Source organism: Grampus griseus, assembly GCF_964374135.1.
Source record: "Grampus griseus genome assembly, chromosome: 8".
Lineage (NCBI taxonomy): Eukaryota > Metazoa > Chordata > Mammalia > Artiodactyla > Delphinidae > Grampus > Grampus griseus.
The window spans coordinates 9,572,183-9,631,941 of record NC_139002.1 but is presented as its reverse complement, the minus strand read 5'-3'; the positions used below and the strand labels follow the sequence as shown (position 1 = coordinate 9,631,941).

Genomic DNA, 59,759 nt, shown 5'->3' with positions numbered 1-59,759 from the left:
CGACGCGACTCTAGTCTCTGGCCCTGCTAGTGGCCGTCGGGGTGGGGGTGGGAGGGTGGAAGGCGGCGGATTAATCCCTTAATTACGCGGTGATCCGCGTGGCACCTGCTTTCTGCCCGCCCAGCTCCCGGGGGACCCGGGCACGGCGGGTTGGAGAGAGAAGGACGAGGGAAGGAGGAGGGCACGCGGAGGCACGCGCGGTACCCAGGCGCGCCGGCAGGAGAGCGGCACCGTGGCTGGGACAGCGCGCAGAAGCTGTAGAGGGGCTTACGGCTCCCGGCCCGCGGGTCTCAGACCCAGGGGCTGGGCCCCGAGCCCCCAGCCCCGGTCCCAGTCGGGTCGCGCCATGCTGCGCTACCTGCTTAAAACGCTGCTGCAGATGAACTTGTTCGCGGACTCCTTGGGCGGAGACATCTCCAACTCCAGCGACCTGCTCTTTGGCTTCAACTCCTCGGTGGCGACGCTCAACCAAAGCCAGCTGACCCCCGGCGATCCTTATCTCAACGGTGAGACCCTGCGCCACGGGGACTTCGGATCCAGGGATGGGGTAAGGTGGGAGGGCGGCATGGACGGGGAGTCCAAAGCGCTCCTGCCCCAAGGTTCGGGACCCAGCTACTCCCTCCCGCGCCTCCCGGGTGGTGGGGACCAATGGCTAGTTTGGGGCTTAAAGCACCTGAGTGGGGATATCGGCGGGAGATCGAGGGCTTGGGAGGAGTTGGCAGCTGAGTCCACCACTCCTCTCCTCCCCAACCGATGTCCACGGCCACCCCAGGTGAGAAGAACCTGAGTAAGAGAGGCCGGGACCCACAGCACGGAGGGTAGAGGAGGGGGCGCGGTCGCTGGAGGGCCTGGGCCAAGCCGGGCCACTCGGTGACCCACCCAGGTAACAGGTTTCCGTTCGGGACCCTAAGTTTTCCAAGAACTCACTTAGGACGAGGGTGATGACGCCAAAATGTTAAATGTGTTTGCTACAGAAGGCGACAGAGGCGGCGACCATTTCAGGGAAACTTAGAAGTTTGCCCCTCAGAGGTAGAACTCACCGCCGGCTCACCCCGGCAGAGCTGCGGCGGGCGGGCAGCGCTGGCTGGGAGGTCATTACCGCTAATTACGGTGATTAATAAATGATTGAGACAGCGCGCTTTCCCCTAGCGCTGCGGGGAGGCGGCGAGAGTAGATCTGCCGGAGCCTGGGGAGAGGGCCAATTGCGCCCCCTGCCGGCAGCATTGGGAACTCCCGCAGCCCTGAACGACTTTGCTGTTGATCCCCCTCTGGGCACAGCCTTCATCCCTCCGCCTCTACCCGCTCGAATCTACCAGCACCGTGCTGGGGACTCCAAGGTGGCAAGAAAGGAGACCCAGGCAATGGATGTGTGTTTGTGAGTGGGGTACTCCAGGTGCTGGGGGAGGAGCGCCAGAGCCTCATTAGCATGGTCATTAGCTATTCATTAGCTGCTGTCGAAGCATCTCCTGACACCGGGAATGACAGGGAAGAAATTCCAGGGAAAGGACGCCTGCAGCTGTGTCTACAGGAATTAGGGGGAAAGAGCCGATGAGAAGGGTGTGGTTTGTATGGAGGGAGCAAGGAGGAAGGAGATGGGGAATGAGATGGGATTCTCCAACCTCCTGACCCTCTTAGATTCCCAGGAGGTTAAGCACAGAGCCCTTCTCACGGACACCCCAGACGCGCCTCTGCTCCCCCAGCACTCTTACAGTGTTTACACCACACATCGTCTCATTCAAACTCGAAAATTCAAGGAGGTGCGTTGATGGTCACATTTTGTGACTGAGAAAACAAACTCAGAGCGGATGAATAGTATCCTAATGGTCACGAAAGCAACGTAAAGCTTGGCAATAACAAACCAACTTCCATTACACCCAAAGGCCATGTGAAGGGGGGAAAGGGAATTTTGCGGCCTGGAAGAATCTGATTCAGGTAGAGACTGTAGAGGTCAAGATAAGGTAAGGTGGGCCAGGGAGGAAGAGCCCTTAACTAAAAGTAGAATAGCCACATTCATGGAGTCTTCTTCCAAGTGCTTTACATACACTCTGGTCTTGTGACAACCCTACCACCAGTGCCACATTACAGGTAAAGAAACTTCGACCCAGACAAGTTCAATAATTCGCCCTAGTTCTGACAGCTAGGAAGTGTCAGCGTCTGAGATTCCAGCCCCGGTCGCTTCCACGACACCCCTTGAGCTCTTATCCACTCTAGGGTCGCTCACGTGGGGTCTGGTCTGCCTAAACGGGGACTGGAATGGGATGGAGGAGAAGAAACGAGTGAGAAGCAGAGGTTTCCATCTGAAAGGGAGGAAATCGAGAAAAATTCCTTCCTTCCCTAAGTGGGAGGGAAACCGATCTTCTTGTCCCTAACCAGTTAGGTACCCTCTCCCCAGGATAGCAGCAGCACGGGGCAACCCGTGCAGCTTTGTCTCCACTAGAACTTCTTAAGAGCCGGGGCTGAGAAATGAAACCCAATCCCGTACAGAGGCTGGAAGCAAGAGGTCCCCGCGGATTTTGGAACTGGGGTGGGGTGGGGCGTTGGGGGCGGGGGCGGGGGAGGGAGGCAGAGAACAGAAGCACGGGGCTGTCCCTGGTTATTTAAGGACACCGGGTTACGCGAGGCGGCAGCGACGCCTACTGGCCATGGGTTACAAATCCACTTTTGACGAATCTGGGGGTGGGCGTCTGAGCTCAACCCGCTCGAGGATCCTGGATCCCAAACTGCAGAAGAAGAAGCGAGCAGAAATCTGTAGGCCAAGTGAGGGGCAGGAGTAGACATGCGGGTGAACGGATCTGAGTGACCAAGGAAAGTGAGGAATTCCTCTCTCAATGATTCTTAGCCTTTCTTAACTATTATCAACCTGTAGAATAATCTGTTGAAAACTATGCCCTCTTAGAAAAGGAGCGTTACTCACGATTCCACCATCATTTGCGTTCAATTCGCGTGACTTCACAGGACCCAGAAACGTGATTATCTGTGGGGTGTCAGTAAGAGGGCACTGTGCCTATTCACGGGCTCCAGGATAAGGAGTCCTAGCCCTCAGCCCATCATTCACTTCTTCCCTTTCCTAAGGGGGGGCCCCAGGCTGGGCCACAGTCTCCATATCGCTGGTCCGGGACCGCGCGGAGGCGAAGAACAAATTGTCGGCGCTGGTGCACCGCTTATGGTTGTTCACAGGTCTGTGAACCAGCGCGGGTGGGAGACTGAAAACCAGTCGGCTAGAGGCGCGGTCTACTTGCCAAGCCGTGGCCCAGTCACTCTGCACTTCAACTTGGCAGGAGGCTGGCGTCGTTAGCCGGCCTAGAAAGCCGGCCTAGGAGCAGGTGTCCAGATTCCTCTACTGATCTGCCTGTCCGCAGGCATCTTCTTTCCAGCCTAAGAACGTGCGGGGCACCTGTCCCGAAGGAGATACTCGACCCTACACACAGAGAGGGTGGGCAGGAGGGGATCTTTCTTCTCTCTGGAGATTCGATCTTTCTCCCGGTTTCCGGGTCTGAATGCTCTGCGCCCCCCACCCCCCTCAGGGTCAAAGGTCGGGCCGGAGGACGCGATGCCGCGCATCGTGGAGCAGCCGCCAGATCTGCTGGTCTCCCGAGGCGAGCCGGCCACGCTGCCCTGCCGCGCGGAGGGCCGGCCGCGGCCCAACATCGAGTGGTACAAGAATGGGGCGCGCGTGTCCACCGCGCGCGAGGACCCGCGCGCACACCGCCTGCTTCTGCCCAGCGGCGCCCTCTTCTTCCCGCGCATCGTGCATGGGCGCCGCGCGCGGCCGGACGAGGGTGTCTACACTTGCGTGGCGCGCAACTACCTGGGAGCGGCGGCTAGTAGAAACGCCTCTCTAGAAGTGGCAGGTAGGAGTCTCCTGGTTGCTTCCAGAGCCGCGGGAAGGCGGGAGGGCACCGGGTAATCCCATCCAGAGCCAGGCCCAATCTCAACCCATTCAGCAGCTTCCCTTTGGGACTAAGACCTTTGGTCTCTAAAGCCTTCGCTTTGGTCGGATGAGGAAGTGGGCCTGGTGTTGTCGCAACCCGGGAAGAGTTCCGGTCTGCGGTCTGTGGTGATCCACCTCTCCCCAAAACACTTTCCTGTGTCCTCACCCAGTTATGTCACCCCACACCCTATTTATTCCCGTGGTCATTCATTCTCTCTCTCTCTCTCTCTCTCTCTCTCTCTCTCGCTCGCTCTCGCTCTCGCTCGCTCTCGCTCTCGCTCTCCCTCTCTCCAGTCCTCCGCGATGATTTCCGGCAGTCTCCTGGGAACGTGGTGGCGGCCGTGGGGGAGCCCGCGGTAATGGAATGCGTGCCCCCCCGTGGCCACCCAGAGCCTTCCGTGTCCTGGAAGAAGGATGGTGCTAGACTGAAGGAGGAGGAGGGAAGGATCACGGTGAGCGGTGGGGCCACGGCCGGGGATCCGACCGGGAGCCAGGGTCGGGGCCAGGGACATCCTGAGGGGCGAAGCCCTAGGCTAGGGGTCTGGGACATGTGTCAGAGGAGGAAGGCCTGAGTCTAAAGGTCTTGGAGGGGCGGGGGGGGAAATGACCTGGAGGCGATAAGACAAGAGATTTGAAATTGGGGTATTAGCTAACCAGAGGCTGAGAGTCAGCTACTGAGTGGGGGATAAATCAGCAGAGGTAGGACGGAATCAGTGTAAGAAGGTGGGGATTATGATGCCCCAGGGACTGGTGGGAGGTGGTCTGGGCTGTGGGAGAAATGATACACTTGAGCCCCCACCTTGCGCAAATCACTCAAGGATTCCTTATCTGGTAAGTGGGTCAAATTCACTGGTCTTCTTCATTGGCTTGCTGTGAGGATCAGATAAACAAATATGCTTTGATGGCTATAAAGGATCAAAGTTTCCATTATTACTCTGCAGCTCCGTGGAGGGAAGCTGATGATGTCACATACGCTCAAGAGTGATGCAGGGATGTATGTGTGCGTGGCCTCCAACATGGCAGGAGAACGGGAGAGTGGGGCAGCCAAACTTGTGGTCCTGGGTAGGCACGTGGGGTTGTGGAGTTATGGGAGTGTGTAGCCTGGGGAGTGAGTAACTGAGCAGACCTCCTGACTACTCACTCACTCACTCTGCACAGAGCGTCCCTCATTCCTGCGTAGACCAGTGAATCAGGTGGTCCTGGCTGATGCCCCCGTGGACTTCCCATGTGAGGTGCAGGGGGATCCCCCGCCTCGTCTACGCTGGCGCAAGGAGGATGGGGAACTGCCCACAGGCAGGTGAGAAGCCCCCTCCTACTGCCTGTAAGGAGACCCAATCAGCTCAAGAACATACCCAGCCCTAGAAAACTGGGGCGGGGCGGGGGGAAAGGAAGGCAGATGCCTCTCACTTGCTGGCACAGAGAAGTCTGTTCCCCAGAGCCTGTGGCCCCTGCGCTAACCAGTCCCCACCTCCGTTCATGGGTCCATGGGTAGCAGCTTCTGTCCCTGTTGAGGTCTACCTTGTCCTTATGTACCCTGATCCTGGTGTCTGTCCTGGGGTGGGTGAGAAAGGGTGTGTAGCTGTGGCCAATCCAGCCTGGGGGTGGGGGGTGGAGCAGGTATGAGATCCGGAGCGACCACAGCCTTTGGATCGGGCGTGTGAGCGCTGAAGATGAGGGGACTTACACCTGTGTGGCGGAGAACAGCGTGGGCCGCGCCGAAGCATCCGGCTCCCTCAGTGTTCACGGTGAGGGCCCCACCTGGGACTGCCTGCAGCAGGGATGAGACGAGGGAAGACGGAGGATGGGTGGAGGTGGAGAATGAGGAGAAAGGACAGAGCAGGAGATATGAGTGCATCCCCTGAGACTTCTGGAAGGAGAGGAAGGATGGGAAAGCTAAGCAGGCTTGAGCAAAAGACGGACATCTGCTCCTGCTTAAGCCAAGCTCAGGCGTCTCTCTCCTGTTTCCTGTCTCCCTTCTTAGTACCCCTGACTCCCTGTTCCTTTATCTCCCCTCCCCTTCCCAGTCCCACCCCAGCTGGTGACCCAGCCCCAGGACCAGATGGCGGCTCCTGGAGAGAGCATAGCTTTCCAGTGCGAGACCAAAGGAAACCCCCCGCCTGCCATCTTCTGGCAAAAGGAGGGAAGTCAAGTAGGTGGCCAGCTCCACAGGCCTTCCCACCAGCTTCTCCTCTGGGTCTCAGCCGTCCTCCTTCTACATTCTGCAAACTTCTCTCTGGGGTTCAGTCTTAGCTTTCCTTCCAGAAACCTGTGCAAGTTATTTGGGAGGATTAAATAAGATAGTGAATATAAAAGGCCTGGAACATATGATAATATGTTTTGGTGGTAGGGAACAGTCCTGTATTTTCTTGGAGAATCTTTCTGTTTTGGGCAAGGCTGTCCTGAGGATGTAGCAGATCCAATTAGCTCCTTCCTCCTCCCCACGCCTGGGGTCTGGGCTTTAACATTCTGCTCTGGAAAGCGAGTACTGTACCAAAGCTGCTCCGGGTAGAACATTACACGCTTTTCTAATTACAAAGGACTTCCACCAGGGGGAGCTCACAGACACCCCTCAACCTCAGCAAGCAAATCTCAGCATATAGAATTGGAATGAACATGAACTGAAGTTACAACACAAGTAACTCCCTCCAAGGGAAGGGTGGGAATTTTGCTACTGGGAAACAGGGTCAGTAGAATAAAATAAGTCTCATTAACCCCATCCCACTGGGAAACCAGGCCACCCACTGCCTCGTTGCAAATCCACAGCCACAATTTTCCAGCATCTTCTCTAGCACTGGGGACTGCTGCATTTTAATTAGATTCTTAAATGAATCAAAATGCTGATGGTAGTAGAGGGTGGGAACAAGTGTCAGTCAGGGGCTCAGCATGATGCCATTAAAACCTGCTTCCCTACCTTCTGTGTATCTAACGTAAAATGTTAAAGCCAGAAAGAAGGGGAAAGTACTTAACATTTATCATCCAATGTATTGAAAGAGTTTCAGGTAATCACTTGACTGAATCCTCATAAGTATCCTCTAAGAGTCAAATCTGGGGAAATTGGGGCTCAGGAAGGTTAAATAGCTTGCTCAGTTTCCTGACTGGTGGAGCCGGGATGTGCACCCCCCAAATCATCTAATAAAACTCCCTTATTCTTGTGAATAGGGTTAACTAGTTTGCCTAAGGTCACAAAACTGGCTTGGGACAGAGTATGAACTAGAAGCTTAGGAATTCTCTGGATCCTGGGGTTGGTGAGAATGGGGAGCTCTCCCTGCCAGCTGCCAGGTGGCCTGGTTGCTTGCTCTGTCCCCAGGCCCTGCTATTCCCCAGTCAGTCACTTCAGCCCACGGGGCGCTTCTCAGTCTCTCCCAGAGGCCAGCTCAGCATCGCTGAAGTGCAGAGCGGGGATGCTGGCTACTACGTGTGCCAGGCTGTCAGTGTGGCCGGCAGCATCTTGGCCAAGGCTCTGTTGGAGGTGAAAGGAGGTACGTGCCCATGGAGATAGGGCTGGACTCACGGCCTGGAAGGAAATCATGGCTTAAAGAGATCTGTTTTTCTTGGATTCGCTGTAATATGTCTGCAAGGGGAGAGGCATGTTCCTGAGACATGTCCTTGGAGTTTGGAAATCAGGTACAGAAGCCACTAATAGATGGCTGATCCCACACACAGACAACAGATAGTTATGGAAGCCCCCTGCAATATCCAGGGGAGGGGAAGTGAAGGAGCAGAGATGAGGACAAGGGGCTGGTTGCCTGAACCCAGGACCCTCGCCTGAGGTGCCCAAGTTCTTCCTCTCTCAGCCTCCCTGGATGGGCTGCCTCCCATCATCCTCCAGGGACCAGCCAATCAGACGCTGGCACTTGGCTCCTCTGTGTGGCTGCCATGCAGAGTGACTGGGAACCCTCAACCTAGTGTCCAGTGGAAGAAGGATGGGCAGTGGCTGCACGGGGATGACGTCCAGCTCAACCTAATGGCCAACGGTACCCTGCACATCGCCAGTGTGCAGGTGAGTCTCACTCCTGGGGCCCAAGTAACTGAGAATGGTCACGTGGTCCACATGCCCAACTCTAGTACCTGCTGCAGCTTGAACTCCACCTCTGCCCCTCTGCTCTCAGACCACCTAGAGTGGACAGCATCCTCCCCATCCTTCCGTATACCTACCTCCACTCCTTCGCCCTACCTTGCTCCACTCCCAGTTTGCCAGTCCTCCACCCTCTCCTGCAGGAGATGCACATGGGATTCTATAGCTGTGTGGCCAAGAGTTCCACAGGGGAGGCCACCTGGAGTGGCTGGCTGAGGAGGCGGGGTGAGTTTTTCCTCTGTTCCCTTGTTTTGCCAGCACCCTTCTCCAAACCTGCTTCAAAGGTGGTCAGTACCTCCCCAAACCCCAGGACTGATTTTATCTTCCAAATGCCATGGCCATGGTGGTGGGGAAAAGGAGGACAGAAGTGGTGCCCTTGGGAGGCACATGTGAGCAGGGGTTAGTTCACTATGTCCCCCCTCCACCATCACCACTGTCACAGCGCCACAGCTCCTCTGGGAAGGAGGAAGGTTACGCTGGGGCCATCTTTTCCCCATCCTTCTACTCAAAGATTATCTCCTCACTGCAGAAGACTGGGGAGTATCACCAGACCCCCCTACAGAACACAGTACCCCTCCGGGGCCTCCCTCGCAACCAGTGGTCACTGACATTACCAAGAACAGCATTACCCTGACCTGGAAGCCTAACCCACAAGCTGGGGCCACAGTCACCTCTTATGTGATAGAGGCCTTCAGGTAAGGAGAAGGTTTTGAATGCAAACATGGAAAGTTACCAGGAGGGGCCCCTGTGTCCTTAAAGGCTTTGCTGTTGTGGCGAGAGGTTTGCCAGGGTGAGGAGGTAGTAGGGGGTGACAGAGAATGGATAAGATGAAATAGGTCGGGCTCGGACAGCTCTGTCACCTCATTCTTGTTGTAGCCAAGCCTCTGGCAACATGTGGCGGACGGTGGCAGATGGCGTGCAGCTGGAGACACACACCGTCAGTGGCCTGCAGCCCAATACCATCTACCTGTTCCTGGTGCGAGCCGTGGGAACCTGGGGCCTCAGTGAGCCCAGCCCCGTCTCCAAGCCCGTCCGCACCCAGGGTGAGTAAGGTCAGGGTCTCTGGATCATGGGTATAACGTGCAACATGGCAGAGCACCCCCTCCCCGCAAACCATAGCACCTGCCTGGTTCCAGGTCTGTCCTGGTGGCCCGGCCTGGAATAGGTGGTCATGCTTTCCTTTCACTGAGGGAACAAGAGAAGAGGAGAGAGAGAAAGAGAGGAAGATTGATTCAGTCATCTTGGTAGCTCCTCACTTCTGAGGCTTTACCCACAGATAACGCAGATTATAAGTAGAAGGAAACTTGGGGGGTCATCTTCATGTGAGAGATGAGGAACAGGGCCTTTAAAGGGCGCATATGTAGCCATGCAGAAAGAATACTCATGTTAGCTGGACACCCTGGCCCACCTCTGGAAGCTCTTCCTCTGACCAGCCTGTTCCTGACCCTGGGATGTGCTTCAAAGTACTAAGTAGTGGTCTGTGGGGCAGGGCAGAGGTGGAACATACTCGCACTCTCAGTCCTGACTCCCTGTCCCGGAGGCCCCTGCTGAGTGGGCTCTTTGGTCAATAGACAGCAACCCATCCGGGCCAGTGGAGGAGGACCCGTGGAGAGGCCAGCGGGGACTGGCTGAAGTGGCTGTGCGTCTGCAGGAGCCCGTAGTCCTTGGGCCCCGGACCCTGCAGGTGTCCTGGACTGTGAGTGTGGCCTAGGGATGAGGCTAAAGGTGGAGATGATGATGGGGGACAAAGGGGCCTCCAAGAATTGGTATGGGAGAGTGCGAGGTGAGTGGCTGGGGAAGATGGGTGAGTGGAGGAGGGGCTGGGACTGGAGGACTTACGTGGCTCCAGCTCTCCCCCTGGTGTGCTTTGTCCTGTCTCCCACAGGTAGATGGCCCAGTCCAGCTGGTACAAGGTTTCCGGGTGTCTTGGAGGGTAGCAGGTCCTGATGGGGGAAGCTGGTCAGTGCTGGACCTACAGTCCCCAAACCAGCAAAGTACTGTGCTAAGAGGACTCCCCCCAGGGACTCAAATTCAGATCAAGGTTCAAGCCCAAGGCCAGGAGGGGCTGGGGGCTGAAAGCCCCTTGGTGACCAGGAGCATTCCTGAGGAGGGTAAGGGGGTGGGGCCCAGAGCTGATGGGTGGACAAGAGGGAAGAAGGAGTGGGGGAGGATGAAGGTTTGCCTGGGGAGAGCAAGGAGCCGGTGGGAAGGGGGGATGCATCTCACTTCCCTAAGATGTTAGAACTGGGAGGATGAGGAAGGTTGGGGCAGGAGGAGCAACTTGCAATGACTGTCTGTGTCCTTCTCACCATGCTTCACCCTGGCCCAGCCCCCAGTGGTCCCCCCCAGGGAGTGGCAGTGGCCTTGGGGGGTGACGGCAACAGCAGTATCACTGTGTCTTGGGACCCTCCGCTCCCCTCCCAGCAAAATGGGGTCATCAAGGAATACCAGGTGCAGGGGTTGAGGAGGTGGGCGGGCTGGGGAGTGGAGGGAGAGGGAGGATGGAGGGGTTAGGATTCGGGAGGAGGGAACCTAGGACTGGCTCTGGGACTGGAGACGAGGCTGGGGGAAGAGGAGAGAGGTTTCAGAGTGCCCTCTCTGAGTTGAATTACGCCCGGCTAAGCCCCTTCTACCATTCAGAGCTTCAAGTTTCCCCGTGAGGCCAGAAGCCACTTCTGAATCTCTAAACCCGGGTCTCGGCCTCCCCAGATCTGGTGCCTGGTCAATGAGAGCCGCTTCCACCTCAATCGGTCCGCGTCAGGCTGGGCGCGCTCGGCGGTGCTCCGGGGACTGCTGCCCGGTCTCCTCTACCGGATCCAGGTCGCGGCGGCCACCAGCGCGGGCGTGGGCGTGGCCAGTGCCCCGGTGTCGGTGCAGCTGCGTGAGTCCGGAGGGGGTGGGAGGGCGGGGCTGGGAGTTAAGGGGGGTCCTGGGGTAGCGGTGCCTCTACTCCCCTCACCTCTCTGACCCCCACAGCGTCTCCGCCGGAACTGGAGCCTGGGCTCGAGGCGGGCCCAGGGCTGGCGGAGCGGCTGGCGAGGGTGCTGCGGGAGCCCGCCTTCCTCGCGGGCAGCGGCGCCGCGTGCGGGGCGCTGCTCCTTGGGCTCTGCGCCGCCCTCTACCGGCGCCAGAGGCAGCGCAAGGAGCTCAGTCACTACACGGGTGAGAGCCCGGCCCGGGGGCAGCGCGGGCCGGGGGGCACAAGGGCGTCCCGGAGATGGAAAGGAGGGCCTTGGAGTGGGCGGAGCCTGGAGATCCCGCCCCCCCAGGGAGGGAGGCGGGGAGGATGGAAAGAGAGGAGGAGGGGCTCAACAGCTCCCGGAGCGGCGTCGGGCGAGGGGTCGCACGGGAACTCAGCCCCTTGGACAGGGGCCGGGTGCCCAAGATGGAACCGAGAGCTGTCGGGACCTGTGCTTGGGGGGTGGGGTGACGGGGAAGATCGGGGCCCAGAGGGGGCGGGGCGGGACCTGAGTTTGCTGAGAGGAGTGAGATTTGTCCTTAAAATGCCTCGGGAAGGAGCAGGCTTTGCGGTCAGCCTCAGTAGAGAAGGGGCAAGTCTGGGGGGCGGGGGGCGGAAACTCACTTCCTGGGGGTCGGGGGCTGGCAGAGGGAGTGTGGCCAGGATCCCAGGCGATAAATTGTCAGGCGGGGTCTGGATGGAAAGGGGGGACCCGATGAAAGGAGGAGACTTGAGTTCTGCTTCTCCCTGGGAAGGGGCGTGTCCGGAGAGATGCGAGGTCTCTTAGTTCAGAGGTTCTCAATCTTCGCTACCAGGAGTCACTTGGGGAGCTTTAGAAAATTACTGATGCCTGAGTCGCACCCCTAGGAATTCCGATGAAATTGGTCTAGGGTTTCACAGGTGACCAATTCCTGTGAAATTGGTCACAACCTGAGTGGTGGAATTAGGACCAGGCCCAAGGAGTGGACCAGAATATGGATATTTCTGACTTTTCTCCCCATTTCCCCTCTTCTTTCTCTCACGGGTTCCTTTTCGGAAGCCTCCTTTGCTTACACACCTGCAGGTAAGACATCTCTGCCCCCGGGGTGGGGGAGGGGAGGGGTTCGGACCCCAGGTAGCCGCGCTTCTCACACTCTCCCCGTCGTCTTCCCCAGTGTCCTTCCCACACTCAGAGGGCCTGTCGGCAGCCAGTTCCAGGTAATTCTCTTAGCTCATCTCCCCAGGATGAGGCCACTCCCTTCGTCCCAGGCCCAGCTGCCTCCCCGTGCTGACCTCCGCCCTCCTCTCACCGCCACACTCACCGTTACTGTCCTCCAGCTCCCATTACCCCTGCCTCCCTTACTTCGCTGGCCTCTTCAGGCTCTCTGTCCCCAGCGTTCACCTGCTGTCCCTCAGGCCACCAATGGGCCTCGGCCCTGCTCCTTACCCGTGGCTGGCAGACTCGTGGCCGCACTCATCTCGCAGCCCCTCGGCCCAGGAACCCAGGGGAAGCTGCTGCCCCAGCAATCCTGACCCAGACGACAGATATTACAATGGTGAGGAGTTCTGCTTCCCTCAGGGGTACACCAGGAAGCCCTGCACCCTCTCTCCTCCCGACCGGCTGGGGCAAACTGAAGGGGGCCAAGGGGTCCCAGTCTTGCTGAGGCTGCGTGATCCTTGGGAGGCTGTGAGTTGGGGGAGCCTCTCTCATGCCTTACCTTTACCCCGGATTGGGATAGGGGAAGAGGCGGCATCCCCTTGTGCCCTCCATTCTCCTGTTGTCCTCTATTTTTCTGTCTCTGCCCCGTCTCCTCCCCGGGCCTCCCTCTTTCTCCCCCTCAGAAGCAGGGATCTCCCTTTACCTGGCTCAGACGGCCCGGGGAGCTGCCGCCTCTGCTGAGGGTCCTGTCTACAGCACCATTGACCTGGCCGGCGAGGAGCTGCAGACCTTCCACGGGGGGTTCCCTCCACATCCCTCAGGGGAGCCAGGCGACTGGAGCCAGTATGCTCCTCCAGAATGGAGCCAGGGGGACAGTGGTAGGACTCCAGTTCCCAACACCCCCATTGTAGCCCTGAGCAGCATCTTCCCCAAAGAGTATCCTCCACCCTCCCTTCTGGGACCTAGCCCAGCACTCCTTTCTGACGCGCCTCACCTCTGCCTCTTTCCTGCCTGTATCTTGCTGTGGCCCCATCCTGCTCTCCTCAGGAGCCAGGGGGGGCAAAGTAAAGCTTCTGGGGAAACCTGTACAGATGCCCTCTCTCAACTGGCCAGAAGCGCTGCCACCCCCGCCCCCTTCCTGTGAACTGAGCTGCCTAGAGGGGCCTGAGGAGGCGCTGGAGGGCCGGTAAGGATGCGCCTCGCCTGCAGCTGCCCTGTACACGTGGGACCAGCCCAGGGCCTCCTGTCGGCGGAGGGCAAAGATGCTGGGAGAAGAAGGGAAGGGGGCAGCAGAAGGCCAAAGGGAGGGTATGAAGCTACTCAGTCACCCCGCCCTCCTGCCTCTTTGCCCCCAGCTCAGAGCCGGAAGAGTGGGGCCCACCAGTGCCCGAGAGGAGCCACGTGGCAGAGCCCAGCACCAGCGGGGGGTGCTTGGTCCCTCCGTCCCGAGGGGAAACCCCCTCTCCCACACCTTCCTATGGACAGCAGTCCACAGCCACTCTTACCCCCTCACCTCCTGACCCTCCCCAGCCCCCCACTGACATTCCCCATCTCCACCAGACGCCCAGGTAGGGAGGTGTATAGTACCTTGCATGTTACAGGCCCTCCGTACATATCTATCCAGTGGGTGAATGGGTGGGTGACCAGATGGATGGATGAATCTGGGGCCCAGAGGTCTCATGGCTGTATCAGGGTGCAAGTGTGATTTGGGGAGAAATGTGGAGGCTGGCAAGGTCTCTCACTCTCGACACTCATTGGAGGGACTCTGCAAGCTTCCTGGGGCATTTCAAATTTGGCTTTCTTGTATTCCACGAGCATGGGAGCCTTGTGGAGGACGAGCTGTGTCTTATTCATCTGAGTGTTAGGTTGATTGTTTAGCACGGTGCCTGGCACACAATAGGCACTTACTGTCTGTTGAGCGAACAAATGAAGCCTCATGTCATTGCAGGAGGGCGCCCCTTGGGCCAAGTTCCCCTCTCAGTGTATCCCAGCCCACGCTGAGTAGCCGTGAAGGGAGGCCTGCTGGCCTGGGTGCTGACCCCACGGCCCTCCATCACAGCCCCAGCGCTGCCGCTAGTACAGCCAGCAGTGCCCCAGGTGAGTCTGTAGACCCCTCAACTGGCCTCCACCTCCCCACCTCCCGGAATCTTGTTTCCCCTTCACCCTCAAGCCCCTTTCTTTTTTTTTTTTTTTAAAATAACTTTATTTATTTATTTATTTTTGGCTGCATTGGGTCTTTGTTGCTGTGCGTGGGCTTTCTATAGTTGTGGCGAGCGGGGGCTACTCTTCGTTGCGGTGTGCGGGGTTCTCATTGCAGTGGCTTCTCTTGTGGAGCATGGGCTCTAGGCGCGCGGACTTCAGTAGTTGTGGCGCACGGGCTCAATTGCTCCGTGGCCTGTGGGATCTTCCCAGACCAGGGCTCGAACCCGTGTCCCCTGCATTGGCAGGCGGATTCTCAACCACTGCGCCACCAGGGAAGCCCCTAAGCCCCTTTCTTGATCCACTCTCTTACCCGCTCCTACCCCCATCTCCCAATGCCACAGGGAGAACCCGGCAGGCGCCTGGGGAGATGACTCCTCCACTTCACGGGCCCCGTGCCCGAATCCGGAAGAAACCCAAGGCTCTTCCCTACCGGCGGGAGCACAGTCCTGGGGGTGAGGGGGCCGTGAGCCTGGGAGGTGGTGACAGTAGGGGAAGCAGGCAGATAACCAAGGTTGAGCTCTGCGGGTTGGAGGAGGGAGCGAGTGGACCCAAACCTTGGGCTGCTCCTTCAGCGCCCTCTGACGCCGGGGAGTGGGAGTGGGAGAAAGGCCCGTATAGGGAGAAGCAGGAGAGCGCTGAAAACAGGTCTCTCCCCAGACTTGCCGCCCCCTCCCTTGCCGCCACCGGAGGAAGAGGCAAGCTGGGCCCTGGGGCTGAGGGTGGCAGGCAGCATGTCCTCCTTGGAACGGGAGCGGGAACACAGTGGGGAGAGGAGAGTGGCGCAGGCCGGGCCCCTGGGGGCCTGGCGGGGCCCGCACCTGGATGGTAAGGAGGGCCCCTGCTGCACAAGAGGGTGGGCGCTGGGACTGGAGCCTAACAGGGTGGTACGGACCGTGCCACTGATGCACTCATTTTCAACCCAGCTCACCCCTGACCTCCAGCTGGGAGGAGGTCAACATTTGCTCAACATCAAAGACACTTGTCTCTCCAGCTCTTTTTGAGCAAAATCCCCTTAAGTTCCCAAGTTGTATCCGTTCCCAGGACTGAAGCCCAGAGGAGAAAAGAGAGGGGGCCGGGCGCTCTGTCCCTCCTTTCCCAAGGCCCTCTCTGCGTGGGAGTTCCCCACGGGTTTCTGAGCACGTGTTATGTAAAGGCCATGGGCTGTGCGCTCTGCTTCTCCTCAGCCCCCAGGATGGTCTGCCCTCAACTCTGCTTCCAGAGCTGGGATGGCGGTTAGGGGGGCACGGGGGCAAGCAGCGATGTTCTCCCCCTGCCTGGGCCCAAATGCCCCTCTGTCTCGTGCTGCAGAAGAGGCCTGGCTCCCCTACAGCCGACCAAGCTTCCTGTCCCGGGGCCAGGGCACCAGCACCTGTTCCACAGCCGGCAGCAACTCTTCGAGAGGCTCCGGCAGCTCTCGGGGCTCCCGGGGCCCTGGCCGGAGCCGGAGCCGGAGCCAGAGCCGGAGCTAGAGCCAAAGGCCAGGACAGAAGCGTGGAGAGGTAGGGGTAGGGGCTGGGGATGGCAAAAAAATGAGAGTGGAGGGCTAGGGAGCATGGGCCACGGGATGATTAAAACTAGGAAGGCAGAGAGGTCCTCTGGGGGAAGTGTCAAAAGGAAGGGACCCCGTGAGTAAGGAGGAAGAGAGGACTCCTGGAGCACAGGTGACAAAGGATGAAGACAGATGACATAACAGAGGGGCCAGGCTCTGTAGGAGAGCTGGATCGGGAGAGAGGCTGACCAGAAATGAGGTGCATCCCCACTGGGTCCTGTTTGTCCCGACCAGCACCTTACAAACCAGCCTCTCTCTCTCTCTCTCTCTCCCCCCGCCCCCACCCCTCTGTCTCTAGGAACCAAGATGACCTTTGATGAGCTACCAGAAATTCCATGGGGAAGGGCGTGTCCCTGGGCCCGGAGCCTGAGCAAGAGCCCCTCCCCTTGGTGAATGAGGGCTGAGCGGAGAGGAGCAGGGAGGAGTCTCTTCCCTCTCAGCAATGATGCATGGGGCTCCCTGAGAAATTGGCCTAGAAGCCAGGAGCCAGCTCTTCCCTTGCCATCTGGGACCCATTCATAAGAAAGACAATAAAAAGAGTCTGATCAGAGCGCTGGGCCCTGTTTGTCTGGTTTTGTGCAGGATGTGGGGAGGAAGGGGGCTGCGAGCGTGTGTATATCATTTGAGCTTCTTCGGCTGAAAGCACTAGGGGAGGGCAGGGCTAAGAGATGCCACCTGTTTTGCCTCCAGAAGGAGCTGAAGCCACCGTCTTCCCAGTTACAACCAGAAGGACTTTCCGAATAACCAACGGCGAGAATCTTGTCCCGCCTTCCCAGAGCGGAGCCAGGCCCTCCCTTGGTGCCCTCCTCCCCTATCAGGAAATATACCCCTTACAATAACAGTAATTTTTAAAAACTCAAAGAAAGGAGGAGCTGATGGGGGAAATCCCAGCCAAGAAGGAAAAACAGGCTTTTGCAGACAACCACCCACAACCCCTCACAAAGGGTGTGTGTAGATGGGCACCTCTTAGCCAGATTAGACCCAGATGTAGTTGGTTAGACTGGCAGAGAATTTCTTTTTAATTTTGGCCACGAACGCCATCGTCCCCATCACTCCCGAACCCACAGCCCACACCACTCACTGGGCACTGAGGTCTGTTTCCTTCTCACTTGCCCAGTGACTGCTCCGGGCTCTCAGGGGATGGCCGCTGACCCCCCAGTCCCAGGCTCTGACCTCTCCTACCACTTTGACCTAAGTGTGTACAAATCCCTTTTTTCTCATTTCGTCTGGCAAATGAGGTTGGCATGTTTTCAAAAGGAATTTTACCAGGAAGCTAAAAGAAAAATAAAATCCAAAAAAGGAAAAGCAAATAAAGAGGAACGGATGTGTATCCAGAGCACTGACTCCTCATCCTGAGGTCACGACCCTGGGCATGCTCAGTAGCAACGGCCCAGCGTGTGGCTTCTGCCCCTGACCTTTCCCGCCAAGCGAGAAGGACGCAGCCCTGCCTGCCCTCCAGTGGTTTTCTGTGGCTCAGGCTCTGGAAGTCCTGCCCCTCCATTCCTCTGTTCTGTTTTCTGTCTGAAGGGTGCTCACTAGCCAGCCCTTACAGGTGGTTCTACCTTTTGTGAAACTTAGCTACTTTGTCTATTTTAAGAAACCATCTGGGACTGGTCTTTGGGGAGGGCAGCTGGGACCCCTGAAAGCAGGAGTTGTCTTCACAGGACAAGTTGCTAAGACCAGCAGACCCCGAAAATCCCCCACCCCTCCCTTTCCTGCATTCTGCTTAAAGTCTGAAAGATGCAGGTAATTCCCCCCTTCATAACAGAACAGAAAGGAGTGACACCCAGAGTGTCAGTGAACCCTTGATCCCTTTCTAACCCAGGAGCCCTCCTGAGGGTGGTGCTCCGCCGAGAGGTCTCATGATGGCGGCCCGCAGAGTGACCTCGTAGAACTCAAGTCATCGTAGCTTTATGGTATCAGATTCCTTAAGCTTATAGTGACAAGAGTATGAGGAGGGTGTACTTGTCCCACGTTTGTCACTCCTCCTTCATCTTCCTCCCTAGACTCATCACTGCCTCAGTGGAGTCTCTCTTTATGTCCCTTCGTGGTGTGTTTGGGGAGAGAGTTAGGAATCGTCCAGAAAAGGCAGAGAGGGGAGGCCCTGAGATGAGAAGCTCCTTCCTCCACAGCCCTCTCCCATGAGCCACTGTTGTCCTCCAGGCAGACGTTTGGCCCCTCCACTTCCCGTGATCCAAGTGGGTGGGGAGATCAGGATTTAGGGCTGCTTCTTAGGCCCAAATGACCTGGCTGTGGACGTGGATGAAGCAGTGGGAAAAGCAAGGGCTGGGAGTCAGGTGGAGATGATTTTTTCCCCCGGGGGCTCCAGGTCCGCTTTGTTCATATTTTGTTTTGCTTTCGTTTGTTTTCACAATCCGGGACGGAGAACTCTGGAGGCTGGGAGAGGTGGACCCCGACTGCAGAGATGCAGAGATCAAGACCCACAGTCCACAGCCCAGGCTGGCAGCTGACAGGGGAGACGGTTCTGATTCTCCTCTCGGCAGTCTCGGGATCAGTTCACGAGGAGTCTGTAGGAGAAGTTGAAGGAGGATGGATTTATCCCCCAGCTCCTTAGCTCTCCTGCCAGACCCCAGGTGCCCTCTTGGACCCCATCCCACTGCCAAGAACCCCTGCAGTCAAGATCGCCACATCAGCTAGCCAGCCAGACGCTTACCGCCGGCCTTGGGCGCAGGACAGCTGACATGACTTCTCTGGGACGAGATCCGAGAGGTGGAGGGCCAGGGAGGCAGCCCCCTTCCCAGCCACTGGGTGTGGTTTTTCTCCATGTCCTCCAACCAGTCTGACCTCCACTCCCACGGGGGCAGGGAGAGGGCGGAGTTCAGGAAGAGGTCATCCCGGGGGGAGGGAGGTGACAAAGCATCTGTCAGGGAGGGTAGAGGTATCTGTGGAGGGTTGTCCTTCACCCTTATGGACCAGTTTAGGGCAGAAGGCTTGGGGCTGCTTAAGGCATACACCCAACCCTAGACATAACCCAGCCCCACTCGGTCCATCACCCCCAGTGGCCACATCCACAGGAGCCTTCGCCCCAGGGAAAGGAAGATGTCCACTGGTTTCTTCAGAGAACAGCTTGAGCTCTTTTGTCCTAGCCCAGCCCTGGCCTTCTGTCCTAGGTAATCTTTGCTCTCCTATCTACCACAAGCCTGACTGCTTTTTTGGGGGGGCAAAATGTAGAGTTAGGGTTCGTAAGATGGGTCTAGGGGATCTAACAGAGTGTCTGAGGAAGGGCACTCCAAAGGGCCACGGGGAGCCCTGACTACCTTCTGTTGACTTGGGGATGATGGTCCCACCTGCTAGACACGTGAAACAGGCCGCCCAGTCACTTCCCACCCTGCCACACACAGGACAGGAAGAAGGCCTTGAAAGCACAGGGGGACACATGCGAGAAAACAGACCTTCCCACAGTGGGGACGAATCTGAGTCACTGGGCTGGGGAGCAACGTTTCCTGGAGACCCACATCTGGTAAGAGGGTCCTGGAGGTAGCAGAATGGACTGTACAATCGGCTGCCTCTGGGATTTTAACTTGAACAATTTATCCTGTTCTGGTAGGTGACCTTGAGCAAGCTGATAAAGCTGTTGGACTTACAGTTTCTTCATTTGGAAAAGAACGACAAAGAATATTCTTCAGAGAGTTGCTGTTAATGTTGAGTGTATGTAAAGCACGTATCATAGTGTCTGGGACATAGTCATCCCTCAATAAAAACTAGCTGTTTGGGCTTCCCTGGTGGCGCAGTGGTTGAGAGTCCGCCTGCTGATGCAGGGGACGCGGGTTTGTGCCCCGGTCTGGGAAGATCCCACATGCCGCGGAGCAGCTGGGCCCGTGAGCCACGGCCGCTGAGCCTGCGCGTCCGGAGCCTGTGCTCCGCAACGGGAGAGGCCACAACAGTGAGAGTCCCGCGTACCGCAAAAAAAAACCCAACTAGCTGTTTTAGGGACGACGACCACGAAGACGATGCTTAGGATGCTTTGCCTCTTGGTTGGGGAGAAGCTGTGTCCGCTCCAGGCGGTGGGGATGAGGAGGAAGACAGGGATCTCATGTACCTGTGAAGACGCAGTCTGCCTCCCTGGGCTCCAGCCCAAAGCCAAAGCTGTCCGCAGCCACGGCCAGGGCCCGGGCAAAGTGGGCGTCGGCGAGGAAGGAGCCATCGGAGGAGCTGACCAGGCTGGCTCTGGCGCTGGGGGCGTTGTCCTCAGAGGCTGAGCCCCAGCCATTGGCCAAGGAGCCCTCGCTGGGGGTGGGTGTGGGGCAGGGCCGAGGTGGGCACAGCAAGCCCCTCACCTCGGACCCCACCCCCGCTCCAGGCCTGCCCATGTCCGCTAGCTCCGAGGCCGTCGGGACGCTGATGTAGCCATAGGTGATGGGGGGTGAAGGAGCCCTTGGCATTGGAGAGACACTGTTCCTAGGAAGAGGCAAAACGGGGGATGGGACGCGGTCGGGGTGGGGGGCGGGGCGTGGAGTGGCAGAAACAGCCCCGTTGAGGAGGGTGGAGGCAGCAGACCTAGGCATATTCCTGTCTCACGCTCCTATCTGTATCCTTTGGTTCCCCCTCTGGCCACTCACCTGGGGGTCTCCTCACCCTCACTGAGCTCCAGGCACAGGGCCACCTCCTCAGGGGTCAGCACACTGTCTTGATCCTCCCCCAGGGACGACAGTGATGAGCTGGACAGGCGACTGGATGCTGGGCTGGGACCAGAGAGGGAAGAGGCCTGGGGACTGGAGGGGCTGGGGGGACCAGAAGGGATAAAGGCGGGGACAGGGGCTGCTGGCAGTGGGTGGCAGGAGGGGCCTTGGGGCTCCACCGATTGCCTGATTGGGGTAAGATGGCAGGATGGTTAGTGCCGTCCTTCTGGCCCCTGCCACCCCTCCCCCAGCCCCGTCCACGGTCAGCAGACACCCCACACCCCCAGTGCCCAGCCCTGCGTCCTGACCCCATGCCCTCTTACTGGGTCTGTTGACTCTGAGTGCGGGGTCCACGAGGAGGGAGGGGTGCTGCGGGGAGAGGGTGAGTCACCAGCTCACTGGGGGAGCCGAGGAGCTGTGGTCCCAGGGCCCGCCAGGCAACCAGGGCCCAGGGCACAGCTCCTGGGGAACGACAGGCTGGGCGTGAGATAGCAGAACCCCCGTCAGCCCCGGGCCCCAGTTTGCCTGTCTATCCAGCCCCTCAGAGTCCTGTCTGCACCCAGCCAGCCTCCACAGGGACAGGAGAAGCCCCACACCCTGCCTCAGCCCCTCACCTGCCTCGTAGCGCCCTCCTCTCACCTGGGCTTTGGGAAAGGTTCTTGGAGCCTCTGTTGCCCAACTCACAGGCCCAGAGCTCCACAGGGTGGCTGGCCCGGAGCAGCGGGGAGCTGTTGGCCTGGTGCAGCTCTGCAAAGCAAAGAGTCGGTGGCTGGAGGCCAAGCCTGGGTGTGCCTTGCAGACCTCAACCACAGGCTCTAGCTTCAGCTTCGTCATCCAGTTAAGCTTTAGGGTTCTTGAACCCAGAGGGAAGAGGGAAGAACCTCTCTCCATCCAGGCAGCTGTGATATAATGGAAGGAGCACTAAGCTTGGAGTCAAAACACCTGCACTCGTAGCCTGGCTCAGCCACGTATTAGCTGTGTGACCTCAGGTAAATCCGTTAACCTTCCTGAGCCTGTTTCATTTGTAAACAACCACTGCAAAGCATGGTTTGGCCAGTTAACTAAAAACAGATTGGAAAGTTCCCGGCACCTAATAGATATATTAAAAAACAACTGTATTTCTCTTTACTGTACGCATTCCAATTTCCTGATCTCTATACCCTCACATTGCTACCTACGTTCATGAATTTTGCCTCCGTGAAGGCAAATACTCCTTCTTTTCTTGGAGAGAATCTGTTAATTTCCACTTCTCACATCGCAAATATCTCACATGGCTCTGGATAGCCTTGCCCTGATAAACCCAAGTGTCTCTCACTTGGAGAGATGGGTTGGGCTGTCAAGTTGAGCTGAATGAGGAAGACAAAACCAGGGAGCTCCAGACCATGTCAGGTGTGAAGGGAGAGAGTCAGCTGATGGGAAGAGGAACTTGAAAATAGGAAGATGTGTTGATCTCACCCAGGGAGGCAATGCCCTGCCCGTGGATATTCAGTACGTGTTGAATGAATGAGTGAATGGATGGATGATATCAGAGATGCAGGTTTAAACACAAGGTGAGAAGAATCATGTACAAGATGGCAGCTATCATCAGGCCCATGTGGCCACTTAGGAGACAGGGCTCTGCGTGAACTGTGACAATACAGAAGACCCGGCTGTGTGCAATGACCTGGTCAGGCCAAAACCAAAATGGATCTCAGTTTAAACCAGAGAGGAGCAGAATAATAAAGGGAAAAGGATTTTCCCAAGACCAGGAACAGGAGAACATCAAGCAAAGGAGAAAAGAAACAGCCTTCAGGTTAGTGTCACATGATCAGAAGCCCAGTTAGGAAAGGGGACTGGAGACCAGGCAGGACTCTCAAGACAGAGCTGTCTAGTCAGTCCGATTTCAAAGATCTGGGGCAGGTTCAAAGCAGGGACAAGGCATTCATCAAGAATCCATCTGGACCCTAGGAATCCATGTACAGTAGCCAGACCTTCTGAGCCACTGGGATGAAAAGCCACACAATGGCTAGACTTCCTCCATCAAAGTTTCCTTTTGTAGTTTGGCTGGTTTGGTTTTTACTCATTTCCTTTAATTGTCATATGACCCAGGGAGTCCTGGAGGCCACCTTTGGGTGCTCCAACCCTGCTCTCATCACCTGTCTTGTCCTGTGCTTCTTGACTAAGCTCAGAAATGGGGGTACCTGTTGTTTATGTTGCTTTGTGTGGAAAGGGAAGGAAAAAGGCCATGCTCATCCCTGCTCCTATCATTTCCTCTAAAGGATTCTGGTAACAAAAAAACCCTCCTTCCACCTTGCTTGGAATTACTTGAATTTAGTTTCAATATTATTTGAATCAAACTATACAGTAAACATGTTATCAGGGTTAGGTGGAATCTTGTTGGGCACACCTGAATTGCGATAAATATTTGTTTGAATTAATTATTTAATGAGGCTATTCAATGTATTGATGATATGTATCCGCAAAGTGAACTGAGAATAAGATATAATGGATTAGACACGGGAGACAGCAGTTGTGAGATTATTAGTCACAGAGGAAAAAACCCAACTAAGGTCAGATAATAAGAAAAAGGGGACTTCCCTGGTGGCACAGTGGTTGAGAATCCACCTCAGGGCATATGGGTTCGATCCCTGGTTTGGGAAGATCCAACATGTCGTGGAGCAACTAAGCCTGTGCGTCACAACAACTTAGCCTGCGCTCTAGAGCTCGTGAGTCACAACTACTGAGCCCGCGTGCCACAACTACTGAAGCCCGCGCGCCTAGAGCCCATGCTCTGTGACAAGAGAAGCCACCGCAATGAGAAGCCCGCGCACCGCAACGAAGAGTAACCCCCGCTTGCTGCAACTAGAGAAAGCCCGGGCGCAGCAACGAAGACCCAATGCAGCCACAAATAAATAAATAGATTAAAAAAAGAAAAGAAAAAAGAATAAGCAAGTCAAGGGGGTAGAGGACACTGAGAGAGCCTGCCAGTTTTAGAAGACAAGGAATCAGCAGTCTTTCGGACCAGCTGACAGCAGTAGAGGAGCTCCATGCCTCTGAGATCTTGCTGCCACTGCAAAGAGCCAGAGGTAGGCCAAGTGTCCACCAGCCCAGGGGAGTCACTGTTCTCAGCCCATCCTGGGCAGTGGTGGGGTGGGGCCGGGTGAGGAGAAAAGGGGTGCAGTGAGGACCTAGATCTCTGAGTGAGGTTAGGAAGCTTCATCTCAGAATTGGAATCTTCTTAAGAATTGAGTGTAGAAAATTGCTCACCTTTTGTGGGGTAGTATTAATGTTCTCAGACAGGGTATACGTTATATTCAAATTAGTGTGGTTATCCACGGAAAAGCTAGTTTTTCCATGAGACTTCTGCAACCTCTTTTTAGCTGGTATTTCATTATCACAGATGATTATTTCTAATGCAATAGCTCTGAGGCAAAGCTGGAAAGGATGCCAGCTTGGCTAATATTTAGAGTCATAAAATTCCGGATATTGGACAAGCTCTTAATTACTCTGAATCCATCTTTGTCTTAATAAAAGTTGGATTATATCCACTTAACAAAACTGGCTGTTGAACATTTGTAAATCTTACTAATCAGTACAGGAGGCTCAGGAAGACAGCAGAGAGAGTGCAGACAGTGAATGTTCAGAAAAGGAGAAAAGAGTCAGGGAGAGAACAGAATTGCCCAGGGGCGCTCCCAGAGAGATTCCGAGTAGCCTTTGGAAGCAGACCATTCTGGCTTCAAATCTGAGAACTGCAGCTTATGGACATGGAGTTTTGAACAAGTTACCCAATTCTGACCCTCTTTCCCAATCTTGTAAAATTAGAGAAATAGCACCTAGCCGATATGTTGTGAGGATTAAATGAAATAACAAATGTAAGTAAAGCACCTCCCATAGAGTAGTTGCTAAAGAAACAGAGATTATAATTACTTCTCTCTAGAAAGTCAAAGCAGGTAGCCGGAAGTCAGGAGAAAACTCTGGACAGAAAGGAAATACTCATTCTCTGGGAAGCCAGCTGGAGGCGGGTACCTGGGCAGACCCGTATATCGTGCACGTACATAGTACATATGGACACAGTGCGTAGTAGAGAGGTCATGAGTGCCTGAGGCTTTGGGCTAGCACTGGTTACACCCCTCCAGGTTCTAGAATTATCTGTGTGCTGGTCAGGCACTTTCATTAGACTTTGAGCTCGTAAAGAGCAAGGATTATATTTGGTGTTTCTGTGTCCCCCGTCTGGCATACAGTGGTGCTTATTAAATGTTTGCTGAGTTGAGCTGGCTGCAGCAACAAGGCTCACTACTGGTGTGGCAAAACCCAAGCAAGATCATGGTGTAAAGAAAAGCTGAGGCCAGCACACTCCGGGCTGGGTGCGTGGCGATAGGCGTCCATCAGGACAGGCTGCGAGTGGGGTGCGGCCCACACCCGGCGTCGAGGCCACCCCATGCTCTCTCCTGTCCCCCCTACCACCCGAGTCAGGCTGTCCATCCCCCCATCCTTACCCTGCTTTTTTTTGGCCTTCCAAGCCTCTGCAGGGGCCAGAGACAAGCGCGGAGAAGAGAGGCCCCTGCGGCCGCAGAGGCTGTCTGAACTGGCCCAGGGACTGGAGAGCCTGGCCAGCTGGGGTGTGAGCCGCCTGGCAGCTGGGGCCTGGGGACTTGGCCGGGCTGGGGGGCTGGAAGGCAGCTCATTGATGAGGGAGCCATAAAAAGTGCTGGTGTCGGGAAGCAGGGGCACACCGGGGCTTCGGGGATCCCAGGAGATCACTGCAATAAAAACGACAGGAGGAATTATGGTGAACGCATCCCACCCATGCCCCCCCCTTCTCCAGCCCTGGGACCCCTGCTCCACTGCTAGGCCCACCCCACCCCCTCGGGACATGCTTACAGGAGCGACGACTGTCTAGTGGGTCCCGGGGGTCCATTCCCAGTCGGCTGCTGAGACTGCTGCTGCTGCTGAGGTCCCGAGAGCCAGAGGTGGAGCGCCAAGTGTCTGCCAGCCACGGCGAGTCACTGTGATCCATCCTGGGCAATGGAGGGTGGGGTGGAGGGAGAACAAGATTGGCCCAAACCTCCGACTCAGCGGGTAGCAGAAGGGGGGGGGGTGTTCTTCTCACTGCTTTTCAGCCCCTCACAGCCTCCTTAAGATCTCTGATCTGCTGTCCCAAACTCAGCGCCGCTTTCTTATCCTGGGATCAGGGGAAGTCCAAGTTGCCCAGAGCTAGGAGGTATCAAAGAGAGATAGCTACGGGCTGAGACAGAAAGAACACAGACCTGGAGCCAGATCTGCTGCAGCCTTAGCTGTGCAACCCTGGGCAACTCAGTCTATTAGCCTCTCTAAGCCCCCGTTTCTCCATCTGTAAGATGGCAACAGTAAGGTCTTCCTTACAAGGCTGATGCTGTAAGTTGAGACGAAGAAATGTGAGATGACTCAGCCAGCAGAGCAGGAGTTTGCTACCTGAAGGTTGGCTTCTCTACCTCTAGCCTCGTTCCCTTTGAATGGGACACCATGTGGCAGGGATCAGACCAAAGCACTTTTCTGCCTAAAACCTTCAGTGGCTCTCCATTTACCAAGATAGAGCCCAGCTGCCTAGCATGGCTAACAGGGCCCTCGTTGGTCTGGCTTCCAGCTCCTCAGTCTGTGCTCTGACCCATCCCACACAGTACGCCCCAGCCAGACCAAAAGGCTTGTCTTTCCCTATGAATGCAACAGGCTATTTCTTGCTGTTCCCTTTGCCCTTCCCCTTCTAACTGCCAGGGTAAATGTGAAATCTTCTTCCTCCCATAGTTCCCCTCCAGCCCCTTCCTTGTACTTGTACATGTTTCTGCACCCCCAATTCTGGATTGCATTTGTGCTTGCGTGGCTGTCTCTGCTAGACGGAAGCTGTTCTAAAGGAATGAATCAACAAAGTGATCAGAGTGGAATCTCCCTCAAGGAGAAGGGATGAAATCCCAGGGGAGCCAGAGAAAGTTTGGGGCAGAGCAGACTAAGCCCAGGAGGTAGCTGGAAGGGAAAGACCAATGAGCACAGAACAACGCAGGAACACAGCACCAGCCAGCACAGAACCTTGCTCTGGGCCGAGAAACTGACAGCAAAATGGTAGAGCTGGATGTGTCTCACATAGTAGGTGCTTGATAAATTCCTGTTGAAAGATGCAGACCTGGAATGTGAACTCTCCCAGAGGAGATCTAATGAGATAAAGAGCAGGAGAAGGTGGGCAGAGATGAAATGGTTGTTCAGTGTAAAATTCAGCCAGTAGGAGAAAAAAGAATGTTTTCTCTTTTAGTGTCGTGTCTCATAATGGGAGACTTGCTCTGGCAGCCAAACGCGCTTGGAGCAGATGTACCTGCAGGCGGGCTCCGTTGCTGAGAACAAGGAGTAAGAATCCATCACGCAAGGGCAGAGCGCCCTCTGCTGGAACTGTGGGTGGATTATTGCGAAGGAAAGATGCCTCCGTGGGTAGGTGATTTCCTGTAGCCAAAGGGACTACTAGGGAGATGCTGAGTGTACAGAGCAAATTAGAAATCAGACTGGTCCTCCTGTGCTAGTTATTCTCCACCTAGCAGCACGAGTCAGCAGGAGAGTGCAGTCAGTATTAATGAGAGCTTGGTAACAAGAGCACTGGATTAGGAATTCAGAAGGCAGCTACTAGCTGTGCAGCCTTGGGCAGTCACTTGAGTCATGAGTCTTCAGTTTACTCACCTTGTCAAGTGGTGTGATAGGAACATTAATGAAAGAGAAATTTAATTCTCACTTGAAGTTCAAGGGAAATTCAGGTACTAGGATGCCAAATTGCCTGGCAGTAGGGGAGACTAGTACTCCGGCCATTTCTCCATCCCAGCTCCACTGTCCCTCGGCCCCCGGCCCCGCCCTCGCCTCAGGCCCTTTCGTCTCTCACCTGTGTTTTAGGATGGCGTCCTCACTGGTATGTCTGTACAGACCTGGGAGAGGGCAGGAGGAAGGGTCAGCCCAGAGTCTCCAGCACCTGGCTAGCGGTCTAAACCCCTGTAGCGTTCTGGCTGGACCCAGGGAAGGCCTGATCACCTGGGAGTCCACTTCACCTTCTCACCTGGGCCCAGGTGCACCCCAGCTCGGCGCCGGCGGTGGATGCACACGGCGGTGCCCAGCAGCAGCAACCAGAGCACAACACCCCCGCTGGCAATGACCTCTGGCCGCCTCAAGGCCGCCCTCAGCTGCTCCAGGGTCCACGGGCCGTGCGCACTGGGCTCCTGGAGAGCTTGCTCCACGGCCTGCTCTGTATGGGAATTTGAGCTCAGGGGGAGGGGGCGGCTGAGGGGGAGGAGCCGGAAGCGAGAGCGGGGAGAGAGGAAGGCGGAGATGGGGCCTGAATGGGTCGGGGTGGGGCCGGTGGGCACTGTCCTCACCTAAAAAGAGGCAGACAGGGCTGCTGGGCTGCCCAGCCCCAGCCCCAGTGACTGCGGCCACTTGTACGCAATAGGAACCTGGCACGCGGGTGGCGATCTCCAGCCGGGTCTGCTCGCCCGCCACCGTCCAGTTGGCGGGGGGCAACGAGGTGTTGCCCAGGCTCCAGACCTGAGGCGCAAACAGAGGGGAGCTCGCCCCCTGGCACCATCCCAGCAGCTCAGCCCTTCCTCTTGCGGATCAGACTCCGGGCGTGTGGCCACCCTGTCCTGCCGTTCACCTGGGGACGCCCCCCGCATGCACCCACACGTCCTATTTCCTCCTCCCCCCACAGAGTGGGAGACACTTCTTTCTAGACCGACAGACGAGGGACAAAAGTAATCGGCGAAATAGGCGTTAGACCCGTGGTTTGCAAACGCCAGCGTGCTTCATGGTCACCTGGAGGATTTGTTAAAATCCAGATTGCCGGGTCCATCCCCGACTTTCTGATTCACAAGGCCTGGCAAAGGACCTAAGGATTTGCGTTCTAACAAGTTCTCAGGTGATGCTGACGTTGCTGGTCCAGGAACCACCCTCTGACACCACTGCCTTAGAAGCTGAGAGTCAGACACGGCCTGGTTTGATTCCTGTTCTGTTTCCCGCACCTGTGAGCTTAGCCTCACTTTCTACGTCCATACACGGGACAATAACCCAGGGCGGACTATGGGATGAAATGAGATTCTAAGTAAGTGCTCGGCAGTGTCTGGCAGACAGTAGGGTCCTTGCCCAACAACAGTAAGTTTCCCTTGCTTCTCTGCCCAAGTACCATTTCTTAGTGCCCAGAGCAAGTGTCTACAGGACGCCAGGGAAGAGGGATCTCCTGGCACCACTAGGAAGGGGTGTGTCAGTTTGTGGAGGGTACCTGGTAGCCACGGATGATGCCATTGTGGTTTTCAGCAGGTGGTGGGACCCAGCTCACGAGGACACTGCCGTTGCCAGGTTTTAGGGTCACCTCCTGGGGAGGGGCACTGGGCACTGGGGAGGGGGGAGGGAGAGAGGCTGTAAGGGATGCTGAGGGAGAAGGCTCTAGGGAAAGGAGCTGGAATGGGACACAGGGTCAGAGCCACACTGGTGAGACTAAGAGCCTTTCTCAGCTCTGCTTGCTGGGCCAGGGCAGGAGGGAGCCCAGGGGTGGGACCCACCATCCGCCCGGCTAGAGTGGGACAAAAAGGGGCTGGGGGTATATTGTTGGGTCTGGGGGGGCATCTGTCCCCGACCTTGCTCAGGCAGTCTTAGGAGCAGCACGTTGCTGTCGGGGCCTTGAGCCCGCCCGGAGGATGGTCTCACTTTGAACTCGTAGTCCTGGCCCCACTGGAGGCCCTCAAGCTCTGCGCTCTGCCAGCCAGCCAGCAGGGCCTCTGCCCACGGGGCTCCCTGGCCTCCGGGGGCAGCTGGGGTCCTGAACAAGGCCGTGTAGGACTGAGCAGGTGCAGCAGGGCCGCTCACCTGGGAAAGAGCCCAGAGGGAGAGGAGGGCTCAGGGCTCTCGTGAGCAGCCCTTTCTGGAGCTGTGACGGGCTCCAGCCCAGGTCCTGGGCCTCACCTTCCAGCTGAGCCACACAGCAGGACCAGGCTTGGTGCCCTTCGCAGGGTCTGGGTTCAGCAGGGTCACGTTTTCCAGCTGAATGCGCACAGCCAGAAGCTCCAGGGGCTCCTTGTGGTCCTGGGGCTCTGTGGGGAGCACAGGGCTGGGGTGGGGCCCATAGGCCAGAACGGAGGAATTGGGTGGAACATCCCTCGGCCACAGAGGAGCCAGAACTCGCCCAGGTTGAGAGCACTCTGATTTCTATTCTAGGACGGGGGAACCACCCCTAAATGGGGTCCCCGCCGCTCTGACCCTGATCCCGGGTTCCGCTCCCACATCCCCTAAACTCAGCCAAAACCAGACCACACCACCCTAACTGGAGCCCCCGACCTTGGCCCTGACCGCCCTCCCCTTACCTTGGACAGACACCCTGGCTGCCCGGCTCTCCCGTCGTCCTGCACTGTTGGTGGCCACGCACATATAGGTCCCTGCGTCACTCTTCTCTGCTCTTGCCATCAGCAGGGAACCTCTGGACACCTGTCAGGACCAGGTGCGTTGTGAAGTGTCCCCTGCGGGGAGGGCCTCTGAGTGCGGAGGGAAGTCTAAGGCCTCACCACCTCCCCTTCCTCAAATACTGCAGGGGACATTGGGCCATGGGGCGGGTCAGTCCCTCGCGTGTGCACAGTTGTGGCCAGGACAGGGTGAGGCGTGGGGAAGGGGGCTACACTCACCGAGTGCCGCCCTGGCTGCAGGGCCAGGGGTTTCCCATCCTTCCACCATGAGACTGTGGGCTCTGGGTGGCCCCAGGGCGGCCCACACTGCAGAATCACCTGCTCGCCCACCGTGGCCACCGCGTCCCGAGGCTGGACCTGGAAATCTTCCCGAAGGACTGTGGGGAGGAGGGAGGGTCGCAGAGGGCGGGACCCAGTCCCCACATTCAGGTCCTGCCTTGGCGTCTCACAGCGTTCTGCATTACCTGCCTTTCCGAAGAGCCCCTCCTCCCCGGTCTCCTATCTAGGACCACCCCCAACCCAGGTCTCCCCGCCCAGGGCTCACCATCCACAGACAGCCGAGCGCCCCGGCTGACTGCCGTGCCCAGCCGGTTGCTGGCCTCACACGTGTAGACACCCAGGTCTGTGGACAGGACCTGGTCATCGTGGGCACGTCCCCGGGGAGGGGGCCGCAGCAGCAGGAGGGTTCCGTCAGGTAGGAGGTGGTGAATGTCTGGGGGCACCATGCTCAGGGGATGCCCATTCAGCAGCCAGCGGATGGTGGGAGGTGGCTGGCCTGAGGCCTGGCAGCTCATCTTGGCCGGGCCAGGGCCCTGGAGCAGCTGGTCCTCGGGGTGGACGAGGATCTGGGGTGGGGAGTCCTGAGCCATGCCTCCTGGGAGAGGAAAGGAGGTGCAGCCCAGTCTGACTGCAAATAGGGCCCCCAAATCCCTGCACGCCTCATCTTCCTCCTCTTGCCTGAAGATCAGTTCCCAAATAACACGCTAGCTGGGAGGGGAGAAGGCCAGCATGCGTGCGTGGCACCCAGGTGAGGGCCAGTGGAGCTCTCAGTCTGTCTGTCTCACACTCAACATCACCATCATCATCATCATCACCGTCGTCTCTGGTACCCCCCACTGCAAAAGGGAAGCAAAGGAGCAAGGGGGTCTCCTCGCTGCCTTGGCCAGGCCTCAGATCAACGGAGCGGAGCGTGGGCTAGGAGTAGGGAGGGCCACACTCACCTGTGACGAGCAGAAGCAGGAGGGGCAGGGGCTGACGGGCCCCAAGGAGGCCTACTCCTCCAGAGCCCATGGCTGCCCTCAGGCCTCTGTCCTTGTCTGTAGCACTTTGTCCTACTGCTCTGAGCTCACAGCGGAGGGAAGGAGGGGCGGGTGCGGCGGCAGTGGTGGTTGTTTGTGACCGAGACTCTGCCCCAGGAGGGAAGCGGCTTTGAGGAAACCGATGCTTCCTGCCTGGCCCTCAGTGCCTTGGAGAATTGGGAGGAGACCAGAGGAGAGAAAGTCTCTGACCTTGATCCTGTAGTCATAACCTCTGACTCGAAGCCCCGCCCTAGGGTTTATCTTGTGATCTAGTCCAGGATTTCTTAGCGGTAATCCTCAGCCCGACCATAACTTCAACCACTGTTTTGATCCTTTACCCCAAGCCTCTACTGAACCCTTGAATCTCAATCCCGATCCTTTGGCTTCCAAGCGACCCCCTGCTAGAGTGGCATGAAAACACAGAGGTGGAATCTCAGGGCACAGTGTTCTGAAGCTGAGGGTAGAGGAAAACAGGCCCCGGAAGCCAAGTGCGGGGAGCAAGTGTGTCTTGTCATGCCCCGGCCCATTTCCCGGGGAGAGGTCAGGGTGGTAGGTCAGAAGACAGGGAAGAGCACAGGCTCTTGTCTGGGAGATGTCCACTCTGTGCGCCTAGTCAGCCCAGAGACAGATGAGATAAGCTTCTGGGAGACCTCTGGCAAGTGACTTAACCCCTGAAAGTCAGTTTCCTTTTTTGTAAAGTGAGAATAATAATAATTAATAATAATAATAATAGTTCCTACCTTGAGAGCTGGAGTAAGAGTGAGAGGAGATAAAGCATAAAATCATCTAGTACAGTGCCTAATGCATTGTAAGTGATCAGTAAAGCCTAGCCAATATTGTGATATATTTATTTTCATGCACATCCCATCATTGAAACTATTTAAGCATCCTTGGCAGGGATATTTTTCAGGCCCTGGAAAGGTGGTTGGAGTACATGACCTTTAAGAGTTTTTCCAGGGCTTCCTTGGTCGGGCAGTGGTTGAGAGTCCGCCTGTTCATGCAGGGGACACGGGTTCGTGCCCTGCTTAGGGAAGATCCCACATGCCGCGGAGCGGCTGGGCCCGTGAGCCATGACCGCTGAGCCTGCGTGTCCGGAGCCTGTGCTCCGCAACGGGAGAGGCCGCAGCGGTGAGAGGCCCGCGTACCGCGAAAAAAGAAAAAAGAGTTTTTCCAGCCCTGAAACCTCGTGTCTATAGCAGACGGGACTGTAGCTTGTGAGCCTGCAATGTCGGTGCTCACCCCGCTGCTCCCCACCCCCTGCTAGAGAGATGCTGCTGTCCCCTCTCAGAGCCCAGCTCCTGTTTACGGGTCTCTTCCTTCCAAATCTGGAATCTCAGACATTTCCTGGAACTGTTCCCGGAAGGCCAAGGCCAGGCTCTGGAGGCTCAGCGGAAGAATGTCCAGCCTTTGTTCCCCATTGTTCCTGGCCAGCTCCTTTGTGGGGCCCCTAACCCAGCCGACTCCCTCCCTTCCTCCCCCTTCTCAGCCTGGCCTGCTCGGTGCCAGCTGCAGCCACGGCCCTCACAGCCTATCAAGAGGAAGGCCTCCTTCACTCCTTCTTCTCTTTCCCCTCAGATGCAGACCAAGACTGATTAAGACAATTAGAGCAAGAGAACACTGTGGTCTCTCCAAACTGGGCATTTCCAAGAGGTAAAAAATTGAGTTAAAGTAACAGAGTGACAGAGCTGGAAGAACAGGAATTGGGGTCAGAGAATAGAGCTTGGTGTTTCAGAAGCGGAGAAACTAAGAGCAGTGACAGACTCCATGGCGCGTGCCTGGGCGTATGTGTGCCAGGCATAGCGGAGTAGAATTTATGGGGTCAGGGATCTGTGGGGACAGAGTGATGAAGGAGGTATTCACATGGACCCTGAGGACAGCCAAGGGTGAACAAGAAAGGGCGTGGCGGGACAGATGGATTTACTGCACATCTAGCCCATTTGGGATTTCCCAGGTCCAGAGTCCCCCAGGCCTGCCTGACCCAGTGACTACCTGCGCCCCAGGAATGTTGCTGTTAGCAGTCCTCTTTAGTCTCTTCTGCTTATGCATTGGACTTGGGGAGACTAAACAAGTTCTCTGCTAATTATTTGCTGGCAGCTTGATTTGACTCAAATCTCTATAATCCAGAAAGATGGTATAAATTTCCCTTGGGGGATAAGAGGGCAAGTCTCAAAGGAACTCAGATTCATGACTAGTGCTGTCCTCAGCTGAGTCGGAACGGGCAGGTGACTCAGTGAGGAGAAGCACCAGTGCTGTACTGCAGGAATGGAGCCTGGAGGCTGCAGCAGCTGGGGAGGGGCCCTTGCCCCACAGTTACGTGACTCATCCCTGGACATGCCGTTGGCACAGCCTCTTTCCATTCCCAGACTCTGGACACCCAAGTGCTAAGAACTGATGGGGATTGGAAGGCCCCATCGTTCTGAGCTGTTCCTTAGGACGTTAAGACTCTTTCTCCTCACTCAGTCCAAGCATCCAGGGCACTCAGGGATCCGTGGAGTGATGGCCGAGGGGACTTCCCAACAGTGAGGTATGTCTGGGTGGCTCTCAGAGACCACAGCGATCATTTCCAGCAACATGTCCCATCGGCATCCTGACTGTCTCATTTCCACACGCTAAGGAAGAGCCGACTGCGTGAGTCATGGGCATGACGTTAGTCCATGGGACCTGCCTCCAACTATTTCAAGGAAGCTCTGCTCTGGGACCCTGGGGATGTGCTGGCCAGTGACCAGTTTAAATACTATCTTCCTTCACCCCCTAGTTTTAGAGTTTTGGGTTTTTGTGAGTAACCCTTTCATTGCTTGTAAGAGGGAAGAGAGAGGAGAGAGATTAGATGCTCTTCAAGGACCCTCCAGAGGACATTTGTTTTCTCCTGGTTTCTCTGGCGTCTTATTCTGTGTTTTCTGAAAATGCAGCCCAGGGACTCCTGCTGGTCAAGCTGGTGGGGTAAACAGTACTAATTCAGGTGGGATTTGATGTATCTTCGTATTTTCTAGAAAAGCATTAAAATCATTACCAGTGACATCTGCTCCTCGTGACTAGCAGCAAGTCTTTGCCAAAATGTGTGCTTGACCACAGCACCCTCCTTCACTAAAATCATATCCAACACTGAGCTTCCCCCTTGCTTCTGGAGCAGTCTCTCGGGGCTGTCTGAAATGCTTTCTCCTAGGCTGTAGTCCTCATTTTGCCCCAAATAAAACTTAACTCACAACTCTCAAGTTTTGCATTTTCTTTTCAGTCAACAAGATCTTCTCTTTGTCCTTGGTATACTCTAGCTTTACTACATTTTATGTAGGTGTGGAAATCTTTTAAGATATCTTGTGTGTCAACCTTCTTGAATCTGTATATTTATGTTTGTCATGAGTTCTACAAAAATTTCAGTCATTACTCTTAAAATACTGTCTCTTCTCCGTCTCTCTATTCTCCCCTTTGAGCTCTTGAGGAACTGTGTGTCAGACCTTTTCATGCTACATTGCCGCGTCCCTTAATCTCTCTTCTCATATATTTCATCTCCTTGTCTGTCTGTGCCTAATTCTGAATAATTTCTTCAGGTACAACTTTCAGTTAACTAACTCTCTTCAGCTGTTTTTAATGTGCTGTTAAACTCTTTCATTTTTATTTCAATAAATTATATTTTTATGTATGAGTTCTATTTGTTCTTTTTCAAATTTGATCACTTTGATAGTCTCTTGTTGCTTGTTCATTTTTGTAATTTTGTCTTGTATTACTTCAAGCATTTCATAATTATTTTATGTTTTTTTTTTTTTTGCAGTACGCGGGTCTCACTGCCGTGGCCTCTCCTGTCACGGAGCACAGGCTCCGGATGCACAGGCTCAGCGGCCACGGCTCACGGGCCCAGCCGCTCCGCAGCACGTGGGATCCTCCCGGACCGGGGCACGAACCCGTGTCCCCTGCATCGGCAGGCGGACTCTCAACCACTGCGCCACCAGGGAAGCCCTATTTTATGTTTTATATCTGATCATTTCAGTGTCTGAAGACCTTGGGGGTCTAAATCTGTTGCTTCTTATATTTGCTGACTTTCATTCATGATGATTTGTTTCCTTCTGTGTTAATGACCTTTCCTTGTGAACTCGTCTTTGGTTGGTCTTAGTCTCTGAAAATTTAAGGAGATGTTTTTTTCCAGAGAGGATTTGTATTTTTTATTTTAGGAGCCTGGGATGCTACCAGCTGGGGGCCAATACCAATTTAATCCAGGAGTCTCAGGTTCAGCTCCCACACCTTGCCACTGGCACAAGTCTGGTCTTTCATCAGTGCTAATATAAACATTTGCCCTTGGGTAATCCACATTTTATGAGTGCTAAGAAGTCAGGACTCACCTTACACTTCTAAGCTTTTATATACGCTGCTCCTTCTGCCTGGAATATGTGTCCTTTTATCCTCCCCCCCATGCCCTATCTGATTAATCAATCTTTCTAAGACTAAGTTCAGGCTTGTTCTCCTCCAAGATACCTTTGCTGACGATCCCTAGTCTGGGTTAGATGCCGCTCTTACATGCCTCTATAGCACGCTGTATCTACCTGTCGTTGCATTTTCCACACTGTATTGTAATAATCTGTTTACTTATCTGTCTTCCTCCATGAGACTCTCTTTGGTAGGGGTCATGGCATAGTTATGCTGTTTCCCCAGTGTCGGGCACAGGGTGGATCATGGTAGATTAATACATGTCTGTTGAATAAATGAAAGACACCCGAATAAATGAATGAATGAATGAGTGAGTGATGATTTTGGAATGGACAATATGGGATTTCCAGAGAGGGTGAAGGATGATGGAGGGATGTGAGAAGAAAAGAGAAAAGGGAAATGACTGGTATTTTTAGGCTGTTTGTTTGTTCTCCTTGATTAAGTGGAATAAAGTTGTCACTTTATTTCATCAAAAGTTTATTGAGCATCCAGTATGTGCTAGGCACTCTGCTAGATGCCAGTAATACAAAGATGAAGATCAAAATGAAACAAAAACAAAACCACTCCCCCCTCACCCCATTTAAGGCAGATTTGGCTTGAGCCTGGGAAGCCGGCCCCTCAGGGATGCAGAACCGGGGTTTGGAATACAACTTGCCTGCATCTCACCTTAATCTTCACCCTTGCCTCTCAAGGCTGACCAGCATGTACCCATCTCCAAGTCCTGCATCTTCCACCTGCCTGAACAACTTTCCCCTGCATGCATTATCTCCTTCTAGATGAGGCACCTGGGGAAGTGAGGGGAGCAGTTCTGGCTAAGGAAGGGGAGCTGCAAAGGCACACCTGCTCAGAGGAGCCTGCAGAAGTGCATAGGGGCAGGGAGCTGGGAAGGGCACGAAGTCCAGGTAAGAGCAGAGGGGACCAACAAGAAATGTTGTTGCCCTTGGGGCTGGGACAAAACTGGCCCCAGTGTGGAGTGGTGGGGAACAGGGACCTTGAGAGTCGCTCTGTGGGATGGTGCAGAGTCGGAGCAGGAGCTTAGGAAGTTAAGGAGGGACCAGGGATGCACTAGAGGCCTCAGGGGAGAGAGGTCAGAACACAGCGAGGGACTTCTTCTCTTTCAGCTTTTTAATTGCGCTCTCTCTTCGCACGGTAGATTACTGTTCCTACAAACTGTTCAAGAGGCGGCGGCATGGGCGTGGCCTGGCTACACAGTGGACCAACCTCTCGGTACTCTGCTGTTTGTGTGACTGGGGAGTCTGCCCTTGTCCTGTCTCCTGGGACCTGAGCATCTGGGAGCAGGCCAGGTGAGAGGCCAGAGGCCAAGGGTTCCATCATGTCTCCAAGACATGCTGGGGAGCAATAAACCTCCTCCTCCCCCTACCATTTTTGGGGAGAGTGGAACTTCATCCTCTTACAGCTGGAGGAAGCCCAACAACTTTCCGGGGGATAATGATTGTTTGAAAGGCTTGTTTTGGACAAAGCCAGGGAGAAGCCATAGGTATGAGGGGTCAAAAGACAGATCTTCACTTGATTTAGCCTTCTGGGCCTGAAGAATGAGTGAGAAGCCCCTTCTCTATGGAACAGAGATGGAAAGAATGCCGGGCACGCCGCTGAGGGAGGCTTTGGGAGGAGGCCAAGCGTGGGAGGCTGAATCCTTTGCTCTTGCTAGAACCCCGGTAGCGGGGCAACGGAATGTATTGTACTTGAGCTCCTCCTTCACCAACTGGTAGGTACCGAGGTACCATATGCCTGAGAAGGGTGCTCCAAGGTACTGCCTTCACAATGATTCGCTGGATGCTGAGAACAGCCCTCTGTACACCCAGTAAAGGGCATTGGACTTCCCCTTAGTTTAGGACAGTTGTACGTTTGAGGCAAGTGGCCTCTCTAATCTGGGCTTGCCAAAAAAGTTCCCCAGGAATCAGGAGTTTGTTCGGAGGGAAGGGGAATGGGTGGGAAGCGTGAGGGCGCCCTAGGAAGGGCATAGGATAGTCAAGGGGGTTAGGTTACTGATGTTAGTTTCCATAAGCCCCTCCGGGGATTGGGCCGTAAATTTAATAATCTATATGGTCCTAAGAGGGCACAACCCACACCCACTGAGAACACAACTAAAGAGCCGGGAGCAAACGTAACCCGGTTTCACCACCTGATCCACCCTCCGCCTTCCCGCCGCGTCCCCCATCTGCGCATGCTCACAATCGTCCACGCGCCGGAACCCTAGCGCTGAGTGAGGACCTCCATCTCCCCTCGCCCCTCGCCCCTCGCCCCTGGCGGGCTGCTGCCCCGCTGCCCTGCCCTCCCCCGGGCCGCGGGCAGCAGTGCGCGGGCGCCTCCCGGGGGGTCCCGAGGAGGCTCAGGCGCTGATCTCCACCGGGCCGGCCTCGTCTTGCTCGCGGATCAGGTGCACGCCGCCCGCAGTCCGCAGTGTGCGCGAGGCGCTGCGCGAGCGGCCGGGCGAGCTCGGGGCCCGGGGCGGCGACGTGTGCGTCCGGCCCGTGGCGGGGGAGCGCGCTGGAGAGCGCGGATAGCGGCGGGCAGAGCGGCTGGGCAGCCCCGGCGAGCGGCCCGGCACGGCAGGCGACACGGAGTAGCCGGGCGGGCCGGGCTCAGTCGCGCTCCGAGGCTCCGGGGCGGGGTTCTCCTCGGGCTCCGGGGAGTCCTGCAAGGACACGTGCCACGAGGGGTCAGCGGACAGCCGGCCAGGGCTGGGAGCGCGCCTGCTGTTCCAGGGCGCTGGGAATACCGAGGTGGAGGGGACATAGTTCCCTCCACACTCCGACTGCCTGGAGGGCTGCAGGCGTAGGTCTGTTTTTGCTTGCAACACAGGACACTTGATGTGGTGCCTGGCACATAATAGGTGCTCATTAAATGTTGAAATGCATTAGTTTGAGTGCTTTGTCCACTTACTCTGCACCTTCCACCTGCCTTGGACAGCATGGGACAGAGTTGGTTTATGGAATAGTAGGGAAATCACCAGAGACAGTGTTCAAAGACCTGGGTTTGAAGCCTAGATTTGCCACTGATTTACTTGTTTGATCCTGGGCAAGTCATTTCACCCCTGTCAGCCGTATTTTTCTCATCTCTAAAGTGGGGATGACACAAATATTTCTTAGGGTTATTCTGAGTCCTAGAAAGGTATATCTATATGGTATGGCTACGTAATACCAGAACATGGTAAGGGCTGGTGGAGTGTTTGTGGGGCGCCCAGCCCGAAGCTGCTCACCTTGTCCTTCAGGATGTAGAGTGCCATGGGGTTCTTCCGCTCCTGCTCTCCACTCCGTGGGAGGGTGTCTGCTGCACGGAGCAAAGAATGGGGTGGCTGGCCCAGGTACAGAACCCTTTCCACCAGCCAGCACCTACACTCTTTGCTTCCCGATGGCCAGCTAAGGCCATCGGGAAGCCAGCCTCCACCAAATGGTCTGGAATACCTGAGGTCCTACCTTGGCCGCTCCTCTCCCTGCTCTGCAGTCTTCGTGCAGTTGGTGCAGGAAGGGGCCCTGCAGAGCTGGCTTCCTTGTCGCCCATTTCGGCCTTTTCCCAGCAGCTTACTGATCTGAGTGAAGATGGGACGGGTGAGTGCGTGGCTGGGAGCTCACCTTCTGCTTTCAGGCGGTCATCATTCTGATCCATATATTCCAGGGAGTTTTGCTTCTCCAGCTTCCTCTTCTTCCTGCAAATCAACCCAGCACCCTGTGAACAGAGCTGTCGAGTGTGAGCAGGAGAAGTTCTGGGGGCGAGGACACTGGGGGGATCTGATGGCCACAAATGAGGCCTTGTAACAGGAAGACGGGCTGAGTGCGGTGGGAGGGGGAGTAGTCCAGAGCTTTGGGATGCATCCCATCTAGGTTTGCCTCCTGAGTCCGTCCCTAGCATTGTGACTGTGGGCTAGTCATCTAACTAATCCGAGTCTCGGGTCGTTGTCTGTAAGCTGCAGATAATCACATTTAAAGGTAACACCCTAACCACAAACACAGTGCCTGGCTCACAAAAGGTGCCGTGTAAGTGAAACCAGTATTCATCGTGCTGGGGTTGTCAGGGTTGTGAGCACAGAATGCAGTGGTAAGATGGATCTCCCGGGAAGAGGTGCGGGGCCCTGGGAGGAAAGGCGTTTAAAGAGACGAAGGAAAAACAGAGCTTGGGGCTGGGATGGGTTGAAGGATTCAGGTGCTCAGGGAGAGGAACTTGGAGAGTTACCCAGACTTTCTGGACGGTTTCCAGCAGGCACAGACTGTCACCAAGGTCACAAGGAGGAAGATGCCTCCTGTGGACAAGATTATGTAGAGGGAGCTTCTTCCTAGGGAGAGAGAGGCAGAGAGTGGGGAGAGACTTCAGAGGGGGCAGGAGGTGTGGTGAGGAGAGCTTCCTGCGGCCGAAGAAATAGAAAAGGAACCCCAGGCAGCATGGCTGGCCAGTGGTGGACCTTGCCCAGAGCTCACTTCCTACCTGTGGCTGTCCTCCAGGGAGAGCTGGCCCATCTCTGCCTCTCTCCCCCTCCAGTGGCACTCTGTCTGGGAAGTCCTTAGCCTCTCATGGGCACCTGCCTCTCAGGGCTTTGAGTCCCAAGGGAGGGCAGCGGGAGACTCACTGTATACGGTGATCTTGACGGGCAGGCTGCGGCCCTGGCTGATGGGGTTCTCCACCACACAGCTGTACAGGTCGTCGTCCTCCATGAGCACGCGGGTGATGGTGAGCACCTTTTGGTCGGGGGACAGGAGCATCCGCGAGTCGTTGAGGAGGGGCTTGCCGTCCTTCAGCCATGTGTAGCTGGGCTTGGTGCCGTTCTCGTGCGAGCAGTTCAGGGTAAAGGCCTCGCTGAGCTCCAGCACTGTGGTTGAAGCCACTAACACCTGGGGCCTCGAAATGGGCACTGAGCCCGGGGGTGGGGGGAGCCTGTGAGCCACAGGCCAAAAGCATCTCCCTTCCCCTTCTTAACTGCCTACCTTCCAACTCAGTCTGCAGTATTGAGAGATCGTCACTCCAGCTCTTTACCACCATCCATCCACCCATCCATCCATCCATCCACTCACTCATCTATTTACCCACTATTTATTGAGCACATACTGAGCACAGGGAGTACAATGCCAAACAAGACAGCTATGGTCCCTGCCCTCGTGGACCTTCCCTTCCCTTCTTCCCACATACCTTTCCAAGATGTCTTAAACTGACCCAGCCTGGAAGATATTTTAGTTGGGCTAAGCTTAGGTCGAAATAGGTTCAAATATTGGCTCTACCACTTACTAGCTGCCTGAACTTATGCCCCAGTTTCCTCATCTGCAAAATGGGGTCCATGATATTAACTACCCCTAGATTATTATGAGCATTACATGAGTCAATATAGGCAAAGCACTTGCAATCGTTTCTGGCACGTAGTAAGCACTGTATACGTGTTAGCTATGGCCTATCTGCCAACCTCTAACATTCCAGTTGGCTCACTCCCAAGCGGCTTTTGTGTAGCTTTTCCTGGGGTCTAGCTAATATACTGGGTGGACGTGGCCCCAGTTCCAGTCACCAGTCCCGCCTCCTTCCCTGCCAGAGACTTTACCATCTACAGTGAGGTTGATGGTCTTCTCTCCAGTGAAGGTGTCATCGGTGATAGAGATCTCAACCTCATAGGTGCCCTCGTCGGCCAGCTGCAGGTCGCTGAGAAGCAGGGAGCCGTTTTCAAAGAGGCGGATGCGGTCTCGGTAGTCGGGCCGCAGGGTACCGATGACCTCTGTGCCGATGGACTGAACCACAGTCACTGGCTTGTCCCGCTTCAGCTGCCACTTGACAACGGGTTTGTCACTGCTGGTGCTGCTGTACTGCACAGAAAGCAGGGCCGCCTTCCCCACTGTGCCATGGATCAGGCGCACCGGGCTGGTGATGTTCACCGCCTCCAGGGGCTCTGTGGACAGAGACCCACGAGGTGAGGGCAGCGTCAGGCCCTGGCTCCTAACGTCACTCCCATCTTCGAGTCCTCTGGTCTCTCCATGCCTCACCCTTCTGAACCCTTCACTCCCTGTCAGTCCTTCCTTCTTACCCTTCGACTGTAGCTCTGGCCCCTCTGCTCCCCTGTCATCCCTCACACCCATCCCTTTGCCCTCAATCCTTCTTCAATCTGGACCTCTGCCTCTGGAGGTTTTCCCTATTGCCTTCCTCTTGAGGAAGATTCCAGGTAACCCATACCTTATGTGGCCCATTTATGGAAATATGTATTGAGACTCCCCATGTGCCAGGCACTGTTCTATGTCCCCAGGATATATCAGTGAGCAAAACTGACAAACATCCCTACCCCCTGAAGCTTATAGGTCATTAGACCCTAGAGTGAATTTGTCAGATTTTCTCCTTAATTGGGCATTGGGAAAGTGAGGGATGGAGAAAGCATGGAAATGTAGATTCCCAAAGAAAGGAGGGTGTCATGAGACAGTGCCAGTAGAGGGCAAGTTTAGGGGCCTGAGGACAACTGGACAACTCTCCGGTCATACCAAGAGCCTCCCCTATCCTTGTCCCAGCTGCACGTAGCATCATACTAGGCCTGCCCAGGGCAGAACAGTCGTGGAGATTCACCCAAACTCCAGCCCAATTTGCATCCCCTATGGAAGAGGGATTTGGGACAGGTCAAGCAAAGAGCTTGGAGTCAGAAGACCTTATAAGATTGGGCTCCACTGCTTACTGGCTGTGAGAATTTGGGCAAGTCATCCTTCTAGGCCTCACTCTTCTCTTTTAGAAAATAAGGATGATAATGATAACAAGAGCAAGTGTCTTCTCCAGTTCACGGTGCAAAAGCATGATATGTATGTCAGTTACTGTGGTGTAGGGGAGAGAACACAGGATTGAGCATCAGAGATCGGGGCCCTATTGTTGACTTAGGACCTGGGAGAAGTTGCTTATCTGTTCAGGGCTCAGATTTCCCACAGGTCAAACGAGTGGTAACGAGATGGTCTCATGGTTTGTTCCAGCCCTGTAGTTAGTTCTGGGATTTTACCATCTTGTCCGATGGCAGCCCCATCCAGAGACACATCTCACATTTCAGAGATCTCTTAGGAACTTTGGGGCCTGAACAGATGCTGCTCGCTGGCCTTGTACCTGGCCTTGCAGAGCAATACAGCCACCTGAGGGAGGGGTCTTCTGGAGAGGATGTCAGCTAGGAACAGGACTGAGTTTAGCTGAATAGACACATACGTGTCAGGTTCTCCGTTCCTCTGCACCCCCAGGTGCTTCCTTTGACTGTCATTGCCTCTGAAGTTCCCTTCTTCTTTCTCACCCGTTTCCCACTCTGCTACTGCTGCAGTGTAGATTTGGGGAAGGTGAGCAATACGTTTCCAATCCCTATTCCTCTCCTTGTACCTCGAGGACCCAGACCAAACCAGGAGGCAATGGAACTAAAAGGTTAGCTGTGGAGATCGAAGCAAATTTTTTTTTTTTTTTTTTTTTTTTTGCGGTATGCGGGCCTCTCACTGTTGTGGCCTCTCCCGTTGCGGAGCACAGGCTCTGGACGCGCAGGCTCAGCGGCCGTGGCTCACGGGCCCAGCCACTCCGCGACATGTGGGATCTTCCCAGACCGGGGCATGAACCCATGTCCCCTGCATCGGCAGGCGGACTCTCAACTACTGCGCCACCAGGGAAGCCCGAAGCAAATTTAATTTAAAAACATATCCAGTCCATTTTGGGAGCAAATGCATTGTTAAGTAATGAGCTTATCATCTATGGAATTGGTCAAGGAAATGCCAATTGACTCTTCTTTCACCTCCTTGTGCTTCCATTTCCTCCTCTGAATAGTGAGGTGGTGGGACCAGATGATCTCTAGGGGCCTTCCCCACCCTGACATTCTATGATCCATCACCTGTCAAGGATGTTACAATCATAAAACCTTAAGCATGGAAGAAACTACCTTAATGATGAAAGCCACCATATGTATGACTATTATATACTTGTTACTGAGAGGAGTCTCAATTGGCAGGAGTTAGAATGGACAAAATCAACTATTTTCAAAAATTTTTAATTAAAGGTATTTTTGTTCCCACAAAACTTTATAGAAATTGAAAAGAAATGAAATTTAGTTCTAGTTCACCTGATTTGGTCAAAGAGGTGGTGAGGACCAGAGCCCTGTCCTCCCCAGTACCTCGGGGTGCTGCTAGGAATCCTTATGGCTCTGTGTATCAGGCTGAAATCGTTTGGCTACATGATCCTTAAGATTTCTCCAGCTCTTAGTTTCTGTGATAATTTAGATGGGATTTCCTGCCTCGCATCTGCTAGCCCGGAGATGGAAACAACCTAAGTGTCCATCATTGGATGAATGGATAAAGAAGATGTGGCACATATATACAATGGAATATTACTCAGCCATAAAAAGAAACGAAATTGAGCTATTTGTAATGAGGCGGATCTACCTAGAGTCTGTCATACAGAGTGAAGTAAGTCAGAAAGAGAAAGACAAATACCGTATGCTAACACATGTATATGGAATTTAAGAAAAAAAATGTCATGAAGAACCTAGGGGTAAGACAGGAATAAAAACACAGACCTACTAGAGAATGGACTTGAGGATATGGGGAGGGGGAAGAGTAAGCTGTGACAAAGCGAGAGAGAAGCATGGACATATATACACTACCAAATGTAAGGTAGATAGCTAGTGGGAAGCAGCCACATAGCACAGGGATATCAGCTCGGTGCTTTGTGACCACCTAGAGGGGTGGGATAGGGAGGGTGGGGGGGAGGGAGACGCAAGAGGGAGGAGATATGGGAACATATGTATATATATAACTGATTCATTTTGTTGTAAAGCAGAAACTAACACACCATTGTAAAGTAATTATACTTCAATAAAGATGTTAAAAAAAAAAAAAGACAGCACCTACAATGTGAAGGTGATCTTAGGACTAAAAGGGTAGAAACCAGGCAAGGGACTTCTTCCTATTGGGTCAGTAGAGGATGGGCTGACTCTAGGATCCCAGAGAATAACATCTTACAAATCAGATTATCTAGATTTATGGCATGCTGTGTTTATGTCTGTAAATAGTATCCTAGCCTCTAGAAAAGCCTTGTTTGAATGTTCCAGGAATAGGACCGTGATGAATTTAGGAAAGACTCTTTAGGCCATATTAGGTTCAGAGCACTAAGTGTTACTTTCCTGAGGCTAGGTTGGTGATGCTGTCATAAGGGAGTATGGCAAGGGATTAAGGTAAATCTCTGGGAGCCAGGGCCACATGGTCCAGCCCCCCTTTTAGTGCCAATCTTAAAAATACATTTCCCAGCCTCCCTTGCAATTAATTATGATACTACTGAGTTCTAGCCAATAATACTAGTAAAAGTTGTAGACACCATTTACAGGCTGATTTAGAAAAACCTCCCTCCTTTTCTTTTTTCATCCTCTACCTAAAAGAAATGAAGATAAATCTCAGACTGACCATGGAAAACACATGTCAAAGCTGATAGCACTCCATCAGCTTGGTGCCTGAAAAACCTCACGGAACAGTCTTTCCTCATCCCAGGCCTAGCTCGAACCCGTGTACCCCTGCATTGGCAGACGGATTCTTAACCACTGTGCCACCAGGTAAGTCCCTAATGGTAACCTTTTAACTGGCATATCCAATGGGCTCTTTCAGGTCCTTATTATACTGGGCTCCTTGATACATTTGATGATGATTGTCCGGGAAACTCCCAACTCCCTTCATTTTCTGGATACCACAGTCTCCCAGGTCTCCCTCTGTGTTTCTGATTGTTCCTTCTGGGTCTCCTCAGTGGGCTTGATTCTCTGCCTTCCTCTGCAAATCTTGGGGTTCCTCAATGTTCCGTATTTAGCTCATTTTCTCCTCCAAGGTAATATTTATTCATTATCCTTGTTTTAAATCTCACCTCTTGGCTGACAGTTTCCAAATACTTCTCTCCAACCCTCCAGCTTTAGGTTATTCAACATTTTCCCACAAATGTCTCATAGGCGTTTCAACCTCAACGTGAGCGCAACACTAGCTATCATATCTCCCAACCTTGCCCCATTTTTAAAAGTTATGGTTTCACACAGAAACCCTACCTCCTTCTCTAGATCGTTTCACTTCCTATAAATCACTAGGTCCTGACTTTCCCTCCAAAATATTATCTCAACATCCCTCACTCCCCCTCTCTTTATTCCAATTCCAGCCCAGGTCATTTCTCTCCTGAACTATTGCAATAGCCTCGCTATGGTTTGACTTGTGTCCCCTAAAATTCATATCTTGAAGTCCTAACCCCAAGTATCTCAGAATGTGACCTTATTTTGCCGTGTGGTCATTGCCAAGGTAATAAGCTAAGATGAGGTCATGCTGGAGTGGGGTGGGCCTCTAATCGAAGATGACTGGTGTCCTTTTAAAAAGGAGAAATTTGGATATACACACAAGCACAGGGAGAATGCCATGTGAAGATTAAAGTTAATCTGTCACAGCCAAGGAACTCCCAGAAGCCAGCAGAGAGCGCTGGAACAGAACCTTCCCGAGGGCCTTCAGAGGGAGCGCAGCCTTGCCAGCACCTTGATCTGGAACTTTTAGCCTCCAGAGCTGTGAGACAATACATTTCTGCTGTTGAAGCCACCCAGTCTATGGTTCCAGCAAATGGATACAGGCTTCCTTTCCTATCTTGCTTGCCTGTAGTTTCACCTCCAATGCCTCACTGGAGAGTGAGGGATCTGAGCTATAATCTGGCCCTGCTGGTTCCCAGATTAAAAACCATTCAATGTCCTCCCCCGCTCCCATTGTTTGCAAATTATATTACAGTTTCCTTAGCAGGGTTTACCAGACTCACCTAACTCCACCCACACTTTCTTCTCCAGCAGCGGTGACTGACTGGGCTGCTCCTAACATGTGATACCATTTCAAGCTGTTGACCTTGGCGCATTTTCCCAACTATAATGCTCACTCCCACACCTATCTGTTTTTCTCATCTTTTAAAATTCAGTGCAGACATTCCCAGGAAACCTCCCCTGATATTCCCCCTCTCCCATTCTGTACCACCAGCGCCAGCTTCCTGATGGGGTAGGTGACCTCTCTCTGATTCTTGGAACCCTCTGCCTCTCTGACTCATAGTAGTTTCTGCATTTTATTAAAATGATCTCTGCATCTTATTTGCCCCACTAAATTGTGAATTCCTAGGCTCTCTGGAATAGTGTGTGTGTGTGTGTGTGTGTGTGTGTGTGCGTGTGCGCACATAAGCACATGTATTTCAAATAAGATCATTTCTCCAAGAAGTTGGTAGGGGGAGGTAGGTGTCTATGGCGTGTGTGTTACGCATAGGTTGGTGTTACTCTCCCAAACCAGGAGGCTTATTATCTCCAAAGCTTCTTTCATCTCCCTTGTTATTTTACACTCAGAGAAGCCAGGGTGGCGGCTGGGGAGACACAAAACCAAGATTTCCCCACCCCTCCAAGGCCCACCATAGTCCCTTGGAAAGAATGCCGGACTGGCCCACGCCAACAAGACATCCCATCAGAAACAGCTCATTGCCCTCCATCTAATGTACTGAATGCCGTGGGAGCTGCAAAGTCATGCAGGCTTTGGGGGATGGGGGGCAGGGGCCGGGCAGGAGGCACACAGAATGAAGAAATACATTCAACACGAATGCCTGAATTCACTGAGATGCTTCCCACGGTGGCTAAGCATTCTCCCCTCCTCCCACCCCAAAGGCATTCTGGCCCTCAGCTCTCCCCTCCCTCTCCTTCGAAAGCCCCGGGTCCCTTCTCCAGACCCTGTCTTACCCTCTGGTCTCCTACCTGTCTGGATCAGAAGCAGGTAGAGAAAAGGAGTGAGGCGCAGGGCATTGAAGGCTCTGGACAGGGCTTCCCTTTCTCTCTTCATTTTGGGTGGCGTTCTCCAGCTCTGGTGCACACAATTAGCATGATTTCTCCACTCTGGGCACGTCCCTTTGTACCACTCGGAGTTTCTCTGCCCGAACACAACCCTGCCAAGTTCTCTCTGAATACACAGAGCTCTGTGTGTTGCTGGACTTGTTCTTTCCTCTCTTTCAGACCTGGCATTTTCTAGTTTCAAAGCCCTACATCCCGGGTTCGGAGGAGAGTATCTGCTTGGGAGATAATCTCCAGCACAGGGTTCAGTCTGATGGGTCCCAGCAGCCTAGCAGTTCTTTGCCGGCCTGTGCTGAGCCCCACTGCCAGGGGGAGATGAGGATTTGGGCTCAATGAATGGACTGGGCTGGGACACACACTAAACTGGACCTTGTGTGTCCCAACCTGTCCTGTCTCCACCTCACGCTCCCTGTTCCTGCGAAGGAGGGTGTGCGCCAGGGACACGCCTCAATAAGCTCTGAAAATGGAGGGAGAGGAGCTTTTCAAAAGCTGGGGGATGAGAGATTCCAGAAACTGCTGAAGAAATGGAAAACTCCTGTTCCACCCCAAAGAAAGAAGATTGGAATATGGCTTGAATTCTATTATTTTCATACCTGTCCTGGTGCTGCTTGGGCTTCTCTCTCTATCATAGAATCACGTAGATGCTGGGGACCTTTCTCCAGAAGCTACTCTGCTCATTCCCCAGCCTCCAGCCCATTTCCTAGAACATGTCAGAACAAAGACGAAGGTAATAGCCCAAGAGCCTGGGGTTCTGTCACCAGCTACAGCCCAGCCGTTTCCTCAAGTCTTGAGGCGTGATGAAGAGAGACACCCCAGCTCTACCCTGACCCTTCATTACCACGTCCACATCCTCTCCTGAGGGGCGTCAGTGGAATGTATGCTTGCTAACTGTGTGATCTGGGGATGGGTGTGCAACGTTGTTAATTCTCCAATTTCACATCTGTAAAAGGGGGAGAAACAGTAGCTTTCTTGTAGAAATTGTTGAGAGGATTGATGAAGATTTAGTATGGTAGGGTGCCTAGAAAATTCTTTGTTGGAGAGGTGATATATATATATATATATATATATATATATATATTTTTTTTTTTTTTTTTGCGATATGCGGGCCTCTCACTCTTGTGGCCTCTCCCGTTGCGGAGCACAGGCTCCGGACGCGCAGGCTCAGCGGCCATGGCTCACAGGCCCAGCCGCTCCGCGGCATGTGGGATCCTCCCGGACCGGGGCATGAACCCGTGTCCCCTGCATCAGCAGGTGGACTCTCAACCACTGCGCCACCAGAGGTGATATTTTAAACTTTAAGAAAAAACTGCCTCTTCTTCTTTTCCATTACTTTAGGGATCTTTATATCTTGGTGAGACCAAAGTTTACAAGTTCCCCTCTTGATTGTCTCTAACGCTGACCTTAGTTTTGTAAGTTCAGTAGCTATCTCTCAAAGTATTCTTTTTACATACTGGAGACAGCTTGTGTAAGCCAGGTTTCTAGAACTGAAGATTGAGTGCATGGTCCATCTGAGCCAAAGGATGGGGAGGAGAGGTGGGAAGCATTGCTTTTGAACTTCACAGAGGAACTCCAAAAATATTCTGAAATACACAAGTCAGATTTTTTTCCTTTTGCATCTTTATGGTTGTGACTTTTTCCTACCCAGCTCAAGGCGCTTGTCTGCCTCTGGTAGAGTTAATGGTGTTTCAGCATGAATACAATGAAAAAGAGAAAGGCAATATTCAGCTTCTGACATCGAAAATAGTATTTTAGAGTCAGTAGCAAGACGAAAGGCTTGAAAGCCAGTGTTTGTAAGGTACAGAAGGATATTTTAATTTCTTTTATCTGCTCCTTTGATGTATCACAGAGCAGGCTGTGGACCAGATCATAGCGTTCTTCTATAGTTGTATACAAATGGCCTCTTTTGCCTGTGATGGTTAGGTCCAGAGGCTTATTGTCTGAGGTAAAAGGATATGATGTTCAGGAAATAGAAAGCCTGAACTCTGCCTTTTTCATCCTGAAGGACTGTGGAAAGAGAGCTGTGATAGAGGGAGACCTGGGCAGGATCTAAGTTCTCCACACCCCCTCCAGGGATGAACCTTAGGCTCTTTACACCCACGCAGAATATGAAAGTGCCCCAAAGTGGCCACATGTTCCCTTGAGGGGACCCAGAGGTACTGGAGGGTAAAGCACCAATAGAGGGCAGAACAGGGAGCAAAGGGGCCGCACTGTGCAGGTGACAGCTGGGCCACCAACCGCCCCTCAGACCAGAGAGCAACCTAGACTTGTGCAGAGACCAGTGGGAGTCCTGAGAAGGCCACACAGGTCCCCGGACACCATCTCCCGCCTTGCCACAAGGACCCCTAAGCCACCCTAACCCTTCTCAGAGAAGAGCTGGGTTTGGGGAAGAAACTGGAAAGGCTGATCCAATCAGAGACTGAGCTACCTCAAGAGAATGTTCAGGTGGTTGGGTTAGACTGAGTTTACCAGGATGGACTGACTTTTGGTTTTCCTCTGCTGCCCTGGGCGGGGGAGTGGGGTGGGGGTGGGAGGCTCACATGGGAGACCCCGGCAGCTGCAAAGGCGCAAAGGCACCACTGTGCCTTTGCACAACTGAGTGTACGAGGAGCAATTCTGCAATCCTGCTTCAGGTGTTTTAAGATGAGTAGCCCTACAGAAGCGTATATCATCTGCTTCTGTGCTTTTCTCATCTCAAGAACAGAGAGTTCTTGGATTGAAGTACTGTGTCTTATTGGCCTCTGTAGCCCTACTGTGTAACACAGGGCGGGGCACATAGTAGGCGCTCAGCAGACAGTTGCTGACTATTGAATGGGCGAAAACTTGTGGTGGGTAGGGGACCTCTCTAGCAGCTGGTGGAGTGGAGGGCGACTGTGAGGGGGACTGGGCGAGAGGAATGACAGCAGGGAGGGCACCAAACAGCAAGCAACTGCAGATGACAGAGCGATGTGTGAGCACACATGCGGCACCCCTTCTGGAATTCCCAGAAGTAACTGGGATTCACTTTGAGGCGGGCCACCGATCCAATAGGCAATGGGTGACAGAAACATAAGGTAACAGTCCAGCCAACTTAGTCTCACACACAACACGTACCGGTGATCTCACCTGTCTGAGCTGACCTTGTTTTATCCTTCCATGCATTCCTTGGGTTTTTCCCTGTGCGTGTGTCTGTTCCAGCTAATTGTTGATGATTCAGACTGGGGTTTTTGTTTTTTTGTCTTTCGTTCTTTTCTTTTGGTACGGATATCCTGATTATATATATATTACTTTTCTTTAGCTCTGAAGAGGGTTGTCCCCCTGGGGATCAGAAAACATGGTTACTGTGGCCATCTCCTCATTAGCCTGGGAGACTCTCCAGGGCAGGGGCTGTAATTCCTCATTCTTATGTGTCTCCTCCCAGGGAGGAGCTCTGAGCTCTGCATAACACGGCTATTAAACAATGTGGAGACACACGGCTTGACTGACGGCATCCAAGGCCTGTGCCCTTTCCTCCTCTGAGCACTTCAGCAGATGCATTTCCGCGGGCATCGTCCTCTCCTGAGCAGCTCGGCCGGTCCTCTTGGCCCTCCGGCTGCACACAGGTGCTTCAGGCCACTCTCATTTGGCACCCGCTCTGGGGCTCCGGGATTCCGACCCTCCCCTCCCCTGCATGCATGGCAGCCCTGGCCTGCTGTACTCAGAACGCTATGCTGAGCACCCAGGCAGTGGCCCTGCAGCTCAGAATGGAAACCTCCCCCAACACACACGCACACACACACACACACACGAATGACGTATAGATAAGTAGGTTTTAATAACCCTACCATTAGATTTAAGAATGTCCCTGCCCACTTGGCCTCTTCTCCTGTCTCCAGGCTGCATGAAGAATGCTCTGGCACCGATACTACTGGAGAGGTTTGGTCCTTGCTAATACCATAACATCAGTGGGGATTTTTATATTTAGCATCCTCCCCCTCCTTCCCTTCATTCACTTCCTGTTATCAACTGAGTCAAATCTGTCTCCTCCACTAAATTGTAATTAATCTTTGGTAGCAGAATGAAAAATAATCTAACAAATGGCACCCAAATTCCTCTTATAGAGTAAATTGTCTTTAGCAAGAAAAATATCTAAATATGCCACATGGAGTGGAAGGTAAGGTCTGAAGCAAAAGGCGTCAAGACACAAAAAGATAAACTCCTGTGCAATAGAAATAAACAGGAATTGGGGATGGAGAAAGAGCAGAGAGGAGAGACGTGAGGGGCCGGGGTGAGGAAACAACAAGGGGCAGGCAGCTGAAAACAACTGAAGAACAACTTGCATTGTTACACTATAAAACCCTTTCTCCTCTGTCTTCTTCAAAACTCTAAGAAAAGTTTACTGTACACAAATTGCAGTATGTGTGTGTGTGCTTCTAGCTGATAGAACATGGCAAAGGTGATAGGGTAGCCACTCCCTTGGTTAGATTATGTTATATAAGACTTAGCAGACCAGAGAGAGAGAGAGAGAGAGAGAGAGAGATGGTCCTGCTGACTCTGAAGAAGTCAACTGCCCTGTTGTGAAACAGCCTCGTGGCAAGGAAATGCTGGTGGCTCTAGGAGCCGAGAGCTACCCTCAGCTAAAAGCTGGCAAGAAAATAGGAACCTCAGTACTACAGGCACAAGGAACTGAATTCTTCCAATGACTACATGAGCTTGGAAGAGGACCTTGAGCTTCAGAAAGGAATGCAAACCAGCTGACACCTTAACTGAAGTCTGATGACACCTTGAGCAGAAAATCCAGCTAAGCTGTACCCGACCCACAGAAACTGTAAAAAAAATAAATGTATGTTGTTTTAAGCTGCTAAATTTGTGGCAATTAGTTATGCAGCATAGAAAACTAATACGGGTGTGTGTGTCTGTGTGTTTACACACTGAGACAAAGGACGGAGTTCTAGGTCTGCATCAACAAGGTGGGCAGGAGTACAGCACATATAGAACAGTGAAATGATCTCTAAAGGGACTAATTCAGGTGAAGCAGGAGTTTGGAGTCAGAGATAGTGCTGAGAACTTAGGCCTTCAGAAATTTGGAGAAATACTGGTATCTTAGTCCGGGTTGCCCCAGAGGCAGACTCCAAGGCAAGAAGCTAAATAGTTTATTTGAAAGGTGATCCCAGCAAAACCAGGTAGGATATTGGGGGAATGAGAGATGGAAGGGAAGGAAGCCAATGAAGGTTGCACATCAAGCAATTTACTACCGTGGACAGCTAGAGCTTAATCCTGTGGGAAATAATGAAGAATAAGCCTCAGAATTATCCCAACCCAAGGGGCAAGGGAGCTGGGATATTTATCCACCGACTGCCATCAGATATGGGTTGAAGGCTGCTTCTCCGGGGTAAGAAGTTAATTCCCCTGACCTTGCAGGAAGGTATCCTGTCCAAACCTTCTCCCCTTCTCTAACTGCTCTCAAAGTGTGTGTGTGTGTGTTTGTGTGTGTGTGTGTGTGTGTGTGTAAGCTACTCCTACTGTCAGGCACTTTGTATCTATTTGTTCATTTAATTCTCCCAGTACCTCCTTTTCAGTAGATATTATCACCTCATTTTACAAACAAGAGAGACTAAAACTTCAAGAAGTTAGCAATTTGCTGAGGTCATATAGTTACTAAGTGGCAGAACCTGGATTAGAAACCCAGGTTAGTTGCTAACAAAGCTGAGGCTCCCGACCACCTCTCTGGGTCACCAGTTGGAAGTCCAAATCCTGGTCTAACCCTTTACCCCCAGCACCCACCCTCTGACTAAGCCCCAGGATGTAAGGTGGACCTCTCTGCCCACTCCTGGTGCCCTCTCTTGTTGCTGAAGTTATTTTCGATTCTTTGTTCCATAAACCTATATGTGAATGGTGCCAGAGCTGTCCCTACCATCAGTTCAATTTGCCAGAAAGGAGGGAGAGGGAGGACGGAGATTTGTGGAGCTGCTGTGCGTTGCCTGGGAACGAGGAATTTGTGTGAGGTTTTGAGTTGAGACAAGGCAGGGCCCTGCTGCTCCAGCAACCAGCGAACCAGGGACAGATTGGCCAGCTCTCTCTGGAACAAAACAAGCTTTCTGTGGGCCTGGAGAGTGAGGAATGGCCCTCCCCAAGGACATTTCTTCTTTCCTTTTTCTTTTTAAAGTTCCCCACCTCTGGCTCGCTTCTGAGAAACACCATATATGAACAGAGATGGGGGTCAAAAGGCTCCCTGTGCCCTCCCTGGGGCCTTCATCCTGAATGTTGGTTTTGCTGCCTGTGAGTTCAGTGAATGTGAGGGGACGCCTGGAAGAAAAGCGTTCTACAGATACGGTGTCTCAAAAAGGCGTGGGGTTTACTAGCAGAAACAATGTGATCCTGCAACAGCATGGGGTCCAGATTTCCATAAGCCAGGGAGGAGGTGCTCCCAGTTCCAAAGTGGAAAACTTGAAAACATCAACGTGTTTTATGCTGAGAGTCAATATTTGATTTCTGAATAGAATTCCCACCCCCTCAGAAACTGAGAGGAACTCAGGCTTGTGTCCACGGTCGATGAACGTGCCCTATTCAGCAACTCTCCAGAGGAACAAAGAGGAGACGTGAATTGGTATTAAAGCGTGGAGAGATCCAGGTTCGTTGACCTATTTGAGATGTGGCGAGGACATTCTAGAAAACATCTCTGGATTTCTGTTCAGGTAAAGCTTCAGTGCTCAAAGAAAAACAGGTTGAAAAATCATGGGGAAGCCACAAATTACCCCCAACTCATGAATGGCTTCATTTTTTCTTTTCTCCTAGATCCTCAGATGGTGTCCTCCCACCAACCTTGTCAGGAACGGGTTTGGTCCCATCCTCCCTCTCCCGCCCTCCTCCCAAAGAGGGAGGCACAGAAATGGAAATCAGCTGGCCAGCATCTAATAACTGCCTACTGTGTGAAGAGCACTGTGTTCCAGACTTTAGTAAGAGGAGTGGGATGTGGGGAAGGGTGTCACATTCAAAAGTAACAGAAAACACAATCCTTGCCTAGGTGCTTAACTCTAGTTGCGAGAGATGCATCTATATCTATAATACTGTTGATAATATATTTGCATTGCCCCTTACAAATTGTCTTTATTTTTACTATTTTATTTATTTGGCTGTGCCGGGTCTTAGTTGTGGCGTGCAGGATCTTCAGTTGCAGCAAGCAGGATCTAGTTCCCTGACCAGGGGTTGAAGCCAGGCGCCCTGCATTGGGAGCACGGAGTCTTAACCACTGGACCACCAGGGAAGTCCCCCAATAAAGGGATTTATTATCTTATATAACCAGAGTCCTAAATAAGGGCATCTCTGTAACTTGTAAAAGTAAGTGGCTCAGCAATGTTATCAAGGATCCAGGTCCTTTCTGTCTTGCTATCTACCAGTCCCAGCTTCTTTTTTCATCGTACTTATCACCATTTGAGACAATATGACGTAGGGGTTAACACAGACTCTGAAGCCAAACTCCCTGAATTTGAAATCTGGCTACCACGTTACTAGGTGTTGAGTTAAACTACTCAATCTCTCAGTTTCCGTATCTGTAAAATGGGGATGATTATTATAGTATTACCTACCTCAGAGGGTTGACTTGAGGATTGAATGAGTTGCTGTGAGGATTAAATATGTAAAATGCTTAAGCAACCTAAATGCCCATAGACAGACAGCGGATAAAGAAGGTGTGGCACACACATACAATGGAACACCACTCAGCTGCAAAAAGGAACAAAATTGGGCCACCTGTAGAGACCCGGATGGACCCAGAGACTGCCATAGAGTGAAGCAAGTCAGAAAAACAAACATTGTATGTCAACGCATATATGTGGAATCTAGAAAAATGGCACAGATGAAATAGAGGCTTGCAAGGCAGAAATAGAGACACAGATGCAAGGCTTGCAAGGCAGAAGTAGAGACACAGACGTAGAGAACAAACGCATGGACGCCAAGGGGGGAAAGTGGTGGGGAGGGGCATTGAATTGGGAGATTGGGATCAACACATACACACCAATATGCATAAAATAGACAAGTAACAAGAACCTGCTGTCTAAAAAAACAAATAATAAAAATCAAAAAAAACCTATAGGCTTAGCAGGGCCTTCTAAAAATAAATAAATATGTAAAATGTTTGAAACACCTACCCTAGTTCTAGTTCATTCCTCAGGCTCAGCTGTATCCTGGAGACATTCCTGTATCCTTTTAATAAATTCTCCTTTCTCGTTTAAACCCTTCATTTCTGGGGTTCTCCACGGGGCTCCCTGCCATCAACAAATTGTCTTTTAGAATATGGTCTTATTTAATCTTCTAACAACTTTATGTGGTAAGAATTTTTTCCTGAGGGACATGAAGCTCAGAGAGGTTAAGTAACCTGCTCAAAGTCACACAGTTTATATGTCAGCATAGTGCAGATTCAGCTTGTGCTTCTTGGACTAGTGTTCACATACTACACTCCTGAAAGAGGTTGCCTCCACTCAGGCCCAGAAGTAAAAAGTGGGTGGAAAAAAGCAAGGCTCTGAGACAAGATATGAGATGAGGAAGGATAAAGGTGAGCAACAGGGACTTAAAAAAAAACAAACTAAAAACTTAGTCAACGAGAGAATGATTGGGTCCCCAGTGGTGAGTCTGGGGACACTAAGAAGATGAATTTATGATACATGGGATTCAACATAGGGAGAGACAAGGTTTTTTTTTTTAAAATTTTATGTATTTTTGGGCTGCGTTGGGTCTTCGTTGTTGCACTTGGGCTTTCTCTAGTTGTGGTGAGCGGGGGCTACTCTTCATTTTGGTGCAGGGACTTCTCATTGCAGTGGCTTCTCTTGCTGCGGAGCACGGGCTCTAGTTGCGCAGGCTTCAGTAGTTGCGGCACGTGGGCTCAGTAGTTGTGGCGCACGGGTTTAGCTGCTCCAGCATGTGGGATCTTCCTGGACCAGGGATCAAATCTGTGTCCCCTGCATTGGCAGGCAGATTCTTAACCACTGCACCACCAGGGAAGTCCTGAGACAAGGTTTCTTAAAAGAAGGCCCCAACTAAGATAGTAGGAAGGTGGCCTTGAAGACAGGCCAAAATGTTCACCCCTTGTTATAGTACTTTTAGGGTCCAGGTCTGTCTCGTTTACAGATCCTTACCAGAGTTAGCCCTCCAGGATTCTGCATCTGGTTTGCTGCCCGTCAAGCTAAAGAATGTGATTCGTCAAGATTTTTTGGTTGTAAGTGACAGAAGTTCAACTTCAACTGTCTCCAAAAGGAGGAATTTCTTGCACCATGTAACAAAATTTCGGAGGGAACCAGAATAATTGGGAATGAGATACTTAAAAGCCATGGCAGTTATCTCTCATCTCTCTTGCTTATGTCTTGGTGTCAGCTTCATTCTCATAAACCTTCTAACGCTTTTTGAGGGGGGCCGTCGTTGCCAGTCAGTCTAAGGTATCAGTGCTGCCCAATATAACTTCTGCATCTGTGCTGGTAAGCACAGTAGCTGTTAGCCACACGTGGCTATTGAGAACTCCACATGTGGCTAGTAGGACTGAGGAACTGAATTATAAATTTTATCTAATTTTAATTAACTTGAAATTAAACAGCTTCATGTAGCTAGTGGTTAACACATTGGACTGTGCGGCTTGTTATCCACGGAGGAGGAGAATTTTGACGAAGCTAGTTAAAAAAAACTTAGTGGAGGACTGTGGCTGGTGCGGAATAGGTCACAGACACAGCTCTGTATCAGTCACAATAGTCAGGAGGATAGAATAGTATCCCAGGCTGGGCCATGTGCCCAACCATGTGCAGACAAATCAGTCTGCTAGGGGCGGAAGAGATGACTTCTGTGTTGCTTCTTAAAAAAAAAAAAATTAGCAAGCATTTATTGAAAACCTGTTCTATATTACACATTTCACATATATTACCTTCATTTTCACAAAAAAGTCCTGGAAGGTCAATTGTTCCACCCATATTGTAGATGAAGAAACAAAGATGCAGATTATGTGACTTGACCATAAATGGTAAATTGCAGAGTCAGAATATAAATCCAGGTTTGTTTCCAAAGTCTCTGTTCTCTGCACTATAATATGCTGTCTCTAGAGATTTGGGATATAGACAATGAGACTATTAATAGTGGATAATTATAACAATCATAGAAGAACACACAAAATGAATGACTTGGTTTTGTCCAAATAGTTATCTTGAGTGCCTGCTACTTATTCTATAAAACATTTTTGAAATTGCTTTTAGATCCTACAACATATTTTTTAAAGTATCTTTAGTGATTGCAATTTTTATATTTTAGAAGTACATTTTCTAAAACAGTAAAAATATGGTGAATAATATTGGTAACAATTTATTAATAGATAAAATCATTTTGGTCCTAACTAACTATTGTGTTAAGGCAAAGTCTCTTATCTTCATGAAGCTTCTTTGGCTTCAAAGAACAGATACCCCAGGGAAGGTACCACCAGAGGAGAGGCACATCACAAGGATCTCGAATTGGAGAGCTCAAACGCTGAAGCAGCTCCTGGAACCAGTTTTTGTGGGTAGCTCAGAATCTTCTGCTTTTCTGCTTCATCCTCCTACATTTACCAATTGCCTCCCTCTACTTTGCTCATCTCAGGGCTCTCTCTGTTACAAACAATGTAAAACCTAATGCAAATTGGCATTCACGATAAACAACTTTCTTGGCTCACATATTTTGAAAGTCTAGAGGTGGGGTAACCTTGAGACTTAGCTTAATCCAGAGGCTCAAAAGTGTCAACAGGGAATAGCAAGGACTTTAAACTGTGGTTTGATGGAAAAAGAATAATGATAAGGATTGTCTATGTGTTTTTACACTGGGAAGTACGTGGCCTCAGAGCTGTTAGTGCCTTGGTCCCTGAGGCCTAACAACAGTCAGAGGGGGGTTGTAGGTGGGTTCTCCAGGAAGCAGACTCTAAGACTCAAGTTCAGGATGTTTATCAGGGAGTGCGCTGGAGATTGGCACCTGTGGAAGGGAGGAGGAGGAAGCAGGAAGAGGCACAGGAAGAGGCTGAGCTGTGATGTAGGTTGGACCACCTCAGCCAAGCCCACCGGGAGCTCTAAAGCTGAAATGATGGCTCATTGGCGTTGTTCCAAGTTAGGCAGAAACCGCCAGGCCTTTACATCGCCAGACCCACCGGTCTCAGGATGCGGCTGCTCCTCAGAGGGTGAGGCTGCTCTCTGAAGCTGAGGCTGTCCCTGAAGGAGTCGACAGCTCAAGGGACTACAACATTCTCAGAAGCTGGGCCAACAAGTCCTTCCTTGAAGGGAGATCTGGGAAGCACATCTCTGTGTCCATCCAAGATGAGTATTTGGTAATGAGGAGGACAATGAAATTCTTGTTAATTTTTTTTTTATCACTCACCAACAGAAAGGGGAAAGACTTCTGCATCCATGACAAATTAGAGAATTTTTTGCAAAGATCAGTACAGCAGGTGCCACTGAGACAACCAGAACGATCTGCTCTTAGTGCCACATACAATGAAACGCTGCTGCAGAAACTTATCGTGCACAGGCAAGCAGAAGAACCCTCATCAATTATTCCAGTTAGAAGGGTTATTCTGTGAGGTGGGTAAGGAGGAGGAGGAACAAAGAGAACTTTCAGGAAACATCCCAGAACATTGGCTGTTAGCCCTGGGGAATCCTGCTTACATTTGGGAAAGAGAGTGGAAGAGGGTACGACTCAGCTGCCTGAGGATCCCGATATCCAGATCCCATGAGAGTGGGAATAGGCAGCTTTCCCACTTCCAGAGAGGTTCTCCTTAGGATGGGCCCTTAGGACGAACAGGTTACCAAGTTTTCTAATTTGTTACAGGTGGGGGGTGTCAGTCAGCCACAAATAGGACAGTGACGACCAAGCAGCACATTTCTGAGTTCTGTGTGGGGTGGACCACTGCCAGAGACCCAGTGACTCAGGGCTTTGTGCAGAGATGGCCAGGGATCCCCCAGCCACACACATCAGAGATCATCAGCCCAATGAAGAGTGCTCTGGAGTAGGGCGGCAAGCCTGCTGCCAGCAATACCCATTCGAGTTTCTGAAGAAGACAGACAGTTCTAAGCAAACAGTTCCCTTGCTGAGAAACAAACTCTGGCCATACAGAAGATAAGCCTTGAGAAAACGTCAGAAAATGGGTGCAGGGCCCAAGATGTGATCTCTCTAGACATACGAGAGTATATATTCATATGAAGCCACTGGCACAGCAGCTAGTGGGAGGCACAGAGCTGAGGTAGAGGGTTAGAGACAGCAAGGAGCTACCTAATAACACTTCTTCTGAGTGTGTGTGTGTGTGTGTGTGTGTATGTATGGAGGTGTACAAATCAATCTCCCTCTGGCCCTCTCCAGTGGTATGTTCT

The 59,759-nt window shown here is 53.0% G+C and overlaps 3 protein-coding genes and 1 long non-coding RNA gene across 10 annotated transcripts; 2 read left to right on the top strand and 2 right to left on the bottom strand.

The window, feature by feature from the left end:
• Positions 1 to 346: 346 nt before the first annotated feature.
• Positions 347 to 16,295, top strand: ROBO3 (roundabout guidance receptor 3; the record flags this gene model as incomplete). The annotated part of the gene is made up of 28 exons (XM_082659811.1): positions 347 to 506; positions 3,525 to 3,851; positions 4,226 to 4,383; positions 4,873 to 4,993; positions 5,090 to 5,228; positions 5,549 to 5,676; positions 5,956 to 6,080; positions 7,239 to 7,410; positions 7,726 to 7,931; positions 8,150 to 8,231; positions 8,536 to 8,701; positions 8,883 to 9,049; positions 9,578 to 9,702; positions 9,892 to 10,117; positions 10,336 to 10,457; positions 10,716 to 10,887; positions 10,983 to 11,168; positions 12,005 to 12,028; positions 12,120 to 12,162; positions 12,361 to 12,500; positions 12,787 to 12,981; positions 13,151 to 13,289; positions 13,459 to 13,671; positions 14,052 to 14,200; positions 14,647 to 14,757; positions 14,963 to 15,130; positions 15,614 to 15,804; positions 16,153 to 16,295. The coding sequence occupies 27 exons, from the start codon at positions 347 to 349 to the stop codon at positions 15,772 to 15,774; spliced, it is 4,125 nt and encodes a 1,374-aa protein (XP_082515937.1). The 3' UTR covers positions 15,775 to 15,804; positions 16,153 to 16,295.
• Positions 16,296 to 16,870: 575 nt separating this feature from the next.
• ROBO4 (roundabout guidance receptor 4) lies at positions 16,871 to 31,303 on the bottom strand. Of its 5 annotated transcripts, none has more exons than XM_082660400.1 (18): positions 31,146 to 31,303; positions 30,470 to 30,799; positions 30,145 to 30,302; positions 29,830 to 29,950; positions 29,432 to 29,559; positions 29,107 to 29,335; positions 28,752 to 28,864; positions 27,853 to 28,021; positions 27,537 to 27,722; positions 27,366 to 27,408; positions 25,355 to 25,491; positions 24,970 to 25,233; positions 21,134 to 21,241; positions 20,818 to 20,956; positions 20,435 to 20,680; positions 19,915 to 20,273; positions 18,529 to 18,735; positions 16,871 to 18,382 (listed from the first exon to the last, which is right to left on the bottom strand). In XM_082660400.1, the coding sequence occupies exons 1-18, from the start codon at positions 31,213 to 31,215 to the stop codon at positions 18,372 to 18,374; spliced, it is 3,018 nt and encodes a 1,005-aa protein (XP_082516526.1). In that variant the 5' UTR covers positions 31,216 to 31,303; the 3' UTR covers positions 16,871 to 18,371. The 5 variants fall into 5 exon arrangements, with proteins under 5 accessions (XP_082516526.1, XP_082516527.1, XP_082516529.1 ...); XM_082660401.1 differs by having other exon boundaries at positions 20,818 to 20,863; XM_082660403.1 differs by lacking the exon at positions 20,435 to 20,680.
• Positions 31,304 to 36,915: 5,612 nt separating this feature from the next.
• On the top strand, positions 36,916 to 53,965 carry LOC309826846. Its single transcript, XR_014297146.1, has 3 exons — positions 36,916 to 36,943; positions 44,998 to 45,168; positions 53,918 to 53,965. It is a non-coding gene; the product is annotated as an uncharacterized lncRNA (long non-coding RNA).
• HEPACAM (hepatic and glial cell adhesion molecule) lies at positions 37,990 to 47,452 on the bottom strand (the record flags this gene model as incomplete). 3 transcript variants are annotated; one of them, XM_082661237.1, is made up of 7 exons in its annotated part: positions 37,990 to 38,295; positions 38,860 to 38,930; positions 39,233 to 39,306; positions 39,831 to 39,930; positions 40,222 to 40,503; positions 41,179 to 41,520; positions 47,353 to 47,452. In XM_082661237.1, 7 exons carry the CDS (start codon positions 47,435 to 47,437, stop codon positions 37,990 to 37,992), a joined length of 1,260 nt encoding a protein of 419 aa, XP_082517363.1. The 3 variants fall into 3 exon arrangements, with proteins under 3 accessions (XP_082517363.1, XP_082517361.1, XP_082517362.1); XM_082661235.1 differs by having other exon boundaries at positions 39,077 to 39,306; positions 39,837 to 39,930; positions 47,353 to 47,437; XM_082661236.1 differs by having other exon boundaries at positions 39,837 to 39,930; positions 47,353 to 47,437.
• Positions 53,966 to 59,759: the final 5,794 nt, after the last annotated feature.

What these genes read in the sequence shown, in the direction of transcription:
- ROBO4 (XM_082660400.1), bottom strand. Translation starts at nt 31,215, where the DNA reads ATGGGCTCTGGAGGAGTAGGCCTCCTTGGGGCCCGTCAGCCCCTGCCC. An exon ending in CCTAAGACTGCCTGAGCAAG is followed by an intron (nt 28,865 to 29,106) that starts GTCGGGGACAGA and finishes CCCCCTCCCCAG; the next exon opens with TGCCCAGTGCCCCTCCCCAG. An exon ending in ACTCAGAGTCAACAGACCCA is followed by an intron (nt 20,681 to 20,817) that starts GTAAGAGGGCAT and finishes TACCCCAATCAG; the next exon opens with GCAATCGGTGGAGCCCCAAG.